Source organism: Rhinolophus hipposideros (genome assembly GCF_964194185.1).
Source record: "Rhinolophus hipposideros genome assembly, chromosome: 11".
NCBI classification, from domain to species: domain Eukaryota; kingdom Metazoa; phylum Chordata; class Mammalia; order Chiroptera; family Rhinolophidae; genus Rhinolophus; species Rhinolophus hipposideros.
Window position 1 is genome coordinate 18,319,214 of NC_138057.1, and position 72,089 is coordinate 18,391,302.

General features: G+C 41.4%; 6 protein-coding genes and 1 pseudogene across 7 annotated transcripts; all 7 read left to right on the forward strand.

The window, feature by feature from the left end:
* Positions 1–6,704: 6,704 nt before the first annotated feature.
* LOC308505182 (interferon alpha-3-like) lies at positions 6,705–7,223 on the forward strand (the record flags this gene model as incomplete). The annotated part of the gene is made up of 1 exon (XM_081066920.1): positions 6,705–7,223. One exon carries the CDS (start codon positions 6,705–6,707, stop codon positions 7,221–7,223), a length of 519 nt encoding a protein of 172 aa, XP_080923046.1.
* Positions 7,224–9,785: 2,562 nt separating this feature from the next.
* Positions 9,786–10,319, forward strand: LOC308505181 (interferon alpha-4-like; the record flags this gene model as incomplete). Its single annotated transcript, XM_081066919.1, has 1 exon — positions 9,786–10,319. One exon carries the CDS (start codon positions 9,786–9,788, stop codon positions 10,317–10,319), a length of 534 nt encoding a protein of 177 aa, XP_080923045.1.
* A 7,421-nt stretch (positions 10,320–17,740) lies between these two features.
* LOC308505154 (interferon omega-2-like) lies at positions 17,741–18,354 on the forward strand (the record flags this gene model as incomplete). Its single annotated transcript, XM_081066890.1, has 1 exon — positions 17,741–18,354. Exon 1 carries the CDS (start codon positions 17,770–17,772, stop codon positions 18,352–18,354), a length of 585 nt encoding a protein of 194 aa, XP_080923016.1. The 5' UTR covers positions 17,741–17,769.
* A 6,894-nt stretch (positions 18,355–25,248) lies between these two features.
* LOC308505318 (interferon alpha-3-like) lies at positions 25,249–25,767 on the forward strand (the record flags this gene model as incomplete). Its single annotated transcript, XM_081067347.1, has 1 exon — positions 25,249–25,767. One exon carries the CDS (start codon positions 25,249–25,251, stop codon positions 25,765–25,767), a length of 519 nt encoding a protein of 172 aa, XP_080923473.1.
* A 4,183-nt stretch (positions 25,768–29,950) lies between these two features.
* Positions 29,951–30,555, forward strand: LOC308505005 (interferon alpha-4-like; annotated as a pseudogene). The gene has a single exon. The product of its transcript is annotated as an interferon alpha-4-like (transcript).
* Positions 30,556–46,248: 15,693 nt separating this feature from the next.
* On the forward strand, positions 46,249–46,865 carry LOC308504838 (interferon omega-1-like; the record flags this gene model as incomplete). The annotated part of the gene is made up of 1 exon (XM_081066214.1): positions 46,249–46,865. The coding sequence occupies exon 1, from the start codon at positions 46,281–46,283 to the stop codon at positions 46,863–46,865; it is 585 nt and encodes a 194-aa protein (XP_080922340.1). The 5' UTR covers positions 46,249–46,280.
* A 16,209-nt stretch (positions 46,866–63,074) lies between these two features.
* On the forward strand, positions 63,075–65,660 carry LOC308505006 (transmembrane protein 243-like; the record flags this gene model as incomplete). Its single annotated transcript, XM_081066677.1, has 2 exons — positions 63,075–63,301; positions 65,324–65,660. The coding sequence occupies 2 exons, from the start codon at positions 63,075–63,077 to the stop codon at positions 65,658–65,660; spliced, it is 564 nt and encodes a 187-aa protein (XP_080922803.1).
* Between the last annotated feature and the right edge of the window lie 6,429 nt (positions 65,661–72,089).

Here is a 72,089-nt window from a genome sequence, read left to right on the forward strand (position 1 = left end):
AATTCAGTTAATTTTTGAGATCAAATTTTCTATTTTTGCATTTTGACTTTTTAGGGATAATTTTGCTGTTTTTTTATGTAGTACTGATACCACATTCCTTGTCCTTTATCTTATCGCTTTGTCAGTGCTAATTCTTAACATGCTATGGTGGCATTTGCTATTTGTCTCCTTTAAGTAGCTTTTCTTTCTGGTGGAAATGGAGATGAATTTTCTTACAAATTTATAAAAATTACTTTTATATTAACAATATTGATCTTTGTTTTAGTAAGAATATTAACCTTTATTTACAGCAAATATTTTATCATTTTTTTCTTTGATTATGTCTTAACATACATGTTTTTTTTGTAATATAGTGAAATTAGTTTTTCCTTTGTCATTTTTTTTGCTTTCTTGGTTTATTTTTTTCCCATCATGAGATGGTATAATTATCCCAGTATTTTGTTATTATTATGGAGATGATTTTTTACTAGACTTGTATAAAATTTAATATATGTTTTCAAATTATGTAGTTGTTCCATCACCACTTTTTGAATAATCTTCACTTTCTCACTGAATTTTTAAGCTTTTTAAAATCATAATAAAATTTTATTTATAATATGGGCAATTTAGGGTATTTTTCTTCAGTTTCAATGATCTTTTATTCAAGTTGTCTTGATGAGATAGATTGCTGTTTCAAATGGGATTTTGTTTTCCTATACTCCAAACTTTATTGCAATAGTGAGAAATACATGGTTTTAGCATTTTGGTTTTCTGTCATTTACTCTCCTTGATTCTTAGTTTTTTGAGTGGATTCTTTTGTATTTTTCACTTTAAAGAATCATTACCTGTAAAGAATCATTACCTGCAAAGAATCATTACCTGCATAGTATAAAAACCTTGTTTCTTATTATTTATTTCATATCTTTTTCCCCCCTCTTCCACTTCCCCCTCCACCCCCGGGTTCAAGCCATTGTTTCTCAGTCAGGTTGTGTAGGACACAGCTCCCTGACCCATGCTGGTATTATAAGCCTTGCACTGCACCCCCACTCCAAGGCAGTTAAGTCAGCGGTCCTTGGTCGACCGCTCACGGCAGCTCACGACAGCTCTCACCGGCTGCCACTCGCGATGGCTGCCAACCACTCATGCTGGCCACCAACCATGTGCTGGTAGCCCATGGCAGCTCATACCGACCTGACCTCCGTCTGCTCATGGCAACCCAGTTCCAGGGAGAGCTGTTGTTCACAATCTTAGCTGTAGAGGGCTCAGCTCACTGGCTGGGAATCGAACTGGCAATCTTTGCCACCTGAGCTACCAGCGGGCCCTCACTCTTTAAGGCCTGTCTTCTCTGCCAGAGTGCTCAATTAAAGAAAGTAATCTGTTTTTATATTTCCCAATATATTCACAAATGCAGGTAAATTACCCACAGCAGAATACTTCAAAATATTTCATAAATCAATGAAAGGAATAAAACTATGTTCCTTTTGGATTTGAAGGCAGATTATAGGTTAAGGGCACTTTGTATCTCTTTAATAAGAGTATGAGTAAGAGCTCACATTTAAGGTATAGATTTTACATCTCCAAAGCAAATGAAAACAGAAGACCAAGTTGACTATAAAATAATATAAAGAATAAATTTGGTAAATACAACAATCATCCTAGATAAGTAGATAAATTCTAATTATTACAAAGTAGAAATGCATTTTCTCTTGATTCAAAAGGAGTTTCCTCTTTTTATAGAAAAACAATGGCCCAAAATGACAATGCATTTTACAACTGAAGTAGAAAATAAGTCTTTGAATTGAGTGACTGTTTACAATCTTGAGGCTTATACGTAGGTAAGGCTTAGTCGACAAGACTCAACCAGGGAAGACTGGGCCTACGTCTACTACGTCTCCTTTCTAACTCCCTGGGTTTTCTGTGAGCTTGATGATACACAGGAAGCATTTAACCATTTTCATTTCTTAACGTCCAGCTGATAATAATAGGCTCTGCAGCTGTACACTTCCTTTTTCAGATAGAGACCAGTTCTTTGGAGATACCTCTTGACATCCTGGCTGGAGTCCTCATGGTCTTTTCCTCCCTCATCTCCTGCACCGAACTGGTTTCTACATCTCCCAGCTGCTGCTCAGACCCAGTGAGGAATTTCAGCTGTTTGTGCTGAAGAGGCTGAAGATATTCTGGACTGTCATCACATGGAGAAAGGGGTAGCCTCACATTTTTATTTGTTTTTATTTTTTATGTTTTTATTATTTATTATTATTATTTTTTTTACATTTTTCAAACTGGCTGACATCCCGCTGTCTCTGGAGGAACCTGAAAACATTCTTGTCCTTTAGACAGACACACAAGGAAGATTCTCCCATCTGGTGCAGAACAGAGCTGGAGAACAACATTCTCTGTGTCATCATCAGTGAAGAGGCTGGTGGGCCCCTAAGAAATTGGTGATGCAATGGTCTGGCCATAGGAGCCTTTGCCCAGCTGCCCTAAGTACCTTCTGGCAAATGAGATTCTTAAATGGGCCCAGGGTTATCATTTTCTGTACTTGTCCCAATTCTGTTTCCAGTTGTTTCTAATTTCTCTTCTACTTATAGGCCTCAGATAATAACCTAACTTCAATATTTCTTTAGTATTATTACAATGGAATTTAAACTCATTAATGGAAAAATGACACAAGTCTCAATCCAATAAGACGTGTTCACCTAAATGAGCCCATTTAAATAAAATAAATACCTGAGTCTCAATCAATCTCTTTTTTTAATTCTAATAAGAGTACTTAGAGGTTGGATCCTGGACTCCACTGAACACTTCTGAAATTGCACTGCTAGAAGTTGTCTCCCCTCTCTGAACTCTCCTTTTAAGAGGCTAATACACTCGGTTTCAATTCTTCCACATTGCTTTACAGGTACCATAGCTCATGTTCTCTGACACAGTCTGCAGATATAGTGCCTAGTATAACTGAACACTAAGGGTTAATTCACACAGTTCTCTTCATTGTGTCACCGAAGAGGTATGGACTGCACTTAGGTGGTTTAATGTGCTTGGCAATGTGGATTCAGAGAGAGTAAGACAGGGATGGTGACTGGCCTCCAGGTAGCGGAGAGAGCAGACATTAAAGGCACAATACAATTAGGTTTAATGAAATCCCAACATGCTCAGTGCAGCTCAGAAAAAAGAACTGACGAAGAAGAGAGACTGGAAGGCAGCTGACAAAATCTGTGGTTCCTGAGTTGAAATGACATCAGATTTTCATTTCTGCTTCTGAAACACAGACAACTTTACTAGTGGTAACCCAGGAAATTGTAAAGATTAAACAAAAATTTGCAAATTACAAGCTGAGAATCTGAACATATTGAGTGATCACTGTTTTTTGTATTAACGTAATTTGATAATCTGTCAAGTCCATGTTCAGCCTAGCCAAGAGAAGCTTTGATTGCAGCTCTTTTAACACTCTCAGGGGTGTGCGTGGTGAGTGCCCTAATAGAAACTCTAGGAGAGGGGCTTGTATGTAGGACTGTGAAGGAACAGAGCCCCAGTTCCCATTCTTGGATCAGAGCCAGGCACATTAATGAGGAAAATCTTTTTTTTTTTAATTAAATTTATTGGGGTGACAATTGTTTGTAAATTTACATAGATTTCAGGTGTACAATTCTGTATTACATCGTCTATAAATCCCATTGTGTGTTCACCACCCAGAGTCAGTTCTCCTTCCATCACCATATATTTGATCCCCTTTACCCTCATCACCCACCCCCACCCCCTTACCCTCTGGTAACCACTAAATTATTGTCTGTGTCTATGAGTTTTTCTTTCTCATTTGTTTGTCTTGTTCTTTTTGGTTTATATACCACATATCAGTGAAATCATAGGGTTCTCTTCTTTGTCTGTCTGACTTATTTCACTTAGCATTATACTCTCAAGATCCATCCATGTTGTCACAAATGCTCCTATATCATCTTTCCTTAACGCGGAATAGTATTCCATTGTGTATATATACCACAACTTCTTTATCCATTCATCTATTGAAGGACATTTTGGTTGTTTCCATGTCTTGGCCACCGTAAACAAAGCTGCAATGAACATTGGAGTACACGTGTCTCTATAGAGGAATGCTTTCAGATTTTTTGGGTAGATACCCAGGAGAGCGATTGCTGGGTCATATGGTAATTCTATTCGTAATTTCTTGAGAAACCTCCACACTGCCTTCCATAACGGCTGCACCAGTCTGCATTCCCACCAACAGTGTATGAGGGTTCCTTTTTCTCCACAGCCTCTCCAACACTTGTTACTATTTGTCTTATTGATGAAAGCCATTCTGACTGGGGTGAGGTGATATCTCATTGTGGTTTTCATTTGCATTTCTCTGATGATTAGAGATGTTGAGCATTTTTTCATATGTCTATTTGCCATTTGTATATCCTCTTTGGAGAAATGTCTCTTCAGGTCCTCTGTCCATTTTTCAATTGGGTTGTTTGTTTTTTTGTTGTTGAGTTTCATGAGTTCCTTGTATATTTTGGATATTAGCCCCTTATCAGAGGCACGGTTTGCAAAAATCTTCTCCCATTCAGTTGGTTGCCTCACTATTTTGTCAATAGTTTCTTTTGCTGTGCAGAAGCTTTTCAGTTTCATATAATCCCATTCGTTTATTTTAGTTTTTACTTCCATTGCCTTTGGAGTCAAATTCATAAAATGCTCTTTGAACCCAAGGTCCATAAGTTTAGTACCTATGTTTTCTTCAATGCAGTTTATTGTGTCAGGTCTTATGCTTAAGTCTTTGATCCATTTTGAATTAATTTTGGTACATGGTGACAGATAGCAGTCCAGTTTCATTCTTTTGCACATAGCTATCCAATTCTGCCAGCACCATTTATTGAAGAGGCTGTCTTTCCTAATGAGGAAAATCTTACAGCACACTTGAAGCTCTCTGCAGAAAACCAGCATGAGGGAAAGTTGTCAGGAGACAAACAAACAAACAAACAAACAAACAAACAAATAAATGGCTATTCTATGAATCCTATAAATGAGCTATAAATATCCTATAAATATCTATAGGGATAAACCTATAAATATCCCTTCCCTAATCCTGAGATTCAAACTATCCCTGACAATATTATGTTAAGGCACAGGTTAAACTAAAAAGTTCTAAAGACCAGGAAAACAGTAAAACAATAAAGGGGGTGGGGAGAAATGATGGGAAATGAGACATTACTACATATTCAGCAAGTGAAGATCACAACATTCTAATTCAAAAGCTATCTCCTGGGTTAATGAGGTGGTAAAGTTATTACTTCCCTCAGGTACTGAATTGAGAAGGCACCAATCTAAGCAATCAAGATAAATAATATTTTGAAGCAAGACTAAAATTGAAAATTGAAAATTAACATACATCCATGATGAAAAAAATATCAAAATTTAAAAGACATGAAATGACCTGGCATTGCAAGTAACTGAGTGTCTTACAGAGAAACGGGGCCCAGTATAACCAAAATTTTGACAAATTCCATTCATTGCTAAAATCCTGAACACCAAGGGTTAATTCAAGTTGTCTCCGTCTGTCAAAAGAAAATTAAATTGTCCTCAACTGCTTGTATACAACGTACCTTTCCTTTTTAACAATATACTCAAGTTGGAGTCCTGTGAAAGCTGTTTCAGTAACTGTCAAATTAAATAAAAATTATTTAAGATTGTAAGGGAACGAGAACACATTGTCAAACATGTAAACAAGTAAAGAAGCAGTCTTGAAAATATTAATGAGTTCGCTTCCCGGAAAGCCAAGAAACGAAAATTATCTTAAATTCTTGTTATGGTTACGTAAAATACAGTTTAAACAAAGTTAAATAAAGTGCCGTTTTAATACTCTCACAGTTAAAGATGTTTTTAAATGCTATGTTGATATTTATATTGACTATTAAAAAATCTTAACCTTTTAAAAAGTTTTAATTACTGTGAAAACATTTTTAACATATTACCTTTGATATTTTTATTTAATGTTAAAATATTTTAATATTTTGAAAGCTTAGTAGTAAAATGCGGATTTAATGTTCCCACTTTTCATCTTTTCAATACTTACCCCATCACTTGTAACGCTGTAACGTTGAAAAGTCACCACGAAGGTCACAAAGCCTGTCCCGGGGCGCACATTCTTCCCGGGCTCGGGCCCCAGGGTGGCCGCACCCCGACTCACTCCGATGGCGTCCCCAACGCTGTCCTGTCACATCCCAAGGCTTCCGTGTTCCCCCGTCTCTGAACCTGGCAGCATCTCGCACAGACACTGTCCCGAAGCTGTAAAAACGACTCAACATGTGCGGATTCCGAGCCTCAAATCCCTCAGTAAACGGATTCGTTGTAAAAGTGGCCTCGCTAGAGTTTTGTGCGGAAGGAAAGCACAAAACTGGGGGAAAGAGCAGCAAATGCGAGGTTCTGAGCTCGGTCCCTAAGAAACATGTCCCCAGCGAGGCCACCGCAAAGCTCGGTCTTCAGCGCTGCCGGCCGCCGAGCGGCAGTTCTCTTTCCTACACTATTAAAGCAGCGCGGAGTTAGCTCCCCAATGAGGCCGTGGACTTTTCTCTCCGCTACCCGACCACGAAAGGCTGCAAGTCTGCGTTCGCGCGCCCTCTTGCGGCCGCTCGAGAAGCACGCTTTCCAGAGAACCCACGGAGGAACCTTGGCGCTGTTGAGCGGTGCCCGCGCGCCCCCTGCAGGACGTCTAGCGAATCGTCCAATTATCAATGGCCCAGATCTGCTGGTGGCTAGTGGCAGGAGTGATGCTGGGCTCCATCCTGGCTTGTTCTCTTGGCGGGAACATGCCTTGGATCCACAGCCTAGAAAAACGGGAAATCTTCAGTCTTTTGGGACAGCTGAAAAGCATCCCCCCTCACTTATGCCTGAACGACAGAACCGACTTCCGATTTCCTTGGGAAAGAGGGAACATCACCCAAATGCAGAAAACACAACGCACCTGTTTGTGCCTCCTGATGTTCCAGCAGACCTTCAACCTGTTCAATAGAGACAAGAGCCCTGCAGCTTGGGAGCACACGCTCCTCGGCAAACTGCTCTCTGGCCTTGATCACAGTCTGGAAGAGCTGGGGCAGACGAAAGAAGAAACTCTGGTTTGTCCCGACTATTTGGGAATTCTTATCTGGAATTACTTCCTCGGAATCCTTAAGTATCTGAAGAGAAAGAAATACAGCTCCTGTGCTTGGGAGGTTGTCAGAAGTGAAATTCAAGTGCGCCTTTCTCTCATGTAACAACCCTCAAGCAAAGTCCACAAATAAATAAGTAAGTTATATTTGTGACTCTCTATTAGATGACACTGTTTGCTAAGCCCCCAAACAATCACAATTCACTTTTCGGCACCAGCTGAGAAATTCCTGAAACCAAATCAGGGACTTATTTAAGAAAATCTATTGAATCTACAAAATTATAGTTAGGGAAAAGAACTACCTATCAAATAAATAATTTTATGATATAATATCAAAAATATGTTTAAGGGTTTTTTTTGAGGGGAGGTCTAGGAAAACATCTGCTGTCTAAAGTATAAAGTCCATTCTTTTTATGGGAAGGTTCGTCAGGACAGTGTTTTGTTAAACACATTTGTCAGTTAATTTAACGGTAGCTGTTCTAAGTGATAAACAGAAAACCATTCATACATTGATCGTTATAAAGATTTACCTTTCCTTTGTATAGGTACACAATTCAATCATTCTTCAACTGAGGACTGTCTGGTTGGTTGTTCTGCAGTGATTCAAGGTCATGGGTACTTTCTATTGTGTGACTTTGCCATATTCAACACGTTCTGCCACATTTGTCTGTGGTACTCACGTCTATACCACTCAGCTGTAAAGGGAAAATTATGGCAGATCACATGTGTTTTCAAGGGCCAGGACTCTACAGGGCAATATGAGTTATACTCACAGTAGTTGTTCTGAATTCATTCTCCTGGGACGTCTAAGTGCAATAAGTTCAGAAACAGACTCTACTCTGGGGACTAATGGGAGAGGAGACAAGTTCAGTACATACGACCAAGTTCATTTTTCTGCTATTTGTCCTAATGCTCTTGTAGGTGAAAAGAATAACCCATGTGGTATTCTTACCAATGTGCTACACTCAGTTTGTCAACACAACTGCAAGTCTGATTCGACAAATTCAACTCTGGGGACATAGCACGGATGTCACTAGTTACAGGTCACAGCATCACTGCTCCTGCGAAACAAGCACTCAGGTTGATTCTCAGGCACAAGCTAAAGTTAAAGAACGGCCGCAAGTGTGTAGACGAGCTCTCAGAACACAGTGGAAAGTGCCAGTTGTTTCCTTATTACCCGGGGGGGACAAGGAAAGTCTGACCAGGTAGCTCCTTGCAGGTTCTCGAGGATCCCTGAAGTAAAAGCCGAGCGTGAGTCTTCTATTTATGACGAGGCCTATGATTCCCATCCTGATAGTCTAAATATTGAAAATACAAACTAGAAGTAAATATCTCCTAGACCCAACAATCGTTTAAAATACTGCCTCATACTATATTCAGTTATAACCTCCTTCTGAGAACCAGGAAGAATTTACAAAATAATTAGGTCTATAGTTCACTCAATTCATATCTATCTAGTGTATATGGTATTATTCTTTCTCCCTTTGTTACCTTCATTATTCTCTTCATGAATATTGATTGTGCTCCTGAAATAATAGAGAATGGACTAGATGCCAAGGTAGAGTGAAATGATTTGTCTCTTTGGAGGTATTTTACAGACCCCGGGGATGTATTCTGACAAGAAATTAGGTCAGGTATGCCTTAGTCCCTTCAGGGTACTTTAATAGAAGAGCACAGAGTCCGTAGCTTGTAAAGAGCAGACATTTCTTGCTCACAGTTCTACAGGCTGAAATGAACGTGAGGGTGTCAGCATGGTTGGCTTTGGAGGGGAGCCTGCTTCCTGGGGACATAATGCCGAGTTCTCCTGTATCCTCACCGTGGGGAAGATGAAGGAATGAGGAATGACACCTGGTTCAACTTGGAGATGATTCTCACTGAGTAATAATGTCACACTTTCTCGTGTTCGTCATGGCAAAGACTGTTATCTTGTGTTGTAATTATGACATACGTGCGACACCTGGCAGGAGAGGGAGGGATGTAGCTCAGGCCTCTTTTGTGAGGGCACTAGTCCCATTCACTAGGCTTCTCCCTGAGGCCCTAATTATTTCTAAATTTCCCCATCACATTACATGATCACTTCAGGGGTTCAGACTTCCACGTGTAACTTTTATGGGAACATAATCATGAAACCATAGCAGGTCACTATAGCTACATGCCTGGCATCTAGAAGAGAGAATACAGCCATGCTTAGAAAATAAAGAAGAATGAACTGGTCAGTAGGCAAAAAACAGTGACTAAGGATTCAGAATCCAAATCTTGCTTTTTGACCCGAAGTATTGCTCTAATCATACATGGCTAAGTTTTGGAATTCAAACGGAAATGGAGTCCAGTAACTCACGGAAATGAATGGAGATCGCAGAAAGCATATGATCATTCATCATTGTTTGTGTGGGGTTTCCCAAGAGTCTGTCTAAGGATCAAGGTAGATAATTGCCACTTCGGGAAATTTCCACCAAAAAGAAATGTGTCAAATTGTCTGAATCTGTGAGCTGCGTGGATCAGGGAGAGTTTGTGTTTAGATACGTGGCTCTGTATATGACACCAGGCCAGAAATTGGAAATTCGTATGTCCCCTACATAACACATGCACAAAGGAAGGACTTCAGAGCCTGGAGACAAGATGCGCAGTCCCCGGGCTCAGGCAGGCCAGCAGCATCTGACAGCCCCCTATGGCCCTGCCCTTCTCCTTCCTGCTGGCCCTGCTGGTGCTCAGCTGCCACTCCAGCTGGTCTCTGAGCTGTGACCTGCCTCAGAACCACAGCCTGCTTAACATGAGTTCCTTGATGCTCCTGGCACAAATGAGGAGAATGTCCCCTTTCTCCTGCCTGAAGGACAGACATGACTTTGGATTCCCCTGGGAGGCGTTTGGTGGCAACCAGTTCCAGAAAGCTCAAGCCTTCTCTATCATCCATGAGATGACCCAGCAGACCTTTGACCTCTTCAGAGTAGAGGGCTCCTTTGCTGCTTGGGACAAGACCCTCCTAGACAAATTCTGCACTGGGCTTTATCAGCAGCTGAATGACCTGGAAGCCTGCGTGACGCAGGAGGTGGGTGTGGAAGGGCCTCACCTGGTGAATGAGGACTCCGTTCTGGCCGTGAGGAAATACTTCCAGAGAATCACCCTCTATCTGCAAGAGAAGAAATACAGTCCTTGTGCCTGGGAGATTGTCAGAACAGAAATCATGAGGTCCTTCTCTTACTAGTGAGCTCGTGGGGAAGATGAAGGAATGAGGAATGACACCTGGTTCAACTTGGAGATGATTCTCACTGAGTAATAATGTCACACTTTCTCGTGTTCGTCATGGCAAAGACTGTTATCTTGTGTTGTAATTATGACATACGTGCGACCAATTTGTCAAAATTTTCAGGAGTTTTAGGTAACATGATGTTCAACTTTACAGGCACTCGTCACTTAGAGATGCCCATGCTGATGGATCTGTTTATCGATTTTAATATTTATTTTATTTCTTAATAATTTTTTCATACAGTATCTTGCACATGCATCTTTGCACTGTGGGGATACAATAAAATATGTCCTTTGTGTTTAGTTCTTTACATTTGTGATTTTCTTTGTTTATTATAATTTTACCATAGTAAACTTCTTGCATTAGTTTATTTTTAAAAGAAACACGAAGCCTGACCGAGCAACTTGGTTTAAAGAATGGTCGCACAAATCAGTTATCCGTCATATTATATTCAAATTTTAGGTAATTGTTGACTTTCTCTATATCAGGTTGTGTTTTACCCTCAGGATACAGAGGTGAACAGAATGAATAAGATTCCTGCTCTCTGGTATCTTTGATTCTTGTGGGTAAGGAACCTAATAGCAACTGTCAAAATTAATCTTATGTTCAATGCTGCACTGAAAAGAAGGAAAAAAAAATGAATTCTCTCACCAGCATATACTTATATAATGTGTTTCTTTCTATCAAATTCTTAGCACCTGTACCCTACCTTTCAGTAACTGACCTAAAAAGAGGCAGCCGAAAAAAACAGAATTCTGTCATGAATTCTGGAGAAGGCTGAAAAATGGTCATTCCTCATCACAGAAGTGTCTTATTTTTTCAGTGATGAAATGGTGGTGGCTTGTACTAATATCTGAGAGAGGGAATTAAATATCTAAAGGCCTAAAGGGCAGAGCAGCAGGATAGTTAATGGCTCCAGCATCAGGCACACTCCAGGATACACTCCCATAGCACAACACTTTCCTTCCTCTCCAGGGTAGAAAGCCCCAGGCCCTTTGTCATTCACTCTTTACCTCTCAGCCCATTCACACAACTGCTTTCTGTTCCATTGTGCTTTCAGCTTAAAAATTCCCTAAAGAGCAGAACTTTACATGTAAAAAGCAAAAGTGCATCACATTTCTACGTTTGCAGAAACATCTGCATGAGAGGCTTTCCTTAATGTGTTGAATGTGATGTAATAGTCGCTGTAGCTAGAAGAAAACAGAAAGTGGATCCAGCCTGTGGGTGGGCAAAGGAAACTCCTGTCAGGAAAAACAGCTCCCTGGTGACCCAGTGGAACAAGTGCAGAGACCAAGACTGGGAGGCAGGTTAGTTGGCCGTCAGCTGTAACCAGTGAGCCATTGGCCACTAATATAACTGCCGTGGCTACCCTAGCTGAGAGAATGGGGACTGGCAAGAAGATGGTGGCTGGGCTGGCAAGCACGGATTGCAGTTAGCACGGAGGACTGCGGGTTGCATTGCAGAGAAGTGGACAGCAGGTTGCGAACAGTGTGGCTCCTGCTTCTTGTTCCTCCAGCCCAGCCGCCAGCGAGAATATATTGGTTTGACTCCCCTACCTATGGCTCCGTGGGTGTTCCTTTTTGGCCTCACCGTGTCCTGCATTCTTATGTGGGAGTGGGAGCTGAGACCACACCTGCCGCCCCGCACGACACCAAGTTTACTATTTAGAAGTGCTGAAAAAGGCTGTGTGACAAAGTTAGACGACCTGAGCTTTTCCCAAACAATTCATGGCTCTTGAGTAAGGACAATGCACCAGCTCACATGGCACTGACTGTCAGGGAGTTTTTAGCCAGTCAACAAATAACTATATTAGAACACCTTCCCTACCCACTTCATCTGGCCCTCAATGACTTCTTTCTTTACCCGAAAATAAAGAAAATATTGAAAGGAAGACATTTTGATAACACTCAGGATATCAAAGGTAATATGACAACAGCTCTGATGGCCATTCCAGAGAAAGAGTTCCTAAATTGCTTTAAAGGGTGGACTAGGCACTGGAATCGGTGCAGAGCTTCCCAAGGGGAGTACTTGGAAGGTGACCCTACTGATATTCAGCAGTGAGGTATGTAGCACTTTATCTAGGATGAGTTCGCGACTTAATTGTCCTACTCCAGTATCAGAATAGTGAACTCTCCCATCTCTCAATAACTACCTGCAAAAATACGACAGTGTAAAAAACAGAATTCTGGAAAGTGTTACGAAGACTAAAGTATAGTCACTACTCACATCAAAGATAAGTATGTACAGTAAGGAAATGGCGGCTTGCATAAATAAGTGGAAGAGAAGTTCGTCTCTAGGCAGGAATGGATCTTATATGTTACGTGTAATAATACGTGGCACTCTTCTGTCTTCCTTCCTTGCTTTTCTGAATTCCCTTGCCCTGTTCCCATATCAGAATTACTTCCTTTTTCTCCAACGTAGAAATTCCCAGCGTTCTCTCCTCACTTACTCCTTCTTCAGCTGCGCTGCCCCCCCCCATACAGCTGTTTCCTCCCCCTTTGTGGTTTCGGGTCATTCATTTTATTTCCCTTTAGAGTATAAAGCCACCAATTAAAAGCAAAAGTTGAATGAGAGTTCTACCTGTTTCAGAAACAACTGCTGTATAGCGGATTATTTTTCTCCTTCGGATGAATATCTTCGGAACTGTGAATGTCCGTGTTACCATCATGCAATTGTAGCTGTAGCTAAAAGGAACTAGAAAGTCCCCTGGATTTTACCCGGGGATGATTAAAGCATTTACGAAGGAAGACCGCCACCTATTGGCCAAGAGGGAAAACTACGATCACCAATGTCAAGACAGCAAGCTTCTTTGTGTTCCATACAAAAGAGTCTGATCCTCACCTATTTCTTCAGAGCTACAAAGAGGCTCTGTCCTGGAAAGATCCCACCCTAATATTTGACACAGCCCACTTCCTTAGCTGTTGTATCTTGGAGAGGGAGAATTTCCCCCAGCTGCAGGCAGGGCACGCCCTCTTTGTACAATGGGCAGCTACCTGCACAGAAATGGTCAGAACATGTTTCTCACCTCCAGGCTTCAGCTGGCAGCGACTCCTGAATCATCGTTCCTTTGCTGTCCTTTCAGACCACTTGGCACTAAGAGCCTGCCAGTGTGGGTGTGCAGAAGAGAGGAAATTGGGAAATATCTCCTTTTGAAAGGGGCATGATCACTTTCTTAAAAGTAATTTGGCAGTTTTTCAAATTCATTCCCACTAACAGATCATGTCGCTTGACTTTATTATAATCAGGAGAAAATTCTCATTGTCACTTTGAGTAATAACTCCATTTGCTTCCCTTCCACCTTGACTCAGTAGTAAGAGAGCACAACTTAAAGAAAGGAGTGTCAGAGAGTACCCACTTGGGTACTCTCCCGCCGAGTACCCATTTGGGTAGAAAGGAAAGGTATTAAGGGTATCCAAACTGTGAACGAACAAGTTCATCAGGAAGTGGGTATGAATTGCTCAGGTAGCAGGGGTCTCTCAAATCTTTGCTTCAGTTTATAGACTCAATCTCTAGGTTGCTCCTCTCCAATTGATGGGTTAAAGGGCTCTAATTTCCATGTTAAACGATGTTTGTCCTTGCTTTTCTTTATTCCTCCACCTTTTGTTGGGGACCTTCCAGGACTACAAGGACATTTTTTGGATTCACCTGGCTCTGACTTTGTGATTGCCTTACACCTTTCAAATGATATGTATGATTCCTTCCACTCTTGGTTGCCGATTTTTCTTTTTTTACTGCAGCCTTAATTTTTGGTGGTAGTTGTTATTTCCATTATACTACTATTCGGGCGTAAAAGGTTTGGTTTCATACTGTCACCGTGCCCTGAAAATCTCTATAGCCCTGTCCTGTTTCACATCCCAGAGTTACTAAATATTCTAAAGTGATGGAGGACCAAGCTGCAGGGCTGGAGGGCTGGGGAAGGGGGAGTGAGCGCTGCGCAGCCCACACGCCAGGTACGGGTGGAGAAGTCCAGCGGGTCTTTACACCCCCAGGCAAGAGAAGGGACGCCCAGTGCCAAGGATGGGGTGTGGTGATCCCCGTGCAGCCCCAGCTGGACGCCCTGGAGGTGATCCAGCCTCCCAAGAAGGTTGTGAACACGGCCCGCCTCCACCGTCCCTTCCAGCTGATTCCCCCGCTGCAGAGGTCCAGGTCCCCCTGATGTCCGTCCAGTCGCGCACAGAAACGCAGGAAAGACACGGAGCTCGGCCCACCCATCTACACCCACGACTTGGGAAAGAATCCAGGCAATCATTCGGGCATCTGGTAGGCAGTTCCACCTCTGATTCCACCACGAGGACACTGCACCATGCGCGGCACTCACATTTGCTCCCAAAACCACGGTGCACGTGTAGAAACGTGAAGGAGTTGAAAGTCAGCAGCAGCTCCAGCGCGTGGAAGGAGAACAGAGACGTTTAAAGCGTGGACTGCAGCAGGCACGTCCTCAGGAGGAGGAACAATCCAATGGAATGGGCAGCACTGTCAGCTGTTTCTCCAGGTCATTCCAGTTCAGAGGGGAGAAGAGCACAGAGTTCTCCCACGGAGACATGGCCAACAGCAGGGTCCCCAGCACCCTTTGCTCTCATAGCACAGCAGCGTGCTGAGCATGGGAAGGGACGCGCATTACTCCAGTGCCAGCTGCAAACTTCTGTTTCAGTTGACAGAAAAATCTATCCCCTTACAGCTACTTAAAAAGAATTTTGTCTACTTTTCCTTAGAAGTCAGACACCTCAGATACTTATACAAACCACAACCCTGTTGACATACAAAACAATAGACACCAATACTTTGGCATTTGAAGTGGAGCTGGAAATCCCTCATCATTTCACCTTCCCTGCTCTTGTGATTTCATGGCTTTCCCTCTCCATGGTTCACACATTTCATGCCTATTTCAGTCTTTCACTTTATTTAACAGGTCCTTCTAGACAAGTCATTTTTTCAAATCTCCTTAAGGTTTTCACCTTGAATCTTAGGTACCTTCAGAAAAATGTATCACTCCAGATTTATATTTCTCTCCAAACAGATTCATAAATGAGTGTAATCCAAACAGGGTTATTGAGAAGATTGAGTTAATAATCTCAAAGGTCTTACAATAGTGGCTGATCCAAAGTTAGCCTGAGATAACTTTCGGTGTTATCATTTAAAATACCATCATCAATCTTATCCAGATGAAGAGCTGAACTTCTTCTTAATTCCCGCTCTTAATTCTAGATTTCTCAAGGCAAACTTTTAATTGTCTGAGTGGATGTCTTAGGTGGATAGAGTACTCAGGCTAGGGTTCATATCCACAATCCTGAAGAGAGGGTTGGTGTTCTAGCAACTTGGGTTCAAGGAGTCAGTCTCTTGAGAGTTGGTTGGTGTGATGCCTCCTTTCTTTCCTCAGAGCTCATCACATGTGGAGTCACTGAAAGAAAAATCAAATGGCTGGTCTTGCAACCCGAAGGCTGGTCAATGACCCAAGAGGTACCGTTCTGTGAGCCTCTGGTAGAACCAGCCATGTCCTGATTCTGTGTCATTCAACACTGGCTTCCCTCCTTCCGCTGCCACAGATCAGGTCCCAACTTGGCTACCCTGAATTTTGCTAAGTTACACTTTGTCATTTAGTCACCCAAAGAGTCACTTCCCTTCTTGCACTTTTATGACATTCTGAATTACGTTTGTCTTATTTTTGTCCACACACAACTATCAGGTTTTGCTTTCTAGGAACATTGAAATGAGAAACAAAAAACTGAAGTCGTGAAAATTATAGCGAAACACAGTGAAGCCCCTTTGCCCTCCTGTTACTTTCCCTTTTTTGTATTAACCGCAGGGTGAAACAGAAATTATGCCACAGGAGTGAGACAGACCTTGCCCAGTAAACTGCTATGCAATCAAATAAGATTTTCAGATTCTTGTTACTGTTGTTTTTTTAAATTTAAAGTGAAATAGCATGCATAAGTAAAGGAATGAAGGCTATGTCTCCCTGACATAATAGCCTGGGCCTCATGTCCTCCTAACATGAGACAGAGAAGGATGAACAAAGAAGCCCAAGAGAAACATGCGGACTGAATGAACAATTGAAGTTCACTAATTTCTGTCCTATAAGTTTCTGCTGAGAGACGTCATCATCCGATCTCCTGTGCCCAGCTCACAAATTTGGAGCATAACGATTGTGCAATAATTGAAGTAAAAGAATTGAAAAATAACACCCATACTAGAAACATAGAAATTATTTGCCTACTGAAGGTGAAATGATTACAATTGGATAACTATTTCCTCCACTTACTTAGAAAAAATAAACTTTGGTATCAGCACTGAGAGATGTTTTCACTCTTGATACCTGGGAACATGGGTCAGGAGGTCACCAGTGAGAACAAGGGTCCTCAGCAAATCCAGTGGGAAGGGCCAGGAACCTAGAAAATTAGTTATTTTGTCAACAAAGACACAATCTCTCCACAGCAGGGGAATCCTAAAAACCTCAGGATGTGGTCAGCCTGCACTCAGGGAGTGAGTCAGGAGAGTTTGGGTTGGGGACTCTCTGTCACTTCAGAGGGAAAGGGTTTCTAGAGGTGATACCTCACTTGTGAGTGAGGTGCTCCTGGGAAAATAAAATTATCTTGGTGTTAGAATCGTCAACCTACATGCTCCAGAAAGAACCAGGATTCCTGCTGCAAGTATTGGCACGACCTGAGGAGCCCTATAGACCGTTACAAAATGGTGGAAAGAAAGGGCAATGTCTCTGTTAGTCGTGACCTTGTGGCCCCAGTGAAGCGCAACCACATAGACCTGCATGAATGTGTTCTAGCAGGAAGAGAAACATTACAAAAAGTTACTCACTAATGATCACCAGTCTCGGCTGTGAAGAAAATAGTAAACAAATCCCAGTCCTGGGTGCTGAAGAGCTTATTGCCTATACACGGTTTGGTAAGTACCTAACAAAATAGACAAATCCACGGGGCTGAGGGAGCCTGTCTCCCTCTGTACATAAAGTATGAAGGTAAAAATGTTGCCCAGATTCAAGGCCAAATTTTGTTTCTAATGAGAAAAGCAATATTTATGTATTAAAAATGTACATGACAAGTGCATATGTTTGTGCATTTACATACCTACTCACAGTTCTGATTTCTGGACAAGACGTTTCTCAATGGATTGATAAGTATCCATTTTAATGGGCACATTTGTAGTTTACTGGGAAACTTCAACTTCTATTACAAAATTAATAGTGTAGACTGATATTTTCTTAGAGTAAATGGAGAAGACATGAATGAAAACAAAATAAAGGAAGTGAAAGTGTAGCAAAATGTTTAGAAAAATGAAAATGATTGTGTTCCCTATTTAATGGCCATGCTCAGAAAGAATGTCATCAGAGGACCTAGAGACCAGGTTCATCCGACACTCAGCTGAGCCAGGCCAGCAGCAGCACCCACATTTCTCCATGGCCCTCATGCTCTCTCTCCTTTCTGCCCTGGTGGTGTTCAGCCATGGCCCCGGTGGGTCTCTGGGCTGCAACCTGATTCTGAACCATGCTCTGGTCAGCAATGAGAACCTCGTGCTCCTGGAACAAATGAGGAGAATCTCTCCTTCCCTGTGTCTGGATGACAGAAAAGACTTCCGATTCCCCCAGCAGGTGGTGAATGGCAGCCAGGTCCAGAAGACTCAGGCCACCTCTGTCCTTTACGAGATGCTCGGGCAGACCTCCAGAGTCTTCCTCACAGAGCAGTCCTCTGCTGCCTGGAACACGACCCTGCTGGACAAGCTCCTCACTGGACTCCATCGGCAGCTGGAAGACCTGGAACCCTGTTTGGTGCAGGAGGTGGGACAGGCAGACTCTGCCGCTGGGAAGGACCCGACACTGGCCGTGAAGAGGTACTTCATGGGCATCCGTCTCTACCTCAAACAGAAGAAATACAGTGACTGTGCCTGGGAGGTTGTCAGAGAGGAAATCCTGAGCTCCTTCTCTTCATCAGCAAGCTTGCAAGAAGGGTTAGGGAAGAAGGATGGAGACCCGGGCTCACCTTGAAATGGTTCTCCCCGTGACTGAGCCACGTCATCCTGCACATGTGTGTTTGGTCATTTCAAAGGGCTCTTCTTTCTGCTTCAGTCACAGAGTTGATTGTATTTAATTCAGCAAATATTTTGTCAGAGCATTAGGTTAGACTGTGTTAAAAAATTCAGCTCCAGTGTCATCTGTCCCTAAGAGGTGACTGTGTTATGCTTATTTGTTTGTTTGCTTGTTTGTTTATTTATTTATTTAATTTATTTCTGTATTTATTGCCTTTTTTCTAGAGTCTATCATATTAATAATATTTAAAACCCATTTGTAATTACATGTTCATTTTTACATTGTATGAAAATTTATAAAACATGTTTACCATTCCATGTTTATTTTGCATTTTGTTTGTATTAATTACTTATCAAAGAAAACTTGTTGAGTTTTTAAAATTCTGAGATTGTAAATCTTATTTTTTATGCAAATCTATTTCAAAATAGATTTTGTCCTATAGAACAGTTATTATTAAGTGCTATGGAACAGTTCTACCACTTGTCATTAAACGCCTGCTAAAAGCCAGAATTCTGTGGAATTGAGAAGAGTTCTGGAAAACATGGAAAACGTTCAGTACCCATGTCAGAGGTGTAACGGATTTACACTCACTCAGTAAAGAGTGGTGGGTAGAAACACGTGAGAGGAGTCATCCCGAATGAAGTGGAAAAGATGAGTGGTATTGATTGGCTGATCCCTGCACGTGGTGTCTTCCTCCAACCCACCCCCCCTCCCCCAGTCCTGCTTGACTGAATGCAGTCAGTCCCTTATACAATCGCTTCACTCCCTCCATCCTGCTACCCACCCTCACAAGTGCTCTGGTTCCCTTGTGGTTTCTAGGTTCAAGGTTTCTCGTTAGAGTAGAAAGCCACAAAGAACAAAAATTGAAAAGGAGCTCTGTTTTTCAAAATCGTTGTAGGCAGTTTCGTTTCCATGAGCGCTCTGATGACTATTTGGGGGACCTGACTGAATGCTATCGTTACATGAACTTGGTGCTGAAAGTCAAAGGAATCAACTGAGCTCAGTTCACTGCGTGGGCTAATAAGGTCCTCACGTAGGAAGTGCGCCCTCTGCTGGCCACCTGGGACATGGCCAAATCGAATGTAGGAGGGCAGGCTTTTCTTCAATCTCCAATCTTACTCCATCCTGGAGATCCACTTCCGAAATGAACAGGCTGTCTAGGTCAAGAATTGACCTCATACTTGAATGCAACGCTGTTGTAGCTTATATCACTACAAAAAGAACAAATGTGCAGTTTCAGGCAGGGCAAGGCTTTTTTGCACAATGGGCCGCTCTAAAGAGAGAAGGGATGAAACTGCATTTCCTGCTCCAGCCTGCTACTAACTAACTATCCTTATCCACACTGTGGGCTAGAGCTGTGCAAAATGGGCGTCCAACTGCTTTGGTGTTTTAATTAACAGGAAATGATCTAGTTGATGGTTTTAAATATCAGTGTGAAGAGTAAATTTCCACCTTCATCAATTCATTCCAAATATGAGATTCTGTCTGACTGATTGGAAAATATAATCATTATCATATGGAATGATGATATTGGCAGCGCTTCCAGGTAGTCAGAGTTCAGATATATTTTCTGAACTGTTAGAGAATTCTAATGTTGACAAGCAGAGGCTTTTTTATTGCCGTGTAAGAATAGTGGTAGAATTCCGGAAGTGTTATTACAACCTGCACAGTGTTGTACTTGACATAGTTCCCCAGGGATTGTGTGTGTGTGTATGTATGTGTGTGTGTGTGTGTGTGTGTTTGTGTGTGCATGTGAATTGTTCACGAAGTGAGGAGAGATGTCAGTTTAGGAGGATTTCTTGAATCTTTGCCTCAGTTGACCTCGCCAATGCTTTAGTTTGCTCTCTATAAATTGTGGGTGGAGAAGATCATCGTAATATGTTAATACATTTTTGTCCTTTATCTTCCTCTTCTCTACTACGTCTTCTGCATGGACGAGTTTAGCAGCAGGAGAAAGTCTTACCAATTCTGCACTTCTTCTGTGTCTGTCTTTGATTCCTAAACATCTTTCAAATATCATGATCCTTTCTAAATGGGGTTTTGAAGAATATACACATATGGTACATATATCATATCCATGACTATATACGTATGTATATGTATACATAGATGTGTATACATGAACATCTACACATACATACATATGTGTATAATTCTATTTACTGTCATTCATCTTGTTAAATTATTATGTTCACTGTGAAAAGCTCTCCTAGCAAGCCCTGTACTGTCACTTTGTCCTGAAAATCTCGGTGGGAGCCATATCGTGTTCACTCTCAGGGAGTTACTAACGGACTTTTATGATAATATATTAGAAGTTTACATAGGTTGGAAAGTGTGGGAGACCCGAGAGGCAGAGCGGGCTGTGGCCGAGGTGTGGGTGAGAGCAGAGCCGCGCTGCCCTGAGCTACCTGCCCAGCCCTCACAGGTCCTGCGTTGATCCCGGACTTCAGCTGCCCCAGATACGTGTGGCTGGGGAAGGGGACCAGGGAGACCCAGGTCACAACTGTGGGGGCTGTGGATGTCTGTGGAGAATCCCTGAGCAGTGTCAGCTAGAGGCAGCCTAGTGGGAATGTATCCACGCCTGATCCTCCCTGCCCATCTAGGGCAAGACAGCGCGAGTGTGAGTCTGTGTGCGTGTGTATGTGTATACGCGCCAATCCAGGCACAGAAACAGTAACTAAAGGTAGCTGCAGGACCAACACAGCCCACACGTCTACACCACATGAGCTGGTACAGAATCCAGGAGCACATTCCACAGACGTTTGGTGGTTTTAAGTTCCGATTCCACTAGGAGGAGACTGTACCAGTCACATGAGCTCACTGGCTCAGTAAACCAAAGCAAGCATCAAGATCTGTGAGTGTAAGAGCCAGCAGCAGCTGGAGAACTTGGAATGTAAGAAACTGGGCACACTTTGGTGCACAGGGCTCTTGATTTTCAGGTTAAACAGAAGATGTCAAGTGTGTTAGTTACAAGAAGTTACAGATGTGTTGTTTGTCGACAATGGTGGACTGCTGGTGTAAACTGTGATTATGGTGGGCGGTACCCCGTATGGTTATCTCCCTCCACCTACACTTTTAGGCCAGTTGCAAGGTGGCTGTCTGTGGACCTAGCCAAGTTGCTATGTGAAAGTCACCAGCACAGAGACTGCCCTGGAGAAAGGATGTTCAGATACTCAGCAGCCTCTTTGGTTCTTAGGAACAGTGAAATCCCTAGACAGTTGTTTAGAGCTTGGACTGGAGTCAGAAGGCCTAAATTCCAACTGTTGCTATGATTGGGGAAAGTTATTTTTAATCTCCCTGTGGATCTGTTTCCTCTTTCATAAAATGGGGTTAATAAAAGGACCTATATCCGCCCATTCTGTTAACTGATATGCACTGAAGTGACGAGAACAAGACTGACACATGAAGGTGCTTGAGAAACACCTGTTTTATAAATGCATATGCATTCAAAGGAGTGTTCAGAGCCATGAATCGCAAGTGCTTAGGACAGAACCTAGTCCATAGTAAGTGCTCAATAATGTCATCCTGATTTTTGATAGTCAGATAACTTTCCAGCTATATCATCTTCTTGAGCATTAATGATATTGAGATGACCCACGTTTCTGAGTGGGTCCGGTAATCATGTGAAATGCATATTGAATAGGACTAATATCCATTATTCTGCCAGATCAAATTAGGGAATGAGTAATTTGGTGGTGTTATTTCTAATGAGTCTCCAGTGAGTTTGTTGGCATGATTTCTCCTCCTTGTCCCCAAACTGATTACATCTAGGGGGGTGGAAATGACAGAGGAATCATGTGGCTGGGTTTGCACAGCAGACGGCTGGCTCTGGACTAGAATCACTCTCCTTTAAGTCCCTGCCAGAATAATTGGCTCTTTCTTTTCTTGTTTCCTTCTACTAGTCCTTCATCGTTCCCTTTGCTATAAGCCTTAAACTCCAGTTCCATTGCAGGTGAATTAGATTTTGTCGTTTTGACACTCGAGGTCAGCCTTTTGGTCTATTCAGGCCTTCAGACCGTTAGATGAGGGCCACTCAGATCAGGAAGGGTGATCGATCCGTTTTCCTCAGTCCATCTACTGAAATGTTAATCTCATCTCAAAGAACCCTCGCATGCACTTATATCGTTTGACCAAATATCTGGACACCCCGTAGTCTGATTAAAATGACACAGAATATTCACCACGACAAAAGTTTTAAATATTGTGAAGCCTAGTGGATTGATAAACCCTGTATCTCCCTAACCCCACGTGCTTGATTGAATTAGGTTACATGATTTCAACCTGACATAAAGCCATGTATGAATATTCTCTGGGACACCATGGTAATGCTGAAAACGTTTAAAGTAATTTTTGTTTGTGTTGGTCAAAAATATCCTTACCCGTTACAATGAGAAAGTAGCACAAAGTTTATATACACTTTTTTTGACAATTAAGATCACGCAAGAAATCTATATTATGTGAAATTGCGTGGACTTGTTGGATACCATGATTCCCTCCCCCAAGGTAGTTTCGTGCTATCAGGACAGATCAAGGGTCAACACTAAGGGTTAATTCATACAGTGATCTTCATTCTGTCACCCAAGAGGCGATGACTGCACAGAGGCGACAATGTGCTTGGCAATGTGGATTCAGGGAAAGGAAGACAGGGATGCTGACTGGTCTCCAGGGAGCAGGGGGGACAGACATTAAAGGCTCAGTTAGGATGAATGAAGTCCGAGCATGCTCAGTGCAGCTCAGAGCAAAGGGAACTGATGAAGAGGACGGACTGGAAGTCAGCCGAAAGCTTCACTTTCTTCAAAATCTGTGGCTCTTGAATTGAAATGACATCAGATTTTCATTTCCGCTCTTAAAACACCGAGACAACTTTACTAGTGGTCACATAGGAAATTGTAAAGATTAAACAAAAGATTTGCAAATTACAGGCTGAGAATCTGAACATAGGGAGTGATAGTTGCCTTTAGTATTAGGGTAACATATGATAATCGTACAGTCCATGTTCAGCCAAGCCAAGAGAAGCTTTGATTGCAGCGTTTTTAATACTCTCGGGGGTGTGCATGGTGAGGTTCCTCAATGGAAACTCTAGGAGAGGGGCTCGTATGCAGGACTTTGAAGGACCTAATTTCCACCCTTAGATCAGTGCCTGGCACATTAATTGAGGGAAATCTTACAGCACACTTGAAACTCTCTGCAGAAAACCAGAATGGAGGAAAGTTGTCAAAGACAAACAAAAAAACAAACGGCTGTTCTGTGAATCCTGTAAATGAACTAAATAATCCCTTCCCTCGTCCACAGATTCAGGATACCTCTGGTGATATTATGTTAAGGCACAGATTAAATTAAAAAGTTGCAAAGACCTGGAAAATGGTAAAAGAATTAAAAGGGGGTGGGGTGGAGAGGATGATGGGAAATGAGACAGTCTGAGATTTTCAGCCACTGAAGATCACAACACTCTAATTCAAAAGCTATCTCCTGGGTTAAGAGTGGGGTAAAGTGATTATGTTCCCTAGACACGGAAGTTGAGAAGGTACCAAATCTAAGTAATGAAGATAAATATTATTTTCATTCAATGCTAAAAAATGAAAATTAATGCTGAAACGTCCGTGATGAACAAAATATCAAAATTTAAAAGACAAGCAATGACCTTGTATTGCGAAGCCCTATGAGTCTTACAGAGGAAGGGGGTCCCATACAAGTAAAACTTTGGCAAGTTCCATGCAGTTGCTAAAATTCTGAACACCAAGCATTAATTCATATAGTTCTCTTCATTCTGTCGAAAGAAAATCAAACTGTCCTCCACTGCTTTTACACAACTCTAACTTTCCTGTTTAACAGTATTGTCAAGGTGGAGTCCTATGAAAGCCGTTTCAGTGATGTCAAATTAAATAAAAATTATTTAAAATTGTCACGGAGCCACTTGTTTCGGTGTACATAAAATACAGTTTCAATAAAGTTAAGTAAAATGCTCTTAATAATCTTAATGTTAAAAAATATTTTGTAAATATTACGTTTGGCATTTTTTCAATATTAAAGGATCTTAATCTTTTAAAAAGTTTAATTAAATGCTGTTTGAAGTTGAAATGTGAAAAATAGTTTCAACACTTTACCTTTGATATTTTTACTTAATATTAAAATATTTAAATATTTTGGTAAAACGCGGATTTAATGTTCCCACTTTTCATCTTTTCAATACTTACCCCATCACCTGTAACGCTGTAACGTTGAAAAGTCACCACGAAGGTCACAAAGCCTGTCCCGGGGCGCACATTCTTCCCGGGCTCGGGCCCCAGGGTGGCCGCGCCCGGACTCACTCCGATGGTGTCCCCAACGCCGTCCTGTCACATCCCAAGGCTTCCGTGTTCCCCCGTCTCTGAACCTGGCAGCATCTCGCACAGATACTGTCCCGAAGCTGTAAAAACGACTCAACATGTGCGGATTCCGAGCCTCAAATCCCTCAGTAAACGGATTCGTTGTAAAAGTGGCCTCGCTAGAGTTTTGTGCGAAAGGAAAGCACAAAACTGGGGGAAAGAGCAGCAAATGCGAGGTTCTGAGCTCGGTCCCTAAGAAACATGTCCCCGGCGAGGCCACCGCAAAGCTCGGTCTTCAGCGCTGCCGGCCGCCGAGCGGCAGTTCTCTCTCCTACACTATTAAAGCAGCGCGGAGTTAGCTCCCCAATGAGGCCGTGGACTTTTCTCTCCGCTACCCGACCACGAAAGGCTGCAAGTCTGCGTTCGCGCGCCCTCTTGCGGCCGCTCGAGAAGCACGCTTTCCAGAGAACCCACGGAGGAACCTTGGCGCTGTTGAGCGGTGCCCGCACGCCCCCTGCAGGACGCCTAGCGAATCGTCCAATTCTCAATGGCCCAGATCTGTTGGTGGCTAGTGGCAGGAGTGATGCTGGGCTCCATCCTGGCTTGTTCTCTTGGCGGGGACATGCCTTGGATCCACAGCCCTGAAAAACGGGACATCTTCAGTCTTTTGGGACAGCTGAAAAGCATCCCCCCTCACTTATGCCTGAACGACAGAACCGACTTCCGATTTCCTTGGGAAAGAGGGAACATCACCCAAATGCAGAAGACACAACGCACCTGTTTGCGCCTCCTAATGCTCCAGCAGACCTTCAACCTGTTCAATACAGACAAGAGCCCTGCAGCTTGGGAGCACAGGCTCCTCGACAAACTGCTCTCTGGCCTTGATCACAGTCTGGAAGAGCTGGGGCAGACGAAAGAAGAAACTCTGGTTTGTCCCGACTATTTGGGAATTCTTATCCGGAATTACTTCCTCGGAATGCTTAAGTATCTGAAGAGAAAGAAATACAGCTCCTGTGCTTGGGAGGTTGTCAGAAGTGAAATTCAAGTGCGCCTTTCTCTCATGTAACAACCCTCAAGCAAAGTCCACAAATAAAGAAGAAAGTTATATTTGTGACTCTCTATTAGATGACACTGTTTGCTAAGCCCCCAAACAATCACAATTCACTTTTCGGCACCAGCTGAGAAATTCCTGAAACCAAAATCAGGGGCTTATTTTAAAAAATCAATTTACATCATGAATCTACCAAATTATAGTTAAGGAAAAGAACTACCTTTTTAAATAAATGATTTTATAATATAATTTTGATAATGTTTTTAAGGTTTTTTTTTTGGGGGGGTTAGGGGATTCAGGTAAACATTTGCTGTCCAAAGTGTAAAGTCCATTCTTTTTAAGGGAAGATTCATCAAGACAGTGTTTTGTTAAACACATTTGTCAGTTAATGGTAGCTGTCTAAGTGACAAACAGAAAACCATTCATACATTGATCATTATAGAAATTTACCTTTCCTTTGTATAAGTACACAATTCAATCATTCCTCAACCGAGGACTTCTGGTTGGTTTTTCTGCAGTGATTCAGGGTCAGGGGTACTTTCTATTGTGTGACTTTGCCATATTCAACATGTTCTGCCACAATTGTCTGTGGTACTCAAGTCTATACCACTCAGCTGTAAAGGGAAAGTTATGGCAGAGCACATGTGTTTTCAAGCGCCAGGACTCTACAGGGCAATATGAGTTACACTCACAGTAGTTGTTCTGAATTTTTTCTCCTGGGACGTCTAAGTGCAATAAGTTCAGAAACAGACTCTACTCTGGGGACTAATGGGAGAGGAGACAAGTTCAATGCATACGACCAAATTCATTTTCTGCTTTTGTCCTAATGCTCTTGTAGGTGAAAAGAATAACCATGTGGTATTCTTACCAATGTGCTACACTCAGTTTGTCAACACAACTGCAAGTCTGATTCGACAAATTAAACTCTGGGGACATAGCACGGCTGTCACTAGTTACAGTTCACAGCATCACTGCTCCTGTGAAAGAAGCACTCAGGTTGATTCTCAGGCACAAGCTAAAGTTCAAGAATGGCCGCAAGTGTGTAGATGAGCTCTCAGAACACAGTGGAAAGTGCCAGTTGTTTCCTTATTACCCGGGGGAGACGAGGAAAGTCTGACCAGGTAGCTCCTTGCAGGTTCTCGATGATCCCTGAAGTAAAAGCCGAGCGTGAGTCTTCTATTTATGACGAGGCCTATGATTCTCATCCTGATAGTCTAAATATTGAAAATACAAACTAGAAGTAAACATATTCTAGACCCAACAATCGTTTAAAATAATGCCTCATACAGTATTCAATAATAACCTCCTTCAGAGAACTACGAAGAATTTACAAAGTAATTAGGTCTATAGGTCACTCAATTCATATCTATCTAGTGTATATTGGTGTTATTCTTTCTCCCGTTGTTACCTTCATTATTCTCTTCATGAATATTGATTGTGCTCCTGAAATAATAGAGAATGGACTAGATGCCAAGGTTGAGTGAAATGATTTGTCTCTTTGGAGGTATTTTACAGACCCCGGGGATGTATTCTGACAAGAAATTAGGTCAGGTATGCCTTAGTCCCTTCAGGGTACTTTAATAGAAGAGCACAGAGTCCGTAGCTTGTAAAGAGCAGACATTTCTTGCTCACAGTTCTACAGGCTGAAATGAACGTGAGGGTGTCAGCATGGTTGGCTTTGGAGGGGAGCCTGCTTCCTGGGGACATAATGCCGAGTTCTCCTGTATCCTCACCTGGCAGGAGAGGGAGGGATGTAGCTCAGGCCTCTTTTGTGAGGGCACTAGTCCCATTCACTAGGCTTCTCCCTGAGGCCCTAATTATTTCTAAATTTCCCCATCACATTACATGATCACTTCAGGGGTTCAGACTTCCACGTGTAACTTTTATGGGAACATAATCATGAAACCATAGCAGGTCACTATAGCTACATGCCTGGCATCTAGAAGAGAGAATACAGCCATGCTTAGAAAATAAAGAAGAATGAACTGGTCAGTAGGCAAACAACAGTGACTAAGGATTCAGAATCCAAATTTTGCTTTGACCTGAAGTATTGCTCTAATCATACATGGCTAAGTTTTGAAATTCAAATGGAAATGGAGCCCAATAACCCACGGAAGTGAATGGAGATCACAGAAAGCATATGATCATTCATCATTGTTTGTGTGGGGTTTCCCAAGAGTCTGTCTCAGGATCAAGGTAGGTAATTGCCACTTCAAAAAATTTCCACCAAAAAGTAATGTGGCAAATTGTCTGGTTCTGTGAGCTGCGTGAATCAGGGAGACTTTGTGTTTAGATACGTGGCTCTGTATGTGGCACCAGGCCAGTTATTTTTCTCTTACGACAAAGTAGACAGCAGTTTGGAGATGAGGTCATACTTGCTTGGCAAAAGATGAAAATTAGGCTGCTGCTCTTGCAACTAGCCTGCCAGAGCCATACGCACCTTATAGGAAATAGAACCCTAGTGGTTTTAGCAATAAACTCAGGAGACATTAGTGACACCAGTATGAGTAGAGTGGAAATATTAGCAATGGTTTATTATAATGCTAGCAAATATGGCCATGATGAAGCAACATAACTTGGTCATCTGTGAGTACCTCTCAGTAGGAAGAGAAAATCTGAAAAACTTTTTAGTAAAAATTACTTAATGGGTGACCACACTGGGCCAGGCACCAAGCACAGCACGGTGAATAAGACAGAGTCCAGTTACTAAAGAACTGATTGACCAAAGAAGGTCTCATACCTGCCATTTAAAGGGTAAGAATATGGAAGGTCGAGGTAATGTAACTTCTTATGCAAAATAAAAAGAGTTTAGGATCAAAGCTGAAAGGTAATTCTTTCCTTGATAATAATCAATATTTATCCTGTTCAATTGTTTACGAAGATGGTTTCCTTTATGTTTGAGAAAAGCAACTTGATTGGAAACACTGAAAGTCTTTTAGGACTTTTGAAATTGAATGCACAAACACAAAGATTCTAGTTGATGATGTCTAAGTCACGTACTCTCATTGGGGATAATATCGCTCCCAAGGTGCAAAAATTATTTCTTGTCACTGTGAACAAATCTTAGCTATGACTATGGTTTGTGGCCCTCCAAAGCCCAACCCTATCTAACAAAATCTTATTCCTTAGTATTCATTTTTCTCTTTGGGTTTTCTCGTGTATCATATGAGACTCCTTGGTTCAATGAAGATAGGCAAAATGTATGCAAGGACAGTGCTCCACCTCTCCCGTAACCTCATTGGAGGACTTTCCCCTGATCATTGGCTTAATCTCAGAGTCATATTGTGAGAGGGCGCCTTTGCTTACTTCCCAGCTGCCACAGGCTATATTGTGAATGTTCCTCATGTGTAAGCATCAGTGTGACGTTAACTTTAGAATCAAATGCAAACAGTTTATATTTTATTATTTAGTTCTACTAAAATTATTCAGCACATCAATAATTATGTCAATGCTAAAAAAAGTTCGCAATATCTATATGAACATTTAGCAGCTACTGAAGTGAAAAATTACTTTCCAATGTGAAGCAAAATTAAAAGTTAATTAGCAAAAAATAAAAGTTAAGAAAATTATTTAGGTTTCAATGGTGTTTAGCAGTTTTGAATGATTTTACATTACATCTACACATTAGTATTATTTTGAAGTTTTGTAGAAATTTTTTTTGAACAGGTAGTGGGATACATTACTATTTATATGAGTAAATGTATTGCCTTAAAAGTCACTCTGCAAACTTAGTTATAAAGTTAAATTAATTTGAATTATATGAAGGGAAATGTAAATAGCTTTTAAATTTAACTTGCAGCTTAAAATGTTTACTTATTCATTCTTAATCCTTCAGGGAATAAATAGAGTAAATTTTACACTTTCTTTTTTTATACGTAAAGCTCAGACACACATGCAGTACATACATATATATCGTACAGCTGTGTTAAGTTTTCTTGGGGGATTCACTTAGGAAAACATCTGGAAGACTCTGTGGGCAAGGAGTAATATGAAAAATAAAAGTTTGCATGGCACTGATCTAAGCCGTGTAGAAAGTGCATCAAGGAAAACAAAAGCAGAGTAGAAAGGGGACATTCAGAAATTGGAAATTCGTATGTCCCCTACATAAGACACATGCACAAAGGAAGGACTTCAGAGCCTGGAGACAAGGTGCGCAGTCCCCGGGCTCAGCCAGGCCAGCAGCATCTGACAGCCCCCAATGGCACTGCCCTTCTCCTTCCTGCTGGCCCTGCTGGTGCTCAGCTGCCACTCCAGCTGCTCTCTAGCTGTGACCTGCCTCAGAACCACAGCCTGCTTAACAGGAGGGCCTTGATGCTCCTGGCACAAATAAGGAGAATGTCCCCTTTCTCCTGCCTGAAGGACAGACATGACTTTGGATTCCCCCGGGAGGCGTTTGGTGGCAACCAGTTCCAGAATGCTCAAGCCTTCTCTATCATCCATGAGATGACCCAGCAGACCTTTGACCTCTTTAGAATGGAGGGCCCCTTTGCTGCTTGGGACAAGACCCTCCTAGACAAATTCTGCACTGGGCTTTATCAGCAGCTGAATGACCTGGAAGCCTGCGTGACGCAGGAGGTGGGTGTGGAAGGGCCTCACCTGGTGAATGAGGACTCCGTTCTGGCCCTGAGGAAATACTTCCAGAGAATCACCCTCTATCTGCAAGAGAAGAAATACAGCCCTTGTGCCTGGGAGATTGTCAGAACAGAAATCATGAGATCCTTCTCTTATCAATTAACTGGTGGGGAAGATGAAGGAATGAGGAATGACACCTGGTTCGACATGGAGATGATTCTCACTGACTAATAATGTCACACTTCCTTGTGTTCGTCATGTCAAAGACTGTCTTTTGTCTTGTGCTGCAATCATAACATGAATGTAATCAATTTGTCAAAAGTTTTCAGGCATTTTAGGCAACATGACGTCCAACTTCCCGGGCACTCGTCACTTACAGATGCCAATGCTGATGGATCTGTTTATCTCTTTTAATATTTATTTATAAGTATTTTTTCATATAGTCTCACACATGCACTTGTACATTATGGTGATACAATAAAATATGTTCTACTTAATTGTTTAACATGTATGATATTTTTGTTTATTAAAACTTTACCATAGGAAACTTCATGTATTAGTTTATTTTAAAAAGCAACACCAAACCTCATTTGCAGCTTGGTTTAAGAAATGGATCGCACAATTCATTTACCCATCACATTATATTCAAATTTCAGGTAGCTATTGACTTTTCCAGCTATTGACTTGACATTATGCAGACATGAACATAACAAATACAGTTCCTGCTCTCTTCTATCTTTGATTTTTGTGGTGAAAGAAACCTAAAAGCAATGACAAAAATTAATATTAATTATGTTAAATGCTCTATTGAGAAGAAGGGAAAACAAATGAATTCTCTCACCAGCAGCTAGAGTGAAGAATGCCAGGAAATAAAAATAAAAACAGTAGATATCCGGTACACTTGATTAGCAGACATCAAACTACAAAGGTCCATTGTCGGTTGAATATGTGAGTTTGCCATGTACAATCAATGCCGTGGCTGGAGGTCCACATGCAGCAAGGGAAAGCCCGAAATGTAGTTTTGTCACGTGGGGAGATAGTGCAGAGTGAGAAAAAGACTTCACCTTGATTCTGAGGCCCTTTAATGGGAGGGAAGAGAAGAGCTCCAAACAAAACAGAGTAGATTGACCATACGAAGCGTGACAATTAAATTCACGAACCCATACTAGAAAATGTACGACATACCTCATTGCTGAATATCACTATGGTCACCTTTGAAGTACTCCCTTTGGGAAGCTATGCACCGATGTCAGTGTCTAGTCTATCCTTCAAAGCAATTTTGGAACTCTTTTTCTGGAATGGCCAACAGAGCTGTTGTCGTATTACCCCTAATGTCTTGAATGTCATCAAAATGTCTTCCTTTCAATATTTCCTTTATTTCCAGGTAAAGAAAGAAGTCATTGGGGGCCACATCAACTGAGTAGGGAGGGTGTTCCAATACAGTTATTTACTGGCTAAAAACTCCCTCACAGACAGCTGTGTGAGCTGGAGCATTGTGGTGATGCAAGAGCTCCTTCGGGACCACTTTGTACACACCTTTCTCATGCCAAGATTTTCTGTGAAGATTTTCCTATCTGTTTCTCTATCAATGTTTACTTGGTGTGCTATGCTTCATAATCAGCAGACAATTTTGACCCACAATTCGATGAATTTTTGCAATGTTTTTGTCACTTCTGCTCGTTATTGGCCGCCCTGACCTCTCTTCATCAGTGTTGTGTTCTCTCCCCTCAGAACAACGTTTATTTATTTATTTATTTATTTATTTATTTATTTATTTTTTGGAGAAAGATGGCTGACACTTTATGCTTTATTGCTGTGGAGGGAGGTGCTCAGGAGCTCTTGGTGAGGCGAGCCCACTTCCTCTTCAAGTTCCCCAAAGTAATTCTCAAAAAACCCTGAGGCCATCCTGTGGTCACCAGCCGCCCCCCAATCCCTTCACCCTTCCCCCCATCCCCAACCCCCTCCCCCCCGCCCATCTAACAACTCTCGGTTTTTTGTGTCCCCAAAACTGTTTCTGATTAGTTCATACACATATTCTTTTCTTTAGATTCCGCATATAAGTGAGATCATATGGTACTTGTCTTTCTCTTTCTGACTTATTTCACTTAACATAATGTTCTCTAGATCCATCCATGTTGTTGCAAATGATAAGATTTCTTTTTTCTTTATGGCTGCGTAATACTCCATTGTATAAATGTACCACAGCTTCTTAATCCAGTCATCGACAGATGGGCATTTTGGTTGTTTCCATATCTTGGCTATTGTGTAAAGTGCTGCAATAAACATAGGAGTGCATACGGATTTTTGAATTGGAGTTTTGGATTTCTCCGGGTAGATGCCTAGGAGTGGAATTACTGGATCATAGGGTAGTTCTATCTTCAGATTCCTGAGATACCTCCATACTGTTTTCCATAGTGGCTGCACTAATCTGCAATCCCACCAACAGTGCCCTAGCGTTCCCTTTTCTCCACATCCGCTCCAGCATTTGTTGTTTGTTGATTTATTGATGATAGCCATTTTGACAGAACAACGTTTAATCCATTTGTTCACTGCCATTTTCTTGATGGCATGATCCCCATAAATTTGGACTAACACGTCCCTGATTTCACTTCCACTTTTGCCAAGTTTAACAAGAAATTTAATGTTTGTTCATTGCAGTAATTCAAGCTCAGACATTCTCGCGATGGCACACAAAAACACACAACAACATTAATAAATGTCACTCAGCAAGACACCACCACATGTCAACATGAACATAGCTGTGAGACACTGATATATAAAGGTTCTGAAACCTTACCGAGCTGCCAGTGTAAGCTCATGGTGGCAAGTCTGTGAACTTAACTGTCAGAACTTGTGCGTTAGAAGGACAAGAGGAAAAGATGGTAAGATTGTATTTAAGAAAACAAATGTGCTTAGATGAAAATCGGGATGCATGGAAATGTGGATTGAAACTGCCCACTACATCTGGAAAATAAATGGCATTGGTGACCGTATTAAAGTAGATGGAAGTGTAAATAAGAGAAGAGAAGTCAATGACTCTGAAGTGGAGAAGGAAATATTGTGGGATCTGGAAAAGAATGTGGGTTAGTTTTTCTGTGAATGGTTTTCCCTTCTATGCAGTATATGTATTTTGTCTGGATGATTTCATGTAATCAATGTATTAGTAATTCATATTATTGTATTTAATGTTGTTTTTATTTAAATCTGAGTTATTTAATTACCTACAACAATAATTTATCACATCTTGGTAATACTACTTTGTAAACAAGTTAGCTGCTCAATTATTGTTAATTTGTTAGGCAGGAATAGATAACTAACTCAATTTTTCATCAGAATAGCTAATTACTACTGATACTGCAATCATTGGCTTTACTAATTAAGTTGCTTAACGTCCATCATTGTGACATTGGTTTACTACAGCAGCTTTATAACACATCTGATTTTCTGGTAGAGCTAGACATGATAAGGATTTTATAATACCTTTGGTGATTTTTCCTAATTTTATGAATATCACAATTGCATGTGAATCCTAAGATCACCAAATTAGCAAGGGCAGAAAGACTGAAAGACTTTCTTTAAAAATGAAAGTGGGAAAGTGAATCACACAATCTTTTTCTTAATACTTAAAGAAAAAAAAACTGTTGAAAAACAGCTGGAAATATAAAATGAAAATGGAAATCCATAGAGTAAGAGAGTTGTATGTAATTCAGGAATATAAAAGATTTAACAATTATAGCAGAAATTCAGAATACGAAATTCACAAAATCACCTATAACACACAATAAAGAAATTTTCATTGAAATTCCATTCTCCTTGGACATATGTGTGATGTTGAGTAACGCACTTTCTTTGTCTAAGCCTCAGTTTTCCCATCAATAAAATTAGTTCAAAATATTTATATGTTTTTGTGAATATTAAATGCACTCATGCATTTAAGGCACATATTTAGCATCACATCTTCCATAGAAAAAGAAGTTACAATATGGTAAGTATTTTCGTGGTTTTTTCCCCCGCAGACAGCTATATATAAGAATATAAATGCTGTCTCTTTCTATCAAATTCTTAGGACCTGTATCCTACCTTTCAGTAACTGACCTAAAAAGAGGCAGCCGAAAAAAAACAAAATTCTGTCATGAATTCTGGAGAAGCTGAAAAATGGTCGTTCTTCATTTCACAGAAGTGTCCTATTTTTTTCAGTGATGCAATGATGCTTTGTACTAATATCTGAGAGAGGGAATTAAATATCTAGCTAAAGGGCAGAGCAACAGCATAGTAATGGATCCAGCATCAGGCACACTCCAGGATACACTCCCATAGCACAACACTTTCCTTCCTCTCCAGGATAGAAAGCCCCACAGCCTTTTGTCATGCACTCTTTACCTCTCAGTCCATTCACACAACCGCTTTCTGTTCCATTGTGGTTTCAGCTTAAAAGTTTCCCTAAAGAGCAGAACATTACAAATAGAAAGCAAAAGTGCATCACATTTCAAGGTTTTGCAGAAACATCTGCACGAGAGGCTTTCCTTAATGTCCATTGAGTGTGATGCAATAGTGCTGTAGCTAGAAGAAAACAGAAAGTGGATCCAGCCTGTGGGTGGGCAAAGGAAACTCCTCTCAGGAGAAACAGCTCCCTGGTGACCAAGTGAAACAAGTGCAGAGACCAAGACTGGGGGGCAGGCTTCTGATCTAGGCAGATCCTACCACTTCCTGGGGATGTCCCTTTATGCTACAAAACACGGCTACTTCTTGATAATGATACATTCTAATGCCGTCATGAGCCTGCCTGTTGCCTTACCCTGTGTCTATTACAAAGAGAAGGAGTGTGAGTGTCTGGTTCCAGGCTGGCTGGACTGTTTGGACTGGGCAGTTAAAGAGACAGAGAAAGATGTGTTCCCTGCCTACAACCTACTGTGCAGAACAGAGCCTCCCTATGAACCACCCCTTCCACACACTACAGGACTCTGGGGGCAGGTAGAGCTGCCAATCCGGGAATGTAACTCAGTGCTAATCAGGAAAATCTCTTGAAACATTGATCATACAACTCTCAATAGTACAACATTAGTTTCACAGATTTACTCCTAATATCAGTAATATCAGTAAATATCCTAATATTTACTCCTAATATTCAACTATAATGAAATAGAGAAATATTCTCATTGTCACTTTGAAGAATGATCTTGAAATCTTTTTCACTTAGCAAAATGGAGAAGCTTGATATAAGCTAAGGATTGTTAATGAATAGTGTCATTGTTCCTTGTGAACTAGTGACATTTTATTTATTCAAATGTATCAATTGTGGTATATGTTAAGAGGAATTTCTATCATCAGCACAATATCTTCCCTAAGGTATTTCACCAGGAAGTATGTGTGATTGCTAAGGTAACAGGGAGCGCCTGTGACGATGGAGGGGTCAGCCATCTTTTCCTAAGGTAACATGACCCACATTTGGATTCACTGCTCTCCAACTTGGGTTGGCCAGGACCTTAGTTAAATCTTAATAGATTTTTGTCCTTCCCTCTGGAGGATGGGAGGATGGAAAATTTTAAAAGATGCACAATGCTTGGCAACATTTGGCTTCCTGACTTGGTATTTGTCAGGGTTTTCCAGAAAGAGGACCAACAGGTTGGATACCCTAGGAAGACTTGCATTTCCAGACCAACGGCAGTCTGTTGGCAGAATTCCTTCTTTTCCTGGATGTCAGCTTTTTTCTATTAAGACCTTCAACTGATTGAATGAGGCCCACCCACAATATGGAGGGGAATCTGTTTACTCAAAGTCTACTAATACAAATGTTAAATGCCTGTAATGTCACATTAAGCACACCTTCACAGAAACATCTACAATAATGTTTGACCAAATATATGGGAACTGTGGCCTAGATAAGTTGACACATAAAATTAAATATCACACGGCTCTTCCCTAATAGGTATCCTAACACTTTTCAAATATTATTTGTATACTGTTCTTTAACAGCTGCATATGTATTTTATATATTTTACTTAATTTTCCTTATTTTGTTGGATTGTGCATGAGGACATGCTGAAATTAGGCTCCATTCAGTGACCTTGCCAGGAAAGTCTCTGTAGTCATGTCCTGTTTTATATGAAGAAGTTAGAAATTTGTGTATATTTAAAAGGAATGAACATTTATTTTGTAGGTTAGCTATTCAAACGAGCTTACAATGGTACCCCTGGCTTTCTCTCTTTTCAAAAATCCAATCTTACTATCAGTTCTCCATTCCATCAAGATTTTATTATTGCCTATGGAATGAGATGAGATTTGACATTGATATCTTCTTAGAATGCCAAGTAATCATCCTAGAAGTACTTATTGAAAATGTCTTTCCACAATAGTAATATCAGATATATCCCAAATCTTAAATCTAATTAATACAGATAATAGAGTTTCAGAGATCATGTGTTTTAGTAATTCGTTTACCCAATTTCTCCCTTTATCACACTGCTTTTAGTGCTACTACTATTATCTCACTTTGTTTTCTAGAACAGATAGATATGTCAAGAACTCTCATGTTCTTTAACATTATTTCCATTCTTCCTGATTAAATGTATGAGGCCTAACAATTAGGTTTGCGAACTTACCACCATGCGTTTACATTGTCAGCACTGTACCAACAGCTCGGTAAGGTTTCATAACCTTGGTATACCAGTGTCTCAGCTGTGTTCATGTCGATGTGTGGTGGTGTCTTGCTGAGTGGCGTTCATTATTGTCGTGAGAATGTCTAGTTTTGAATTAGAGTATCGAACAAACATTAAATTTCTTGTTAAACTTGGCAAGAGTGGAAGTGAAATCAGGGACCTGTTAGTCTAAGTTTATGGGGACAATGTCATAAAGAAAACTGCAGTATAAAATTGATTAAACATTTTTCTGAGGAGAGAGAACTCAACAGTGATGAAGAAAGGTCAGGGTGGCCAGTAATGAGCAGAACTGATGAAAATATTGCAAATGTTTGTTGAATTGTGCATCAAAATCATTGGCTGACTGTGAGAAGCATAGCAGACTAAGTAAACATTGATAGAAAAACATTAGGAAAACCTAAAGTGAAAATCTTGGCATGAGAAAGGTGTGCGTAAAAATGGTCCTGAAGGATCTCATTGATGAACAAAAGCAAATGAGAGTCTAAGTTTGCCAAGGCCTTCTGGAGACGCAAGATGATGTTTTGTGCTGTGTTATCACTGGTGATGAAACCTGGGTGTACCTATAGGACCCTGAAACAAAGCATCAAAGTGCACAACGGAAGTCAGCCAATTCTTCAGGACGAAAAATGTTCCGTCAGTCCAAATCAAGAGTCCAAATGGTGATGCTAAACTTTTTGATATGAGAGAGATTATTCATTAAGAATTTGTACCAACTGGACAAACAGTTAACCAAATTTACTACGAGTATTTGGAAGCACTGAAAAGGCTGGCTGAAAAAGTTAGACAAAAATGACCTGAACTTTTCTCAACAAATCGTGGCTCTTGCATCACGACAATGTACCGGGTCATATGGCACGGTCTGTGAGGGAGATTTTTGCCAGCATTCAAATAACTGTTTAGAGCACCCTCCCTACTCACCTGATCTGGCCCCCAATGACTTCTTTCTTCACTGGAAGGTAAAGGAAATATTGAAAGGAAGACATCAAGGGTAACAAGACCTAGCTCTGATGGCCATTCCAGAAAAAGAGATCCAAAATTGCTTTTAAGGATGGACTAGGCACTGACATTGGTGCATAGCTTCCCAACAGGAGTACTTTGAAGGTGACCATAGTGATATTCAGCAATGAGGTATGTAGCACTTTTGCTTGGGTGTGTTCATGAACTTAATTGTCCTATCTCATTTAGCAAAACAGTGAACTCTACCATCTCTCAGTAAATACATACCTGCAAAAACATGACAGTCTAAAAAATGGAAAAATGGAATTCTGGGGCGGCCTGGTGGCTCAAGCAGCTGGAGCAGCATGCTCCTAATGCCGAAGGCCGCCAGTTTGATTCCCACATGGGCCAGTGAGCTGTGCCCTTCCCAACTAAGACTGTGAACAACGGCCCTCTCTGGAGCTGGGCTGCCGTGAACAGCCAGGACAGTGTGATCTGCTGTGAGCGGCCGTGGGCTGCTGTGTACTGACGTGTGCTACTGTGACTGGCCAGTGCCCACATTGGCCGGCAGCTGTGAGTGGCTGGCAGCAAGCGAGAGCTGCTGTGAATTGCTGTGAGCAGCCAACTGGTGACTAGCAAATGCCTGCCTCAGCCGGGGGGAGCGCAAGGCTCATCAATACAGCATGGGCCAGGGAGCTGTGCCGTACAACTAGACTGTGAAACAAAGCCTTAAAAATAGAGGGTGTGCAGTGAATTCTACCAAACCTTCAAAGAGGATCTAATACCAATCCTGCTCAAACTCTTCCAAAAAATTGAAGAAGAGTCAGTACTCCCTAACTCATTTTATGAGGCCAACATTACCCTGATACCAAAACCTGGTAAGGACAACACAAAAAAAGAAAACTACAGACCTATATCTCTGATGAATACAGATGCTAAAATCCTAAACAAAATTCTAGCAAATCGAATACAACAATGCATTAAAAAGATTATTCATCACGACCAAGTGGGGTTCATCCCCGAGGCACAAGGATGGTTCAACATTCGCAAATCCATCAATGTGATACATCACATAAACAAAATAAAGGACAAAAATCATATGATTCTATCAATTGATGCAGAAAAAGCATTTGATAAGATACAACATCCATTTATGATTAAAACACTTACTAAAATTGGTATAGAAGGAAAATACCTCAACATAATAAAGGCCATATACGACAAGCCCTCAGCTAACCTCATAATTAATGGTGAAAAGCTGAAGCCCTTTGCTCTACGTTCAGGAACACGACAAGGTTGTCCCCTATCACCTCTGCTTTCAACATAGTATTGGAAGTCCTCGCCAGAGCTATCAGGCAAGAGAAAGAAATAAAAGGCATCCAAATTGGGAATGAAGAAGTTAAATTGTCACTCTTTGCAGATGACATGATGCTATATATAGAAAACCCTAAAGACTCCACCAAAAAGCTATTAGAAACAATCAATGAATATAGTAAAGTTGCTGGCTACAAAATCAACGTACAAAAGTCCATTGCTTTCCTATATACCAACAATGAAATCTCAGAAAAAGAGATAGAAAAAACAATTCCTTTTGCAATTGCAGCAAAAAGAATAAAATACCTAGGAATAAACTTAACCAAGGATGTGAAGGATTTATATGCTGAAAACTATAAGACATTTTTGAAAGAAATTGAAGAAGACACAAAGAAATGGAAAGACATTCCGTGCTCATGGATTGGAAGAATCAACATAGTTAAAATGGCCATATTACCCAAAGCCATATACAGATTTAATGCAATCCCCATTAAAATCCCAATGGCATTTTTTAAAGAAATAGAACAAAAAATCATCAGATTTGTTTGGAACCACAAAAGACCCCGAATAGCCAAAGCAATATTAAAAAAAAAGAACAATACTGGAGGTATCACACTCCCTGATTTTTCCTTGTACTACAGGGCTACAATAATCAAAACAGCTTGGTATTGGCGGAAAAACAGACACATAGACCAATGGAATAGAATTGAGAACCCAGAAATAAAACCACATAAATATGGACAGATAATTTTTGACAAAGAAGCTAAAAGCATACAATGGACGAAAGACAGCCTCTTCAATAAATGGTGCTGGCAGAATTGGATAGCTACGTGCAAAAGAATGAAACTGGACTGCTATCTGTCACCATGTACCAAAATTAATTCAAAATGGATCAAAGACTTAAGCATAAGACCTGACACAATAAACTGCATTGAAGAAAACATAGGTACTAAACTTATGGACCTTGGGTTCAAAGAGCATTTTATGAATTTGACTCCAAAGGCAATGGAAGTAAAAACTAAAATAAACAAATGGGATTATATGAAACTGAAAAGCTTCTGCACAGCAAAAGAAACTATTGACAAAATAATGAGGCAACCAACTGAATGGGAGAAGATTTTCGCAAACAGTTCCTCTGATAAGGGGCTAATATCCAAAATATACAAGGAACTCATGAAACTCAACAACAAAAAAACAAACAACCCAATTGAAAAATGGACAGAGGACCTGAAGAGACATTTCTCCAAAGAGGATATACAAATGGCAAATAGACATATGAAAAAATGCTCAACATCGCTAATCATCAGAGAAATGCAAATGAAAACCACAATGAGATATCACCTTACCCCAGTCAGAATGGCTTTCATCAACAAAACAAATAGTAACAAGTGTTGGAGAGGCTGTGGAGAAAAAGGAACTCTCATACACTGTTGGTGGGAATGCAGACTGGTGCAGCCGCTATGGAAGGCAGTGTGGAGGTTCCTCAAGAAATTACGAATAGAATTACCATATGACCCAGCAATCGCTCTCCTGGGTATCTACCCCAAAAATATAAAAGCATTTCTCTATAGAGACACGTGTACGCCAATGTTCATTGCAGCTTTGTTTACGGTGGCCAAGACATGGAAACAACCAAAATGTCCTTCGATAGATGAATGGATAAAGAAGTTGTGGTACATATACACAATGGAATACTATTCGGCGTTAAGGAAAGATGATATAGGAACATTTGTGACAACATGGATGGATCTCGAGAGAATAATGCTAAGTGAAACAAGTCAGACAGAAAAAGCAGAGAACCCTATGATTTCACTGATATGTGGTATATAAACCAAAAAGAACAAGACAAACAAATGAGAAACAAAAACTCATAGACACAGACAATAATTTAGTGGTTACCAGAGGGTAAGGGGGTGGGGGGTGGGTGATGAGGGTAAAGGGGATCAAATATATGGTGATGGAAGGAGAACTGACTCTGGGTGGTGAACACACAATGGGATTTATAGACGATGTAATACAGAATTGTACACCTGAAATCTATGTAAATTTACTAACAATTGTCACCCCAATAAAATTAAAAAAAAAAAAAATAGAGGGTGTGGCGGGGGAGACAAAAAAAATGGAATTCTGGAAAGTGTTATAAGTCACTACTCACATCAAAGATAAATCTATTTTTATGTACAGTAAAGAAATGGCGGCTTGCATAAATAGGTGAAAGAGAAGTTAGTCTCTAAGCAGAAATGAATATTATATGGTACGAATAATAATACGTGGCACTCTTCTGCTTTCCCACCTTGCTTTTCTGAATCCCCTTCTTTGTTCCCATATCACAATCACTTCCTCTTTCTTCAGTGTGGAAATTCCCAGTATGCTCTCCTCACTCACTCCTCCTTCACCTGCACTGCCCATCCATACAGCTGTTTCCTGCCCCTTCATGGTTTCTGGTCACCAATTTCCCTTTAAGAGTACAAAACCATCAATTAAAAGCAAAAGTTGAATGAGAGTTCTAGGTGTTTCAGAAACGACTCCTATATAACAAACTATTTTTTTCCTTCAGGTGAATATTTTTGGGACTGCGGAACGTCCCTGTTACCATGATGTAAAAGTAGCTATAACTAAAAGGAACAAGAAAGCCAGGTCAATTTTACCCTGGGGATGATTAAAACTTTTACAGAGGAAGACCGCCATTTATTGGCCAAGAGGGACAAAAACAATCAACCAAGTCTGCAGACAGCAGGCTTCTTTCTGTTCCATGCAAAAGAGTCTGATCCTCACCTATTTCTTCAGAGCTACAAAGAGGCTCTGTCCTGGAAAGATCCCACCCCATACTTGACTAAGCCCACTTCCTTAGCTGTTGTATCGTAGAGAGGGAGAATGTCCCAGCTGCATAATATAATCAGGAGAAAATTCTCATTGTTACCTTGAGTAATGACTCCACTCGCTTCCCTTCCACTGTGACTCGGTAGTAAGAGAGAAGACAACTTAAATAAAGGAATTTCAGAGAACACGGTTGTTGCCAAATAACAGCCTGCCAGGTATCCATTTGGGTAGAATTGAGAGGTATTAAGGTTATCCAAAATTGTAAATTAACTAGTTGATCAGGAAGCGGAAATTAATTTCTCAGATAGCAGGGATCTCTCAAATCTTTGCTTCAGTTTACAGACTCAATCTCTAGGTTGCTCCTCTCCAACTGATGGGTTAAAGGGCTCTAATTTCCATGTTAAACGATGTTTGTCCTTGCTTTTCTTTATTCCTCTACCTCTTGTTGGGGACCCTGTAGAAGCAGGCCTACAAGAACATTTCTTGGATTCACCTGGCTCTGACTTTGTGATTGCCTTACACCTTTCAAATGTTCCTACTTATGATTCCTTCCACTCTTTGGTTGCTGTTTTTGTTTGTTTGTTTGTTTGTTTTTTACTGCAACTTTTTTTGTTGTTTTTCCACTGTGCTATTGAGGTGTAAAAGGTGACGATTTGGTTTCATACTGTGACCGTGCCCGGAAAATCTCTATAGCCCTGTCCTGTTTCACATCCCAGAGTTACTAAATATTCTAAAGTGATGGAGGACCAAGCTGCAGGGTCCGAGGGCTGGGGAAGGGGGAGTGAGCGCTGCGCAGCCCGCAGGCCAGGTACGGGTCCAGAAGCTGAGCGGGTCTTTACACCCCCAGGCAAGAGAAGGGACGCCCAGTGCCTAGGATGGGATGTGGTGATCCCCGTGCAGCCCCAGCTGGAAGCCCTGGAGGTGATCCAGCCTCCCAAGAAGGTTGTGAACACGGCCCGCCTCCACCGTCCCTTCCAGCTGATTCCCCCGCTGCAGAGGTCCAGGTCCCCCTGATGTCCGTCCAGTCGCGCACAGAAACGCAGGAAAGACACGGAGCTCGGCCCACCCGTCTACACCCACGACTTGGGAAAGAATCCAGGCAATCATTCGGGTCTGTGGTAGGCAGTTCCACCTCTGATTCCACCACGAGGACGCTGCACCATGCGCGGGACTCACATTTGCTCCCAAAACCACAGTGCACGTGTAGAAACGTGAAGGAGTTGAAAGTCAGCAGCAGCTCCAGCGCGTGGAAGGAGAACAGAGACGTTTAAAGCGTGGACTGCAGCGGGCACGTCCTCAGAAGGAGGAACAATCCAATGGAATGGGCAGCACTGTCAGCTGTTTCTCCGGGTCATTCCAGTTCAGAGGGGAGAAGAGCACAGAGTTCTCCCACGGAGACATGGCCAACAGCAGGGTCCCCAGCACCCTTTGCTCTCATAGCACAGCAGCGTGCTGAGCATGGGATGGAACATGCATTACTCCAGAGCCAGCTGCAAACTTCTGTTTCACTTGACAGAAAAATCTACTCCCTTATAACTATTTAAAAGGAATTTCGTCTACTTTTCCTTAGAAGTCAGACAGCTCAGATACTTACACAAACCACAACCCTGTTGACATACAAAACAATAGACACCAATTCTTTGGCATTTGAAGTAGAGCTGGAAATCCCTCATCACTTCACCTTCCCTGCTTTTGTGGTTTCATGGCTTTCCCTCTCCATGGTTCACACATTTCATGCCCATTTCAGTACTTCACTTCTTTTTACAGGCCCTTCTACACAAGTCATTTTTTCAAATCTCCTTAAGGTTTTGACCTTGAATCTTAGGTACCTTAATAAAAATGTATCCCTCCTGATTTATATTTCTCTCCAAACAGATTCCTAAATGAGTGTAATCCAAATTGGGTTGAGAAGATTGAGTTAATAATCTCAAAGAGTTGAGAACAGGGACTGGTACATAGTTAATGTGCAATAAATTTTGGTGTTAATATTTAAAATACCACTATTATTATCCAGATTAAGAGCAGAATCTTTTCTTAATCCCACTCTTAATTCTAGATTTCTCAAGGCAAACTTTTAATTGCCTGAGTGGATGTGTTAGGTAGATAGAGTACTCAGACAAGGGTTCATAGCCACAATCCTGCCAGAGAGGGTTAGTGTTCTAGCAACTGAAGTTCAGGGGGTCAGTCCCTTGAGAGTTGGTTGGTGTGATTCCTCCTTTCTCTCCTCAGAGCTCATCACACATGGATTCAATGAAAGAAAAATGAAGTGGCTGGTCTTGCAACCCGAAGGCTGGTCAATGACCCAGGAGGTACCGTTCTGTGAGCCTCTGGCAGAATCAGTCATGTCCTGATTCTGTGTCATTCAACACTGGCTTCCCTCCTTCCGCTGCCCTGAATTTTGCTAACTTACACTTTGTCATTTTGTCACCCAAAGAGTCACTTCCCATCTTGCACTTTTATGACATTTGGAATTATATTTGTTTTATTTTTGCCCACAAACAACTGTCAAGTTTTCCTTTCTGGGCAAGTTGAAAATCTGAAGTCTTGAAAATTATAGAGAACATAGTGAAGCCCCGTTGCCCTTGTTATACTTTCCTTTGTTTGTATTAACCACAGGCAGAAACAGAAATTATGCCAGAGGAGCAAGACAGATTACACCCTGTAAACCACTCTGCAAAAAAAATAAGATATTAAGATTCTTGGTATTGTTTTTTGAATTCAAAATGAAATAGTACAAATAAGAAAAGGAAAGAAGGCTATGTCTCCCTGACATAATAGCCTGGGCCTCATTGTTCTCCTAACATGAGACAGAGAAGGATGAACAAAGAAGTCCGATTGAAACACTCAGACTGAATGTACAACTGAAGTTCACTAATTTCTGTCCTATAAATTTCTATTGGGAGACGTCGCCATTCGATCTCCTGTGCCCAGCTCGATCTCCTATGCTCTCCTGAGCATAACGAGTGTCCAATAATTGAAGTGAAAACATTCAACAATAAAAGCCATACTAGAAAAATAAAAGTTATTTGCCTACTAAAGGTGAAATGATTACAATTGGAAAACTGTTTCTTCCACTTACTTAGAAAAAATAAACTTTTGGTATTTGCACTGAGAGATGGTTTCACTCCTGATACCTGGGGACATGGGTCAGGAGGTCACCAGTGAGAACGAGGGTCCTCAGCACATCCAGTGAATAAGGCCAGGATACTAGAAAATTCGTTATTTTGCAAACAGAGACACAATCTCTTCACAGCAGGGGAATCTTAAAGTCCTCAGTATGTAGTCAGCCTGCCCTTAGGGAGTGAGTCAGGAGAGTTTGGATTGGGGACACTCTGTCACTTCAGAGGAAAAGGGTTTCTAGAGGTGATACCTCCCTTGTGAGTGAGGTGCTGCTGGGAAAATAAAATTATCTTGGTGTTAGAATCGCCAACCTACATGCACCAGAAAAGAACCAGGATTCCTGCTGCAAATATTGGCACGACCTGAGGAGCCCTATAGACACCTTACAAAATGGTGGAAAGAAAGGGCAATGTCTTTTTTAGTCGTAACCTTGTGGCCCCGGTGAACTGCAACCACATAGACCTGCATGAATGTATTCTAGCAGGAAGAGAAACATCCCAGAAACTTACTCACTAATGATCACCAGTCTCGGCTGTGAAGAAAATAGAAAACAAATCCCAGTCCTGGGTGCTGAAGAGCTTATTTCCTATACACAGTGTGGTAAGTACCTAACCAAATAGACAAATCCACGGGGCTGAGGGAGCCTGTCTCCCTCTGTACATAAACCATGAAGGTAAAAATTTTGCCCAGATTCAAGGCCATATTTTGTTTCTAACGCTGAGAAAGCAGTATTTATATATTAAAAATGTACAGAGTATGTGCATGTGTTCCAATATTTACATATGAACATACAGTTCTGACTTTTGGACTAAGACGGTTCTCATTTTACTGGTAAGTATCCATTTCGATGGGCACATTTGAAGTTTACTGGGAAACTTAAACTTCCATTGCAAAATTAAGGGTAGACTGATATCTTCCTAGACCACATGGAAAAGACATGAATGAAAACAAAACAAGCAAGTGAAAGTACAGGGAAATGTTTAGAAAATGAAAATGATTGTGTTCCCTATTTAATGGCCATGCTCAGAAAGAATGTCATCAGAGGACCTAGAGACTAGGTTCATCCGACACTCAGCTGAGCCAGGCCAGCAGCAGCACCCACATTTCTCCATGGCCCTCATGCTCTCTCTCCTTTCGGCCCTGGTGGTGTTCAGCCATGGCCCCGGTGGGTCTCTGGGCTGCAACCTGACTCTGAACCATGCTCTGGTCAGCAATGAGAACCTCGTGCTCCTGGAACAAATGAGGAGAATCTCTCCTTCCCTGTGTCTGGATGACAGAAAAGACTTCGGATTCCCCCAGCAGGCGGTGAATGGCAGCCAGGTCCAGAAGACTCAGGCCACCTCTGTCCTTTACGAGATGCTCGGGCAGACCTCCAGAGTCTTCCTCACAGAGCAGTCCTCTGCTGCCTGGAACACGACCCTGCTGGACGAGCTCCTCACTGGACTCCATCGGCAGCTGGAAGACCTGGAACCCTGTTTGGTGCAGGAGGTGGGACAGGCAGACTCTGCCGCTGGGAAGGGCCCGACACTGGCCGTGAAGAGGTACTTCATGGGCATCCGTCTCTACCTGAAACAGAAGAAGTACAGTGACTGTGCCTGGGAGGTTGTCAGAGAGGAAATCCTGAGCTCCTTCTCTTCATCAACAAGCTTGCAAGAAGGGTTAGGGAAGAAGGATGGAGACCCGGGCTCACCTTGAAATGGTTCTCCCCGTGACTGAGCCACGTCATCCTGCACATGTGTGTGGTCATTTCAAAGGGCTCTTCTTTCTGCTTCAGTCACAGAGTTGATTGTATTTAATTCAGCAAATATTTTGTCAGAGCATTAGGTTAGACTGTGTTAAAAAATTCAGCTCCAGTGTCATCAGCACCAAAGAGGTGACTGCTGTTATGCTTATTTGTTTGTTTGTTTGTTGTTTACTTATTTATTTAATTTATTTCTGTATTTATTCACTTCCTTCTAGAGTCTATCATATTTATAATATTTAAAACCCATTTGTAATTACATGTTCATTTTTACATGCTATTAAAATTTACAAAACATGTTTATTTTGCATTTTGTTTGTATTAATTACTTATCAAAGGAAACTTGTTGAGTTTTTAAAATTCTGATATTGTAAATCTTATTTTTTTATGCAAATCTATTTCAAAATAGATTTTGTCCTATAGAACAGTTGTTATTAAGTGCTATGGAACAGTTCTACCACTTGTCATAAAATGCCTGCCAAAAGCCGGAATTCTGTGGAGTTGAGAAGAGTTCTGGAACACATGGAAAACGTTCAGTACCCATGTCAGAGGTGTAACGGATTTACACTCACTCAGTAAAGAGTGGTGGGTGGAAACACGTGAGAGGAGTCATCCCGAATGAAGTGGGAAAGATGAGTGGTATTGATTGGCTGATCCCTGCACCTGGTGTCTTCCTCCCACCCACCCCCTCACCCTCCAGTCCTGCTTGACTGAATGCAGTCAGTCCCTTATACAATCGCTTCACTCCCTCCATCCTTCTACCCACCCTCACAAGCTCTGGTTCCCTTGTGGTTTCTAGGTTCAAGGTTTCTCGTTAGAGTAGAAAGCCACAAAGAACAAAAATTGAAAAGGAGCTCTGTTTTTTCAAAATCGTTGTAGGCAGTTTCGTTTCCATGAGCGCTCTGATGACTATTTGGGGGACCTGACTGAATGCTATCGTTACATGAACTTGGTGCTGAAAGTCAAAGGAATCAACTGAGCTCAGTTCACTGCGTGGGCTAATAAGGTCCTCACGTAGGAAGTGCGCCCTCCGCTGGCCACCTGGGACATGGCCAGATCGAATGTAGGAGGGCAGGCTTTTCTTCCAATCCAAACTCTTACTCCATCCTGGAGATTCACTTCCAAAATGAACAACAGGCTGTCTGGGTCAAGAATTGACCTCATACTTGAATATAACAGTTTTTTGTTTTTTGTGTTTTTTTTTAGCTTATATCATTACAAAAAGAATAAGTGTGCCGCTGCTCTCTGCAATGGGCAGCTATAAAAAGAAAAGGATAAAAATGCATTTCCTGCTCCAGTGTGCTGCTAACTATCCTTATCAACACTGTGGTCTAGAGCTGGGCTAGCTGGTTGTGGAACTGCATTGGTGTGCTAATTAACAGGAAGTGTTCTAGTTGATGGTTAAATATCAATGTGAACACTAAATTTCCAGTTTCACAAACTCATTCCCAATATCTCATTCTGTCTGACTGTGTAACTAGGAAATATACTCATCATTATATGGAATGATGATATTGGCAGTTCTTCCAAGTAGTCAGAGTTCAGATATGTTTTCTGAACTGATAGAGAATTCTACCCTGTTTCCCCTAAAATAAGACCTAGCTGGACCATCAGCTCTAATGAATCTTTTGGAGATTCAATTAATATAAGACCCAGTCTTACTTTGAGACCGGGAGTAATATAATATAGTATAATACCTGGTTTTATATTAATTTTTTTCTCCAAAAGATGCATTAGAGCTGATGGTCCAACTAGGTCTTATTTTCGGGGAAACTCGACTAATGTTGCCAACTGACAAGCAAAAGCTTTTTCATTGAAGTGTAAGAATAGTGGTAGAATTCTGGAGGTGTTACTACAACCTGCACAGTGTTGTGCTTGACAGAGTTCCCCAAAGAGTGTGTGTGTGTGCGTGTGTGTGTGTGAATTGTTGACATAGCTAGGAGAGATGTCAATTTGGAAGGATTTTTTGAATCTTTGCCTCAGTTGACCTCGCCTATGCTGTAGTTTGTTTCTCTATAAATTGTGGGTGGGGAAGATCATAGTAATATGTTAATACATTTTTGTCCTTTATCTTCCTCTTCTCTACTACTTCTGCTGCGTGGACGAGTTTAGCCTTAGACTAAGTCTAAGGCTCTATAAGCCTTAGACTCCAGGACATATAAGACATGTATACAAATAATTCAGGAGAAAGGCTTGCCAATTCTGGACTTCTTCTGTCTCTGTCTTTGATCTCTAATCTTTAATATATATTGCAAGCGCTTAAAACTGACCCTATGCCATAGTAGGTGCTCAATAATGTCATCCTGATTTTTGATAGTCAGATAACTTTCCAGCTATATCATCTTCTTGAGTATTAATGATATTGAGATGATCCACGTTTCTGAGTCCACTAATCACGTGAAATGCATATTGAAAAGGACTAATATCCATTATTCTGCCAGATAGAATTCAGGAATGAGTAATTTGGTGGTGTTACTTCAAATCAGTCTCCAGTGAGTTTGTTGGCATGATTTCTCCTTCTTGTTCCAAAACTGATTACATCTGGGGGGGGTGGGAATGACAGAGGAATCATGTGGCTGGTTTTGCACGACTGACGGCTGGCCTCCGGACTGGAATCATTCTCCTTTAAGTCCCCGCCAGAGTAATTGGCTCTTTCTTTCCTTGTTTCCTTCTACTAGTCCTTCATCGTTCCCTTTGTTATAAGCCTTAGACTCCAGTTCCATTGCAAGTGAATTATATTTTGTCGTTTGGACACTCGAGGTCAGCCTTTTGGTCTATTCAGGCCTTCAGACCGTTAGATGAGGGCCACTCAGATTAGGAAGGGTGATCGATCCGCTTTCCTCAGTCCGTCTACTGAAATGTTAATCTCACCTCAAACCACCCTCGCACACATTTAGATCGTTTGACCAAATATCTGGACACCCTGTAGTCCGATTAAAATGACACAGAATATTCACCACCACAAGAGTTTAAAATATTGTGAAGCCTAGTGGATTGATAAACCCTGTATCTCCCTAACCCCACGTGCTTGATTGAATTAGCTTATATGATTTCAACCTGACAGAAAGCCATGTATGAATATTCTCTGGGACACCGTGGGAGTTATGAAAGGGTTTAAAGTGAGTTTTGTTTGGGTCAAAAATATCCTTCCCTGTTACAATGAGAAAGTAGCACAAGGTTTATATACAATTTTTTTTTCCAATTAAGATCACCCAAGAGATCTATATTGTGTGAAATTGCGTGGACTTGATGGATACCATGGTTCCCTCCCCCAAGGTTGTTGTGTACTGTTAGGACAGAGCAAGTGCCAAGGCACCCCTACTGGATTCCCAAATCCATAGCGAGCCTCTGCCCTGTTTACCCTGTGTCTGTCTCACTCCTCCCACTAATTCTCCTCCCATCCTTGTAGAAGTGAGGTCATAAGCAAATCTGTAGCACAAGGGCCATTCAGAACCCAGTCTCCTCCAGGGAATCTGAGAGTTCCAGGAGCATCTAAAACAAGTCCAGAAAACATGGAGTGACTGAGTTTCATGTAAGTTTAGCCCCAGCCACATGCAGTGCACTGAGCCCGGCCTGCAGGAAAGAGGAGACTACAAGTTGTTCAACCCTCCTTGGTCTCAGGTTCCCCGTGTCCTGTGATGAGGAGGAAAAAATAATGGTTCCTAGTCCATCCTGTATGCAAATCTGACTGTACCACACCAGCTCTGGCCTTTGGGTAAGTCTCTTCTCTTCTCTGAGCCTCAGGCCTCCCCATTGCCTTTTGAGACACAACTTTGAAAATGGGAATTGTAAGAACACATGTGAAACCATCTGAAAAGTGCTATGAGAAGGTTAGTTAGTGGTTATTCTTCAACACACCTAACTGTATGGAATTGGCTTGTGCTTCCAGTTCGTCATGTTTTTCACAGCATTGTTTGTTGGTTAAAGAATGTGACTCTGCAGCCGGAGTTCCTGGGACTTTGACAAATTAATATAAACACTTATGCTCCTGAGTTTCCTCTCTTCAATATGGGAACAATAAGAGTATTTTTTCATAGGATTTTTGTCAGGATGAAATGGAGTCAATACACACAAAAGGCATGAAAGTGTGCCTGGCAAAACTAATCAGGACTGGTAGAAGTCAGAGTGGCTGTCCTGAGTGAGGAGCCAGGAGAGCTGGGCTGAGGCAGTAGCTGGAAGGCAATACTGGGGAGGCTTCTAGATCTTGGGCACATTTATTTTTATGTTTTTTAATATAGGTGCTAGTTTCACAGTGTTTGCAGTGCGTGAAAATTCCTTGTGCTGTTTGGTGAGGATAGTTCCAATTTCTGTGTATTACACTTCTGAAAGTGTTCCTGAAGTATAGTGAAAAGTATTGAGAGATTTTCAGATCTCTAAAAGCTGAGGATATGATGGGGTCCAAGCTTATTCCTCTAAGGAAAAAAGCTAGTATCTGGGGAAAAACTGGAATGGAAAAACTGCACTAAAGGAATATAAACATCCCTCCACTCTTTGATGGTCTTTCCTACTTTCCACTTATAATCTTTGAAAACACACACACACACGTACCTATAAATACCCCACGGATATTTTAGGTGCATATGTATTACGTTTACCATATATATATATATATATATATATATATATATATATATATATACGTTTACCATATATATATATATATGAGATGCTCAAGGGTTATTGTTGGATAGTAAGGACCAGTGAACGCATTCCAATGGCCATGAAAAGTGGTGGCATCTGCTAGGCTGGCTGGGGGGGTGGGATGGATTCACCTTTCTGTTATTACCCCTTCCCCACTTTCATGAACTTTGTGAGTGTCCCGTAACTGTGACATGTGGCTGGAATTCTGTTTCCAATTGCATTCGGCAGCAGTGTGCTTTACTTTTTTTATTTATTTAATTTAATACTATTTTTTAACTGTGTTTTTCCAGGACCCATCAGCTCCAAGTCAAGTAGCTGTTTCAATCTTGTTCTGGAGGGCGCAGCTCACAGTGGCCCATGTGGAGATCGAACTGGCAACCTTGGTGTTATGAGCACCACACTCTAACCAACTGAGCTAACCGGCTGCCCGAGCAGTGTGCTTTAGATGGAGAACTTTGCCTAGTTTATTGTGCATGTTAATAAACCGTAGGTCTTTGTTTCCATTGCCCTCCCACCTCCCATTTCTATACAGGTGGCATCGTCTTTGTCATTTACTGCATTTACTGCATTCCGTGGTGTCCAGATATACCAATGTTTCAAAAAAACACAGACAATAGTGAAGTAAGGGAACCCGAGATACAGCCCAAGAAAGAGACTGAATCTTGCTTTTCCTTCCCTTCTTCCCACTGTTCTAAACCAATTATTAGAAAGGAGAGACATCAGGAATGGGAACTCTCTGGAAAGATGAGAACATCATCCATCTATGAGAACTGGAAGGTCAGGGCACGGGGTAGAGGGGAGACTAGGGCTTCTATCCAAAACTCACAGACCATATACTTAGGTGTGGTAGAAGATTCCAGGGCAAAATCCCCAAAGCTTGGATTCAGGGCCACGGAATGGCTTAAGAGAATTCAGGTCACCCAAGGGGCAGAGTCCTTCAACCGTGTCCGTCAGCCACCTTCCGATCTCAGGGGGTCTCAGGGCCAAGTCTCTTCCTTGTGTTGGATCTGACATATGGAGAGCAACACTGGGCCTCTGAAATACTATTGATCAGATACGACCTAATTTGTTGTAAGGGAGCAGAATCCTCCGGGATGGAGCAGCAGATGTGTCGTAGAAGATCTAAGAGTCTGTGCCCCTTTTCAACAGGACCCCTGTCTGAGATATCAGTAAAGGACCACAGGCACAAAACCTGTTTTGTTTTGTTTTTAATTTGAGTTTGACAAAGAAGAATCAATCAGTAAAGAATATTTTGATCAACTTTAAACATGAATAATATGGAACAGATAGAGATGTTCATTAAACCAATGTAGAAAGTCACACACATTCATTAATAATGTTTGTTGCTCTTCTAGAACGAGAAGGGTAAAACATAGCTTCTGAACTCTTTTTGTCATTTAGTCTTTCCGCAGCAATGCAGAAGCAGGAAGAAAACATAGGGAGCCCTGAAAGATAAGGTTCTGCTATTCAACCCTGGGCTCCCCCCGGTTTAATCTTATTTCTCTTTTCCATATAGTCCCAGGTCCATAACTGCTGGCAATATCACCTCGTACAGCAGGTGGGCTCTCAGAGGAGAGACTTATAGCAAGAAACCAAAGAAATCAGAACACGAGACACCTCCTAATCCATTATCTGCTCTGCTCCTCCATGTGAAAGAAACAGTGATGGAGCCAAGCCATGGGTCTTACTCACTAGGTGTCAGTGGGAGATGTAGGGAAAGAATCATTATTGTGACGGCAAAATTTGGGGGTTAGAACTTTGGACAAATGAACTTCCCTAAGTTCCAGACTCCTTGAGAGAGAATGTGACCCACAAACCTTGTGGGATTGCTATGATGATCACCTGGGACAAATGTGTGTGAAAACACTTCAAAATGAAATAGCCCTACACGTAAGTGATCTCACTGTTGCTGTCATTGAAACTTTGACCCTGAATCCTAGTCCCTGGGCATTAGTCTTAAAAGAGTCTATTCCCAATGGAACATTCTACTTAGCCTCCTACATAGGCTCTTTACTCCGACTCTCTCTAGACACACCCAGGCTCCTATTTTCCCAGTTTGGAGAACTCACCATAAAGGCACTAACCAGACCTACTTTCTCTTCAGAAAAGATGCCTTCATGCATCCCTCTTGCTAGTTTGTCCTCTGCAATTCCAGGGCCCCAGGGCAACAGGAAGTTGACATAAAGGAGAACCATAAGGAAGAGAATATGAAAGGAAGCCTTGGGGTGAAGGATGAAAAGAGTATCAGTAAAGTTGGGGACATGAAGCATGTGACCTCCCATGGCTGCCTGGCCAGGCTGTCCCCATTCTCCTCCTGGATGCGCTTTTTAAACTCTTGTCTTTCACTGGCACCTGTGTAAGTTCCCTTGTGAGGGTAGCTTTGTGTGGGGAGGCTCTAAGAAAGAGACAGATGTGGCTTGGTGAGTCACTCACAGAATGAACTACCAAGAGGCCCAAAGGAGAAGCTGGACTAGAAGGGTCCTGGGTGTTTGTCCAGGACACACCGCTGGGCAAGGAGATGAAAAGCTTCAATACTATGAGGAGCACCCCCACTCTGCATTGCTCTGTCCTGGGAAGCGCCACATACACGCACAAAACAAAAACGTGCTCCCTTACTGTGTCAAGATATTACCAGAATTCCTCTTGGAGGCTTTCTTTCCTTCATCCAGATTTTTGACAGATTTTAGAAGCCCATGTTAGGCAGTTTTGGGGCATGGGGGGTGGGGCCCACTCTTGGAGAATCATGAATATAAAACACTTTAACATGAAGAAGACCCAATTCTGACTTTTTCTTCCCATCTAGCCATGAGGAAGGGCTTACTATAGAGCCATGCCCGCAAAGCTCCTTGGAGAACACCCTCAAGCAGGTCAGGGAAAAGGGGTAACCACAAAAGATCCAGTCCCTGGCCTTGCCCTCCACCCCCACCTGTGGGTAAGGGAATGCCAGATGGCCATGAGACGGAACCCCTCTGATTTTGCTCAGAGGCTGGGGAAGGCCCCTGACTGGAGAGGACAGCAAACAAGACCAAAATCCATCAACAATGAGAATGAGGATTCTAGGAGACTCGTAGCAGGAGAAAATGAAATAGAGGATGCAGGAATGTAGACAACCCATCTCAAGAAGAGACCCCTGCTCAGGGCAGGAGATTAGTAAGGGCTCTTGGGCACAAAGCCCCAGTTCCATCAAAGCATAACATCAGGAAGAGAATGAGGCATTTCTTTCCACACTTTCGGGTACTTAAAAGGAGGGAACAAAAATATCCCACTTTCATGCTCCCCAGAGAACCAGTGTCCGCAGCCAGGACACAACAATCTGGTCCATGAATGGCTGGTCCATCAGATCATCTTCATACCAGCCCCAGGCTCTGTCTCTCAGGAGTGTGTGTCCTCAAATTTACTGACAAAGTCCTTTACCCTCTACTCCTAAGAAAATTCCCTCAAAGAAATGTTTCCATAAAATTAGAGAAACTTCATTGTTTCTCACATTATTCATCCCCTACAACGGATGGTCTCTGTTTCTCAAAAACAGTGAAACTTATTCTTCACAAACATATATTTTTTTTCTAAACAGAGTGCTTTCTTTTGTTTCTGCATTTGGGAGAAGGTTCTAGAATTTCGGTAATGGGGGCTTAGAGAAAAGAAGACATTAGCTCCAGCTCTTACTGAGAGCTGCCTTTTAGCTTCAGTGGCTGAGGGAGGGAGTTTGACAGTGGCATTGCACACCCACTACCATCTCAGTTACCTTCACGTGTCATTCTGAATATCGCTCTTCCAAAAACAAATATAAAAGCATAACAAGTTGACATTTGTTTAGAGGCTCGAAAAATATGAGAAACTCCATTACAGACTGTGCCTCAGGAAGTGGATTGATCAGTCCCTCCGCGAGCTCCATCGTGATTCTGAACTGTAAACAGCCATGGGTTGGACAGCTTGGGGTCACACGGGCCACAGTGCCAAAAATGTCCCCCTCAGTCTGTAGGAAGAGTAAGACAAGAAAACTCACATATCCCAAGAACAAAACTAGACTTTCTCAGTCTTGAGGCCCTGAATTCAAAAGGAGCAAACCCCACAACCTGAATATTTTGATGGAGAACACCTTCCATCTGATCCAAGGCCGCCTTCCATTCCTGACGAAGGCTAGATAGCTCAGCTCAGCTCCCAATTCATAGTTTAGCTTCAATGGAAGCTTACAACTGAGCACTTTCCCCCTCTTCTCTCCTTGTGTGACAGGCTCTGGAGCAGCAGGGACACAGAACTCCTGGCTGTGTTTGTAGTTGAGCAGGCAGGGCCCGGAGGAGGCCAAAGTGAAGGTAGAGCAGGGGGAAGGTCTTACCAAACCTGGGAATGGAAGAACACGGTTTATCAGGCTTGGGAAAGAAATCCCCATCTACATCAAGTAGCACTCAGCTCACTCTCCAGCTACTTCAAGACAGTTGGATTCCAAGCTGAGGACATGACAGCTTGGGTCACCTTGCTCATGACAGCTCAGCCCTGAAAGTGTTCAGGGATAAGAGCATTGTCCAGAAAACAGTCACTTTTTGAATGTCGGAAAAAGTCCCACCGCCTAGTGGACAAAGCTGGGTGAGCTTTAGAAGGGATATGTTTGGGAGGATATGGTTGAGGTGGATTATCAGAGGGACATGGCAAGGCCAAGAAACAAGGTAAGTGTGACTTAAGGATCTTCCCTGTCTGTGGTGTTCATTGGCCTCGAAACAAAATTTGAATTCAACAAGGAATTCTTCCCACCGAGTAGGTACCCTAAGAAAAAGAAGCCACTCCCTACAGAGAGTCCACATGGTGCCTGGCTCAATGATGTCGTTGCAGGGAAAGGGTCACACAGCCTTCGGTGACAGGAGGCGTCACTGGGCAGTCACACCATGCCTGTGGGAAATGAGGCTGATAGTGAGTAAAAGTTTGCAGGTTGAGTATGTGGACAAGGAGGAAAGCCAGTGAAGATGGAAAAAGTAATCTAGCTATTGAGACAGGAATATTTCCATTGTCAGTAATCAAGACAATTACCACTCTCCATGTAAACATCCATGCACACACCTGATCCAGGTCCCTCCCAAGGACACTGCAGCACACACGGGCGCCATGTCATCAGTCGTACAGGGGTGGGGCATGTCTTTGAGCACAAAGACAATGTCTTCAAAGATATTTTCAGACCTGGAAAATCCCTTTATGGGTAAGTGCCCTCCTTACAGTCATGGTTTAGGACATCTTGTCCTTGGTACAAGGTTCAAGGTACAATCTTGTCCTTGGCACAAGGAGGTGGCCTCTCAGTGCTGAGTCCTCTGTGTGCTTGGTAGAACGATGCGTGCTTGGTAGAGCGATGGCGTAGCTCCTTCAGGGAGGTACACGCTAATGCCGCAGGAGCAGGTCCTGCAATTTGTGATAAGAGTAGTTAGTTGCTTGGCTCACCTTAGACCCCTACTCAGCTCACTGATGTCACCAGGGCCAGGTGTTCTCAATCATTCTCCATATTCCTTACATCCATGAGATATCTGGGTCACCATCATTAAAGGGCTGAGTGCAGTGACAGCTGAAAAAGAAGAACCATGAAATGGAGTCACCAATAGGTGCAGAGTCCTCATGATGTTAAGAAAAGAGCCCCTGGAGCCACGTGTTGTACCATTTCCACCTGGAGGAGAGAAGATGTGAGGGTTGATGTAGCTCATCCTGGCTCCGCTCTAGTCTCTTCACCGGCCTTGACTTCCATACTCAGCGCCTAGAGAAGCAACTTTACCTCCTACTGAGAGGTTCACACTTACACAGCAAAGCTTGGGAAGATTAATGTCTGCTTTGTATTACAAAATTAATGAATAAGTTGCACATTCATCTTTTCATTTGAGTCTCTCAGCTTGAAGAGAGGATGAATAACCGAATAGGCAGAAAAGCCAGCATTAGAGAACTCAGAGGACGTGACCCTCAGGACAGTGGCTTTTCTTATGTCCCATGGCCAAAGACTACTCATCCACAGAGAGGATGAATGACTGGCCATAGGTCACACAACAAGTCACGTCTTGCTCCCAGATCTGTACTTTTCTCCAGAAACACACGAGGGGTGAGGCCATCAGACAGCATGTGTATACACAGAGGGGCTACTAAGAGATGTGCCCAGATTAGGTGGGGCACCTCACAGGATGGATCCCTCCCACTAGCTCTGCTTCTAGCTGTTTCCTTTTCTCTTTACCTAACTCTTGCCCACATTGACTGTTTGACAGTTTCTTGGTTATTTTTAAGTTTAAACACTGTGTCAACGTAAGTGTCATCCAAGTGTCCTATACCAAGTGGAAATCTTAAAAGAAGGTGCCATGAAGTAAAATTTATTGATCAAAATATATGCACATTCCAAATACGTACTGCCTATTGTCCACGAATAAAAATGGCTATATTAATCTACATTCAAGAGTGTATAAGTTTATAGATATGTTCCCACACATTGACCAACACAGGATATTATCATTTTTACCTTTTCCCCATCTTGTAGGTGACCAATAACATTTAGCAGCAACCATTAGTTCTGTTTTTCCTAATTGGTGCTAGTTATCAGTCACAGTCCAGTCAGGAAAACAGAAAGTGTACTGCGGCCTTCTAATTCCTCTCCTGTAACAGGTATAAAAGAAGTCAAAATGCAAAAAGTAATCTGCTGACAAAGGAGAAATGTAATGGAATGAGCTGGAGCTCCAGCATCACGAAGCAGAGTTGAGAAGGACAGATTTGAAGGTGAGACTTTAGCTCCAAAACCAGCACACTAGTCTAATTGAGAGCTTTTCCCATATTTATTAGAAATTCATATTTTTTTCTGTGAATTTACTATCCACGAACAATGTACCTATGGCTTGTGTATCATCTTTTTCTTATTTAATAAAATCCGTTATTCATTTTTTTATACAAACTCTGTTTTATGCAAGTAATACATAGACACACACACACACACACACACACACACACACGTGTGTCAGGTCTTCAGTTAGAGCCCAGATCCCACACTCACATTGAGTCCCTCCCCTCCTCTCTGGCCTGCCCAGTCTGAGTTTCATTTGTGACATTTAAATTTGTGGTTTTCCTGTGTTCAGTGCCTACAATTCTTTACAATTTAAATCTATAGACTTGGTCCTTACTTAATCTAGTTTTCAGGGCTTTAGAAACAACTTTAATGCTGATGTGTTCCAAAGATAAATTCTGGAATCATATATCCAATTGCCTACTTAACGGTTAGTATCTAACAAGCATCTCAAATTTAGGTTATTCATAAGTGAAATCTGCTTAAAAAACACACACACAAAAAAAAACATAAAAAACAAATAACCCTGTCATATTGTTTCCCATTCAGTTAATGGCAACTCCATATTTCTAGGTTCTCAGGTTAAAACACATGAAATCATTCTCACCTCCTCTCTTTCTCTTATCATACACCCATCTGAGTATAATTGAGGTTTTTCATCATTGAGGGTTTTCATCCTGGAGCATGGTAAAGCATCTGAGCACAACACTTCTAAAATCTACTTAATTATATTAATATCTATGGTGTAAGTATCCTTCAATTACTAGATCAACTCTGCTCGATTATGAACTATGAATTATTAACATGCCTTCTGAATTATTTTACTGGTAATCTACTTGTTAGATTACCAGGATTTTTTATAATCTGAGTATCTTTTTTTAAATTAGTTTCAGGTGTACAAAACAGTGTAATAATTACACATTTACACCCATCACAAAGTGATAACTGCTCTGGGGGGTCCATTACTACTACCCCTCTGACATTGTATACAGCTGTTACAATTCCAATGACTCTATTCCTTCTGCTGTACTCCACATCCTGGGACTATATACATAATAAATTACACTTGACATTCAATATTATATAACGTCAGCTTCAGGTGTACTCTGCAGAGGTCAGGTACCTACACTGTCCATGAAGTGGTCTCCTAATAAGACAAGTGCCCATCTGACATCCTACAACATCTTTACAATGAATTTCTTTTCTTATTTAAACCTCTCAAAATGAATCAGATTTCATTATTCTCAAAAAGAAGGTGGATGACTTTTCACTTTTTTCCATGACCTGTTAAAAATAATTTTAACATATTTGCTGGTGTTTTCTGATAAATTTCCTACTTTACCACTTCTTTAAGGTACTTCTCTAGAGAATTCGTCTGTTAATTGTAAAATTACATGCTGAAAGTGACCCTAGGAAAGAGCAGGAAGGCCCATAATTGTTATGAAAACACTTTTTCTAAACATCTTTTCAGCTTATCTATGTAAATCTTACCTTTAAATCCAGCCTATATTCCTCTGTTTCCTTGTCTATCAAGATACTTATACAGATGCCGCTCAAATATTTTGCAGATCAAACATAATAAGTGAGATGTTAAAATATAGTTATAAGCCCAAACCTTGATAATTGATTATTTGGAATATGTCAAAGCTTATCATCCGTAGCCAGCACAGCACTTATTCACTCACCACCATGGACTGAGCTTTGGTTGAGATTTGAGCATCAGGTTAATTACTGACAATAAGATGTGTTCCCTGTCCTCAAAAGTATGGTATTCTAGGAGAGATTTTTAAAAATCAATATGTCAAACTACTGCACAGAAAATATTGTTATTGAGGTATATCCAAGTTCCTACAGTAATGAGTCAGGGTTCATTTAATGACAAAAATCCTACCGAAGGTTTATATATTTAATATATTCCAACTTTATTCCAATTATGTTCTATGGTCTTGTACTTTTCAAGGGCAAGGTGTTGCCCTTTACTTTTATCTTCCCCCCTTCCCCACTCACTCAGGGCCTTATAACAGAGTCACTTAAATGCTTGTGATTGATTGGACCACCCAGAGCAGAAGCGCTTCCACATTTCTTATACCCACCCAGTAACCTGAACAGTGTTAGGGATATTGCAGCTCCTCAGGGTTGTTAATAAAAGTGATAAATGTAATAAGCTTAACACTATTGTGCCAGGAAAACTGTTTGAAAACGACTGTCTTGCTGCATTTTCTCTCATGGGTTACTCATGTCTTCTCAGGTGGCCTGTAAACTTGCTAACCAGGCATGTGCTTAGTCTTTCCCTCAACTGGCTCTATGATTAGGGCAAATCATCAGCTTTAAAATAGGGGTAATTAGAATACTATATTCTATGCAAGATACCATCTCATATTATGGTCTCTATAACAACTCAAAGTTATCATAATGTATTAAATTATATAAAGCATTAGGGACATATTAAACATAGTTATGGTCGTTGCTACCGTGACAGGTGTATACAAAGGTGTAAAAGCCACTATTTCATGCTATCCAAAAAGGTGATTAAGGCATAGTTGTGCCTTGCTCAGCTCATAATTTTATTATGCAAAAATTCTACCTCTGAATTAAAATAAGATCATCCTTTTTAGTATTGTACAAAGGGTATTCACAAATTTTTAATTCAACCAGCAAGTGAAATATTCTCATGTCCATACTAAACAATGCTTTAAAAACACCTAAGGATATCCAGTAGGCATCAAAATAAAATGCCAAACAGATTATGAAGTTTTATGCTACTTATCCATATAGGATAACATTTTGAAAAAGTTAATAAAACTTTCCAATGAAAAACCAGGTCTACGAGTATATACCGGGAGTGCCAAAAAAATGTATGCACATTTTAGAAGGAAAAAACTGTATTAAAATTGTAATACAATGAATAATGCTAGCATTCATTTGATTAATGCCATCTTTTGAGTGAAGGTCAAACTACACAGTGCTCCTGTAATTCAATTCAACTTCAAAAGTAATACATAGATAACCTCTCTTAAAATGTGTACCTTTTTTTGGCACCCCCAGTATTATTACAATTTTAATACAGCTTTTTTGTTTCTTAAAATGTGTATACATTTTTTGGCACCCTCTGTATAAAGCTAAATGCTTAAGAGAAGACCCTTACTTAAAACAAATAAGGGGAAAAAAAGATTTCTTTAAGTTGAAATTAACTATTTAAAATAGTTACTGGGTCATCAGATATTGTCATATATGGCAATTCTCTTGAGTGAAAATGAGATAAGCAGGAAAGTAATTTGAAAATATTACTGATAAGCTTTCTTCCATTAAAGCCAGGAACTTATAATGAAGTCTGGTTTTGGCATAAACAAAACATTTAAACTTAATGTGAATTCTATTATTTACTTTCAAATATTAAAACATTTTTCGATAACTAACCTTGTAGGAGAAATTAACCATTAAATTTGAATGAAATCATATATATTTTATCATATGTATATATCCTAATATATATATCCATATATATCCTAACATGGATATATATGGATATATATAAATATATATATATATATATATCCTAATGTATACATATAGGCACACATTTTTCCTTTCCCTGGGGCTTCTTTAAGTCTCAGCCTTTTCCCCTAAAATCATTCCACTGGAGAGTCCTAATATTTCTTAGTTTCTTGTCCATATTGTATAATAGATGCATTTATTTACCCTTTCCTTGAATTCTTGTCTTGCTTCCCAGAAATAATCCTGAATCCGAACACATACCACTGCACGCTCTGGTTTCCAGCGGTCAATCCCTGAATGAATGGGCACTTTTGTAAACCGGTCTGGCTAAAAGATTCTCCGAGAAAGGAGAGGATCCCCGCAGGGGCAGGTCCAGAAATTGAAAGGCTCCGTGCAAAGCCGGGCAGAGCTGCCCCGCCGCAGTCAGGCGCCAAAAGGAAGAACTTATTCGCTGTTCCCGCGGCCCCGAGGCTCCTCGCCCGGGCCGCGGCTCCAGCGGACAGCTAAGCCCAGGTTGCCCGAGTGGATGCGGCGCCGAAGTCCGCCGCGCTGGACCGGGAGGCCGGTCCCGCTGGGTCGGCGGCGTCGCTTGGTCCGTTAGGGCGAGTTCTGGCGCCCCCTTCCGGCCGTTTGGGGCGCAGCGAAGGGAGCTTTGCGCGCGCCGCTGAGCGGTGTCTGCGCGCTCAGTTTCACTGAGGTCCGGGTGAAGGGCTGCATTTCTGAATTCCTGGGTCTGTTTGCTTAGGCCGATGATGACGATCTGCTCCATCCCTCATATTTTGCCCGTTTTGTATATGCTATCTTATATTTTCCCAATCATTTCCATATTCATCTACGTTGGTAGCATATGTATTTTTTCTTTTTAATCAACAAGAACCACTAGCTCAGTGTTTTCTGCACAAGAATAACTAAAATGTCATTCAGTCACTCTCTGGTGAAGGGGCCAGAACTCTCACGGGTCTTGTCTTCCACGCATCTTATAAATTTATGGTGAGAATTAACTGAGCAACCTATGTGAACCATCTGGAGGCATATTAAATATAATTATTTTTATAATTCTTATTAGAATTAGTTTTGTTGATCACATTTTAGGCTCTCAGAAATAATTGCCACGGGGTAATTTCATTTTGTGTATTGTATAATCAAAGTACTGGAGGACAGACAAGACTTTGGATTCCCCCGGGAGGAGTTTGGTGACAACCAGTTGCAGAAGGCTCAAGCCATCTCTATCATCCATGAGATGACCCAGCAGACCTTCGACCTCTTCAGAATGGAGGGCTCGTTTGCTGCTTGGGACAAAACCCTCCTAGTCAAATTCTGCGCTAGGTTTTATCAGCAGCTGAATGACCTGGAAGCCTGCGTGACGCAGGAGGTGGGTGTGCAAGGGCCTCACCTGGTGAATGAGGACTCCGTTCTGGCCCTGAGGAAATACTTCCAGAGAATCACCCTCTATTTGCCTGGGAGATTGTCAGAGCAGAAGTCATGAGGTCCTTCTCTTTACCAACGAACTTGTAGGAAAGATTAAGGAATAAGGAATGACACCTGGTTCAACACGGAGATGATTCTCATTGACTAATAATATCACGTTTCCTGCTGTTTGGCATGTCAAAGACTGTCTTTTGTCTTGTTTCTGCTGTATCGTGACATGAGTGTAATCAATTTGTCAAAAGTTTTCAGGTATTATGTAACATCGTGTTCAACTTTACAGGCACTCATCACTTATAGATGCCCATGCTGATGATCTGTCTATCTATTTTAATATTTATTTATTTATAAAATTTTGTATATAGTATCTCATACACGCACCGTTAACATTGTGGTGATGCAATAAAAAAATGTTCTTTGTATTTAGTTCTTATATTTGTGATATTTTTTAATTAAAATTTTATCATAGTAAACTTCTTGTATCAGTTTATTTTAAAAAGAAACACCAAGCCTCATTGTGCAATTTGGTTTAAAGAATGGATCGCACAATTCATTTACATATCATATTACATTCAAATTTTAGGTAACTATTGAGGTTTTCTAAGCCAGGTTGTGTGTTACCCTCATGATACAGAGGTGAACATAATGAATAAGGTTCCTGCTCTCTTGTATCTTTGATTTTTGTGGGGAAAGAACCTAAAAGCAATGATCAAAATTAATATAAGTTATGGTATCGAGAAGAAGAAAAAACAAATGAATTCTCTCACCAGCAGATAGAGTGAAGAATGCCAGCAAATAAAAATAAAAGCAGTAGATATTCTGTACAGTTGACTGGTAGACATCTAAGTGCAAGTACCCATTGTTAGTTGGATATGTGAGTTTGCAATTTACATGGAATGCTATGACTGGAGGTTCATATGTGGCAAGGGAAAGCCAGAAATGTAGGTGGTCATGTGGGGAGACAGTGCAGAGTGAGAAAAAGACTTCACCTTGATTCTGAGGCCCTTCAATGGGAAGGGAGAGAAGAGCTCCAAAAGAAACTGAGGGAGATTGGCCATACATTCAAAGGGAAACGAGAGAAAGAAGGTAAGAGAGTATTTAAGAAAATAAATGTGCTTAGATGAAAATCAGTGGATTCATAAAAGATGTGGATTGAAACTGCCCACTACATCTGGAAAATAAATGACATTGATAACCATATTAAAATAGATAGAAGTGTAAATAAGTGAAGTCAGTGACTCTGAAGTGGAGAAGGAAATATTGTGGGATCTGGAAAAGAATGTGGGTTAGTTTTTCTGTGAATAGCTTTCCCTTTTATACAGTATATTTCTTTTTCTGGATGATTTCATGTAATCAATGTACTAGTAATTCATATTATTTTGTTTAATATTGTTTTTATTTAAATCTGAGTTATTTAATTACCTACAATGATAATTTACAGTGTCTTGGTAATACTACTTTGTAAATAAGTTAGCTGCTCAGTTTTTGTGAACTTGTTAGGCAGGAATAGATAACTAATTCAATTTTTCATCAAAATAGCTGAATACTACTGATACTATAATGCACCCTGCAATCATTGGCTTTATTAATTAAGTTGCTTAACTTACATCATTGTGACATTGGCTTACTACAGCAGCTTTATAACACATCTGATTTCCTGGTAGAGCTAGACGTGATAAGGATTTTTTAATATGACCTTTGGTAATTTTTCCTAATTTTATGAATATCACAGTTGCATGTGAATCCCAAAATAACCAAATTATCAAGGACATAAACTAATAGACTTTCTTAAAAACTGAAAGTTGGGGCTCAAGATGGAGAGAAGAGCGGGTCTCGGGAGGAGCTGCCTGACCCCCCCTCCCCCATCCCACCCCCCCACCCCGGGGTCTGAGCGCCCACCCACCGCTGCTGCCGGACTTCCCGGATTCTCCAGGGGTTCGGCTCTGTGTGCCCCGTGAACACCTTGGGGAGCCCAGGACCTGAGACTTAGGAGGGAATGCTGGCTCGGTTTTGAGTGACTTGGGGAGAGTGAAGAAACCCCAAAACGGAGGCTTTCTTTACCAGGATCTACGGCACCAGTGGTCTGGACAACAGACCTGTGTTCGGAGAGACGTTGGCCAAGGATCCAATCATCAATTTAATTGTTGGCAGCTTAACTTCCTTATTGATTTTAGTAAGGCTGATCAGTGCTGTTGTTTTCGCTCAACTACCTCCAAAACCGTTGAATATATTTTTTGCCGTCTGCATCTCTTTGAGTAGTATTACTGTCTGCATACTTACCTACTGGTATCGACAAGGAGACTTAGAACCGAAATTTAGAAATCTAACATACTATATTTTATTTTCTAACATCATGTTATGTGTATGTGCGAACCTGTACTTCCATGATGTGGGAAAGTGAGACTGCCAAAGAGAAAATACTTACCAGGTCTCTTCAAAGCTATAAGGACGGTGAATAAGAGCTGAGTAAGGTCTGCTGAAGGATCTCCTGCACAAATCTGACACATGATTTTCATGTTACTTGTAAATCTAAATTCCCTCTTGCAGGGGATATGTATTAGAGATCACTTTGCTTTTTCTTTAAGGAGCTGATGTTGCACTTCAACATTCCAGCCCTCAGACAGCACAAGTAATTTTCACTTTTGAAATTAAAAATTTTTATAATGTAACTGCATGGCGAAAGGCTATGTAACAAATAATCTTACATTTTAAGACAAATATTCTTTTATTTCTGTTAAACTGAATATACAGTTGATTCCCTAGGCAACCAACTTTTGCTTATAACTACAATTTAATATCACATTAACGAAACAGAGACAGTGAAAAGACAACTTTGATTGTGAAAGTCTAATTACAATAATAAATAAAATAATTTATACAAGGTTAAAAAAAAGAAAGTTGGAAAGTGAACCACACAATCTCTTTCTCAGTACTTAACAAAAAAAGGTCAAAATCAGCTGGAAATATAAAATGGAGCAAGAGAGAGTTGAATGTAATTCAGGAGTATAAAAGATTTAACAATTATAGCAGAAATCCAGAATACAAAATTTACAAAATCACCTTAACTCACAATAAAGAAATTTTCATTGAAATTCCATTCTGCCTGGATATATGTGTAACCTTGAGTAACCCACTTTGTCTTTATAAGCCTCAGTTTTGCCATAAATAAAATTAGTTCAAAATATTTATATGTTTTTGTGAATATTAAATGCACTCATGCATTTTAAGACAATTATTTAGCATCCTATCTTCCATAGAGAAAGAATTTAAAGGATGGTAGGTATTTTCCTGTTTTTTTGTTTTGTTTTGTTTTATTTTTCCCAGACAGCTATATATAAGAATATAAATGCTGTCTGTTTCCATAAAACTCTTAGGACCTGTATCCTACCTTTCAGTAACTGACCTCCAAAGGAGGCAGCCGAAAAAAAACAAATTCTGTCATGAATTCTGGAGAAGGCTAGAAAACGATCATTCCTCATTTTAAAGAAGTGTCTTCTTTTTACAGTGATGAAATGGTGGCTTGTACTAATATGTGAGAGAGGGAAATAAATATCTAGCTAAACGACAGAGCAGCAGGATAGTTAATGGCTCCAGCATCTGGCACATTCCAGGATACACTCCCATAGCACAACACTTTCCTTCCTCTCCAGGATAGAAAAGCCCCACAGCCCTTTGTCATGCACTCTTTACCTCTCAGCACATTCAAACCACTGCTTTCTGTTCCATTGTGGTTTCAGCTTAAAGGGTTCCCTAAAGAGCGGAACATTACAAGTGAAAAGCAAAAGTGCATCACATTTCCAGGTTTTGCAGAAACATCTGCATGAGAGGCTTTCCTTAATGTGTTGAGTGTGATGCGATAGTAGCTGTAGCTAGAAGAAAACAGAAAGTGGATCCAGCCTGTGGGTGGGCAAAGGAAACTCCTCTCAGGAGAAACAGCTCCCTGGTGACCAAGTAGAACAAGTGCAAAAACCAAGACTGGGGGGCAGGCTTCTGATCCTACCTGGGACATCCCCAGGAAGTGGTAGGCAGATCCTACCACTTCCTGGGGATGTCCCTTCATGCTGTCATGAGCCTGCCTGTTGCCTTACCCTGTGTCTATTACAAAGAGAAAGAGTGTGAGTGTCTGGTTCCAGGCTGGCTGGACGGTTTGGACTGGGCAGTTAAAGAGACAGAGAAAGATGTGTTCCCTGCCTACAACCTACTGTGCAGAGCAGAGCCTCCCTATGAACCACCCCTTCCACACACTACAGGACTCTGGGGGCAGGTAGAGCTGCCAATCCGGGAATGGAACTCAGTGCTAATCAGGAAAATCTCACAAAACACTGATTAAACAACTCTCCATAGTACTATATTAGTTTCACAGATTTATTCCAAATATCAGACTTCAAATATTATTAAACAGTGAAATTTCTCATTGTCACCTTGAATAATGATCTTGACATCTCTTTTGATTAGTAGTAAAATCTCTGTATAGGTAGCAAAATGGAGAAGCCTGATATAAGCTAAAGATTGTGAATGAATAGTGTCATTGTTACGTGAGAGCTAGTGACATTTTATTTATTCAAATGTATCAATTTTGGTATAAGTTGAGAGGAATTTCTATCATCAGCACAATATCTTCACTGAGGTATTTCACCAGGAAGTACGTGTGATTGCTAAGGTAGCAGGGAGCGCCTGCCAAAGTGGAGGGGTCAGCCATCTTTTACTGAGGTAACACGCTCAACATTTGGATTTGCTGCTCTCAAACTTGTGGTTGGCCAGGACCTTAGTTGAATCTTAATAGATTTTTATCCTCCCCTCTGGAGGATGGGAGGATGGAAAATTTTAAGAGATGCACAATGCTTGGCAACATCTGGCTTCCCACAGTATTTGTCAGGGTTTTCCAGAAAGAGGACCAACAGGTTGGATACCCTAGGAAGACATGCATTTCCAGACCAACGGCAGTCTGTTGGCAGAATTCCTTCTTATCCTGGGAGGTCAGACTTTTTTATTAAGACCTTCAACTGATTGGATGGGGGCCACCCACAGTATGGAGGGGAATCTGCTTTCCTCAAAGTCTACTAATGTAAATGTTAAATACCTATAATTTCATGTTAAGCACGCCTTCACAGAAACATCTAGAATAATGTTTAAATAAATATATGGGAATCGTGGCCTACTTAAATTGACACATAAAATTAACTATCACATGGCTCCTCCCTAATTGATATCCTAACACTTTTCAAATATTATTCTTTTTTCGTTCTTTGATGGCCACTTATGTATTTTATACATCCTTATTTTGTTGGTTTATGCGTGAGGAAATCCTGAGATCAGGCTCCATTCAGTGACCTTGTCAGGAAAATCTCTGTAGTTATGTCCTGTTTTGTATAATGAAGTTAGCAATTTGTATATATTTAAAAGAATGACCATTTCTTTTGTAAGTTAGCTATTCTCAGGAGCGACAATGGTACCCCTGGCTTTCTCTCTTTTTAAAAACTAATCTTCCTGTCAATTTTTCATTCCATCAAGATTTTATTCTTGCCTATGGAATGAGATGAGATTTGACATTGATTTCTTCTTAGATTGCCAACTAATCATCCTAGAAGTACTTATTGAAAACTTCTTTCCACAACAGGCTTCTTTCTGTTCTATGCAAAAGAGTCTGATCCTCACCTATTTCTTCAGAGCTACAAAGAGGCTCTGTCCTGGAAAGATCCCACCCCAATATTTGACTCAGCCCACTTCCTTAGCTGTTGTATCTTGGAGAGGGAGAATTCCCCCAGCTGCAGGCAGGGCACACCCTCTTTGGACAATGGGCAGCTACCTGCACAGAAATGGTCAGAACATCTTTCTCACCTCTAGGCTTCAGCTGGCAGCATCTTCTGAATCATCACTCTTTTGCTGTCCTTTCAGGCCACCTGGCACTTAGAGCCTGCCAGTGTGGGTATGCAGAAGCTAGGAACTGGGGAACTATCTAGCTTTTGGAAGGTGTATGAACACTTTCTTAAAAGTAAGTTGGCAGTTTTTCAAATTCATTCCCACTATCAGATCATGTCGCTTGACTTTATTATAATCAGGAGAAAATTCTCATTGTCACTTTGAGTAATGACTCCACTTGCTTCCCTTCCACCTTGACTCAGTAGTAAGAGAGCACAACTTAAAGAAAGGAGTGTCAGAGAGTATAATTGTTGCCAAACGACAGCCCGCCGAGTACCCATTTGGGTAGAAAGGAAAGGTATTAAGGGTATCCAAACTGTGAACGAACAAGTTCATCAGGAAGTGGGTATGAATTGCTCAGGTAGCAGGGGTCTCTCAAATCTTTGCTTCAGTTTATAGACTCAATCTCTAGGTTGCTCCTCTCCAACTGATGGGTTAAAGGGCTCTAATTTCCATGTTAAACGATGTTTGTCCTTGCTTTTCTTCATTCCTCCACCTCTTGTTGGGGGCCTTGCAGGAACAGGACTAGAACGACACTGTTTGGATTCACCTGGCTCTGACTTTGTGATTGCCTTACACCTTTCAAATGTTGGTACTTATGATTCTTTCCACTCTTTGGTTGCTGATTATTTTTCTTTTGCTGAAACTTTACCCTTTTTTGTTGCTTTTTCTTTGTACTTTAGGTGTGTAAAAGTTTATGATTTGGTTTCATACTGTCACCGTGCCGTGAAAATCTCTATAGCCCTGTCCTGTTTCACATCCCAGACCCACTAAATATTTGAAAGTGCTGCAGGAACAAGCTGCAGGGCTGGAATACTGGGGAAGGGAGAGTGAGCGCTGCGCAGCCCACAGCCTGGGCACAGTTCGGGAAGCTCAGGTGGTCTTTACACCCCCAGGAATGAGAAGGGACGCCCAGTGCCAAGGATGGGGTGTGGTGATCACCGGAAGCCCTGGAGGTGATCCAGCCTCCAAAGCTAGATTGTGAACACGGCCCCGCCTCCACCGTCCCTTCCAGCTGATTTCTGCGCTGCAGCGTTCAAGGTCCCCTAATGTCCAGTCGCGCACAGAAACGCAGGAAAGACACGGAGCTCGGCCCACCCATCTACACCCACGACTTGGGAAAGAATCCAGGCAATCATTCGGGCATCTGGTAGGCAGTTCCACCTCTGATTCCACCACGAGGACGCTGCACCACGCGGGACTCACATTTGCTCCCAAAACCACAGTGCACGTGTAGAAACGTGAAGGAGTTGAAAGTCAGCAGCAGCTCCAGCTCGTGGAAGGAGAGCAGAGACGTTTAAAGCGTGGACTGCAGCAGGGAGGTCCTCAGGAGGAGGAACAATCCAATGGAATGGGCAGCACTGAGTCAGCTGTTTCTCCGGGTCATTCCAGTTCAGAGGGGAGAAGAGCACAGAGTTCTCCCACGGAGACATGGCCAACAGCAGGGTCCCCAGCACCCTTTGCTCTGATAGCACAGCAGCGTGCTGAGCATGGGAAGGGACGCGCGTTACTCCAGTGCCAGCTGCAAACTTCTGTTTCACTTGACAGAAAAATCTACTCCCTTATAACTATTTAAAAGGAATTTTGTCTACTTTTCCTTAGAATGTGAAGTCAGACAGTCCAGTTGACTCAACGGGTTGACTCACACCCGTTGGCATACAAAAGACACCAAATCTTTGGCATTTGAAGTGAAGCAGGAAATCCTTTATCACTTCACCTTCCCTGCTCTTCTGATTTCAGGCCATGGCCTCTCCATGGTTCACAAATCCCATGCCCGTTTCTGTCCATCAATTCTTTAATAGACCCTTCTAGACAAGTCATTATTTCAAATCTTCTTAAGGCTTTGACCTTGAAAATTCGGTACCTTCAGAAAAATGTATCCCTCTAGATTTATATTTCTCTCAAACAGATTCATAAATGAGTGTAATTCAAACAGGGTTATTGAGAAGATTGAGTTAATCTCAAAGTTTTTAGAACAGGGGCCAGTCTACAGTTAGCTGTGATAACTTTCGGTGTTATCATTTAAAATACCATCATCATTATTGTTATTCAGATTAAGAGCTGAATCTTTTCTTAATTCCCTCTCTCTTAATTCTAGATTTCTCAAGTCAACCTTTTAATTTCCTGAGTGAATTCCTTAGGCAGATAAAGTACTCAGGCTAGGGTTCATATCCACAATCCTGCCCGAGAGGGTTAGTGAAGTTCAGGGGGTCAGTCCCTTGAGAGTTGGTTGGTGTGATTCCTCCTTTCTCTCCTCAGAATTCATCACATGTGGCCTCAACTGAAGAAAAATGAAGTGGCTGGTCTTGCAACCCGAAGGCTGGTCAATGACCCAGGAGGTACCGTTCTGTGAGCCTCTGGCAGAGCAACCATGTCCTGATTCTGTGTCATTCAACACTGGCTTCCCTCCTTCCGCTGCCACAGATCAGGTCCCAACTTGGCTACCCTGAATTTTGCAAACTTACACTTCTTCATTTTGTCACCCAAAGAGTCACTTCCCTTCTTGCACTTTTATGACATTCAGAATTATATTTGTTTTATTTTTGCCCACAAGCAACTGTCGAGTTTTCCTTTCTGGGCAAGTTGAAATGAGAAACAAAAAATCTGAAGTCTTTAACATTATAGAGAAACACAGTGAAGCCCTTTGCACTTCTTTAACTTTCCTTTGTTTATATTACCCACAGGATGAAACAGAAATTATGCCAGGGGAGCGAGACAGACTACACCCTGTAAACCGCTCTGCAAAAAAAAAAAATAAGACATTAAGATTCTTGTTATTGTTGTCTTTTGAATTTAAAATGAAATAGCACGAATAAGTAAAGGAAAGAAAGCTTTGTCTCCCTGACATAATAGCCTGGGCTCATTGCCCTCCTCACATGAGACAGAGAAAGATGAACAAAAAGCCCAAGAG